At 41.9% G+C, this 72,089-nt stretch overlaps 1 protein-coding gene and 2 long non-coding RNA genes across 4 annotated transcripts; 2 read left to right on the forward strand and 1 right to left on the reverse strand.

Annotated features, from left to right (window-relative positions):
- Positions 1-6,600: 6,600 nt before the first annotated feature.
- On the forward strand, positions 6,601-11,365 carry LOC108495672. Its single transcript, XR_001874195.1, has 3 exons — positions 6,601-6,732; positions 8,252-8,386; positions 11,233-11,365. It is a non-coding gene; the product is annotated as an uncharacterized LOC108495672 (long non-coding RNA).
- A 5,340-nt stretch (positions 11,366-16,705) lies between these two features.
- On the reverse strand, positions 16,706-35,598 carry CALM2 (calmodulin 2). Of its 2 annotated transcripts, none has more exons than XM_017811621.1 (6): positions 35,572-35,598; positions 25,652-25,682; positions 20,543-20,686; positions 20,363-20,469; positions 19,341-19,476; positions 16,706-17,937 (listed from the first exon to the last, which is right to left on the reverse strand). In XM_017811621.1, the coding sequence occupies exons 1-6, from the start codon at positions 35,581-35,583 to the stop codon at positions 17,909-17,911; spliced, it is 459 nt and encodes a 152-aa protein (XP_017667110.1). In that variant the 5' UTR covers positions 35,584-35,598; the 3' UTR covers positions 16,706-17,908. The 2 variants fall into 2 exon arrangements, with proteins under 2 accessions (XP_017667110.1, XP_017667112.1); XM_017811623.1 differs by lacking the exon at positions 35,572-35,598 and adding an exon at positions 30,104-30,254.
- A 21,725-nt stretch (positions 35,599-57,323) lies between these two features.
- LOC108495675 lies at positions 57,324-59,992 on the forward strand. The gene is made up of 3 exons (XR_001874197.1): positions 57,324-57,534; positions 57,862-57,957; positions 59,768-59,992. It is a non-coding gene; the product is annotated as an uncharacterized LOC108495675 (long non-coding RNA).
- Positions 59,993-72,089: the final 12,097 nt, after the last annotated feature.

Here is a 72,089-nt window from a genome sequence, read left to right on the forward strand (position 1 = left end):
GGTTGCACAGAATACCTTGCTACTTATAAACAGTAGATGCAACTGTTTTCTTAGGTATAGCAGTAAAAAGGAGGAAGATTTCCTTTGTTATGAAACGTTCGCTCAGGGTATTGGAAAAGAAAATATCTTACCCGGACTCCCCAAGATAGGCCATACTTCCCTCCTAACAAGTAAAGAAGGGAGGGGAAAGGAGTAACAAAAGAATGATAAATAAGCTCCTGGTTTTATATAGAATGAAAGGAAAATGTGGCTGCTCACAGCACCGCAGGCAATAACCCTTTGCCTCAGTTTCCCCTCCTTGGTGTTGTGAATATCTGGTAAGGATATAAACACTTTTCATATTACTTCCTTGCTTCTCTCTCCCCAAGGAGTCATTCTCATGTTTTGTGAGTTAACGCAGTCTCAGAGTAAGGCAGCGCATGCTGGTACATTCTTTTCCAGTCCTGAGAGCAAAAACACTGCCTGTCATCTTTTTTTACCATAGTCCTCTTGCCTTTGTTTGCTGGACAGCCAGAGTTGCTGCTGTGGGGCTCCATGAGGCTCTGCTTGTTTCACTAGAGCTTTTTCACCAGTGGGCTTCAGATGTGCAAATGAGAGCTACACTTTGCAGGGCAGAGCTACAAACAGATATTTCATTCTTGAGATACTCTGATCCCTGCTTTTCATTCACAGAATAAATACAAGGTTTAAAATAAATGTAGACTCATCCTATTAAGCTGCAGTTCTTTTGAATATATAACAGATTCTGGCCTCACTTTTTTATTGTCAGTGACACATTAAAGGCTTATTTCTTATTAGACTTCATAGACACTGGAATAAAACATTATTTCAGCATCTCCTGTTACTTTGGGGTTAGAGGAGAACTAACAGGGAACAGTATTTAGGGAAGTTCCTCCTAATACGAAACTGAAATCCTATCCATATCACTTGTTTCTAGACATTGACAGCAAACTACACCATTACTCAAGCTTTCCTCTACATATTCTTACCTCATTTTAAGCCCAAACTTGAGATTTTTGTAATTGAAGCAATCGAAAGCAATTCAGAAAAGGCATTCCTAGTTATATTTGGATCTCAGCTGTTAAGAAAATATATAGCAACTCTGTGAAGAGAAAAAACACATGTTAAAATAGCCTTAGCATATTATGTAATGCATTTTTTTTTGCATTTATGTTTCTTTCTAATGGATATGTTATTGTTTTACTGTGAAATGAGCTGAACTATGTTTTTGAATAGACAATTCTATCCTCAATCCTGTTCCAAACCAAACCCAAATAATAGTTTTATAGCCGTATCAGATGTAGGTAATGCTGATCAGTTATTACAGCCATGCCAGCTTCTCCAGAAGTTTCAGGTCCATCTTAAATGAAAACATACATTTTGTTGTATCTGAGGAGATTTTGAAATAGTCATCTAAAAAAAACCCCAACAACTTCCACCAGCCAATATTGAGTTATAATCTTCCATAAAAGGCTTTCATATTCATGTCCAGAAAAAAATCCCACAACTTGGTCTTTAACAGCTGTGGTCCAGCCTGAGCCTGTTAATAACCATTAGGTAGGGGGATGCACATTTATTAATTCTCCCTGCTCCCCTCTCTTATTTTTTGATTGTCAGGTTTAGTCAGGCATAAAAATGAAGCTTTTGTGCAGTCAGAACATCTCATGATTTTTCATGTAGCACTTCATTTTGTTTGTCTACGGAAAATTATTTTGAAGTTAGGGTTTGTTCAGATAACGGGACGTTTCACTCAGCCATCACATTTTGACATTTGATAAGTAATTAAGTAAAGGAAAGAACAGCTGTTAAGAAAATGCTTAGTGACAGCATGTAGATGATTTAAGGGCAATTCATGAACCACATAAGTCCCATTTGAATCTAAAATGTTATGAGATGCACGGTAAAAAAATTGCATGATGTCTTTCCTTTGCAGTCTAACAAAGAATTAGCCTTTATCAGCTTGAATAAATGAATGTCCCATCAAATACTCCTGTCATCTTAGTTGGAAAGCTTAGACTCCTGTATCCTAAAGACCAACGTTATGATAAATACTAAACAGAAAATACATTAAATAATTACAAAAGAAAGGAGCTTACTGGACTTCTCTCTTAAACTTAGGCAGCATTTTCCCTAGATTTTGTGTCATAATTTTTCTCACGTTGATCATTTAGAATAAAAGATTGGATAGATTAAAGTTGGTATGTTTGAAATAAAAATTAGTAGGAAGCTAAGAATAATCCTACGGACAAGAGAGAGAAGAGGAAAAAAGAATGAGCAATATGGGAAAAGTGTGACAGAAGTGGCAGGTTTATGAATGGAAAGCATTCCATCCAAAGCAGACCACAGTTTTGGCAGATTTCACATACACAGTTACTGATACTTGCACGGCAGATAAACCACGCTGATACTGATTCAGTGACCATTTAATGGCTACCAATTACAGTGGATTATTAGTTGTCATAATATAGATAGGAAACACAGAATTTTGCTTCTCTAAAGATACCTTCCTGAGGCTCTCCTTACCTGGACTTTAGCCACAACACTCAGAATGATATTAATAGATTTCTCTTGGCTCTTGAAGCATTTTGACCTCAGATGTCTGTGGCAGTAGGTAGAGTATGTGCCAACCTACAAGCTAGCCAGCATTCGCTGCACCCTGCCATTACAAATACTGCTGTTCTCATTCCACAACTGTTTCATTGATGGGTTATTATTCTAGGACAAGGATTCAATTGCTGCTGGTTAATAATAGCTATTATGTATGCTTCAAAAGAGAAATAACAAAGAAGGTACAGGCACCTTAATATCACACCCAATAGCCACCAATTGAAACAGTCTCCCAGAGAAGTGGTGAGGCTTGCCACGTTTCTCCTATGCTTGCAGAGACATTTCTATATACATTTGTCAGATTCAGATATCGTGGCCAGTGGGAGATAGGAACAAATTCTTTTGGCTGGATGTTGTTAAGCCATGTGGGAATGGTTCATAAATTATGTATGTTTTCTCGTTCATCAAAGAAAAGATAAATTGGTCAGGCAAGGCCAAAGGGGACAGAAATTACCTTCTGCTTTTGGAATATGGAAGAGTAAGAAGGTTTCCTGCTAAGCAGAAGTTTCTGGTGTGCTGGAGAAAGCAAGCAGCAGAGCAACTGAGGAAAGACAGCCACAGAAATAGTCAACAAGACAGGATGCCACTCAAGTGGTAAAACAAACACTGCAGTGACCAAGCACTAGAAAAACAAGCTTCGAAACCTTGCAGAAAAGGACTAGAGAGCTTGAGGCACAAGCCTTACAAGTGTGACAGTTGTAACTGAACTACAGAGAAGGGAAGAGCGTGGTGAATGCAGGAGATGAGCCTGTAGTCTGCTGGGTGGCAGCAGCCAGCACTGCTGGGGCAGTGCTGACCTGACCCTCAGCAGCAGCTGCAGGGCTGTCCTGAAACTACACTGCAGCATCAGAGTCTTTTAGGTTTTCCATGATGGGCAGGAGGGAAGAGGAAAAGCATAACCAAACTGGTTTTTGGAGGCCCATGATCCTTCTCACTGAGCTAAACCAGAAAGTGCTGCAACTTCCTTGGATAACAGCTAACAAAAGATTGGGCCCTTAGCAAATTTGACTTGGGGATGATTAATTAAGCAAAGGTGACTAGTGGAAAGGCAATTCCTGGCACAGACAGGCCCCCAGGAAAAAAAAAAACCAGGAGCCATTAATCCTGACAGTTACAGATCCTTGGGATCATGACTGTTAAAAGACTGTTTTTTTTTTTTACTTAAAAGAATGCCAGCAATGTTGAAGTGACAAAAAAAAATATGTGGAAAAGCTGACATTTAGCAATAGACTTGAGACTGTTAATATCGTAGAGCTTTCTCCTGACAGTTAATACCAGGATAAAAAAAAATCTGGAAAGTTGGACTTGTGTATATTCTGCTATGTTTATAATTCAGAATTAATATAGAACATGGAGTTATTGCTTCCCAAAATCCTTTTCCTGGTCGTGACTGTATTTTAAGCCACTCCCAGGATGTTGCTCTGCATTTATGAAATTGAAAAGCTAGCCTCCACAGCACTAATGCATCAGTTTGTGTCATTATGATGAGGATGAAATTGAGAAGGGGAGCAGTTGCTTAGGAGATTACTTAGGGTATATGATCAAAAACATCATCAGGGATGCCATTTATAACTAGTTGTTAGCTTGAGGTCACATGAGAACATTTCTGGCACAAAACAATTACACAGTAAAATAAACAGAAAGTGTAAAGGTGTTCTCCAAATCAGCAGCCAAGCAGCTCTAGTCTATCCATAAAACACACCAGATTCAGGCTGAAATTCCAAGGCTGAAAGGTGTTACAGATAATTTGTTGCAAACTATTTTATAATAGCAGCATCTGTAACTCATTTAAGAAGTTGCTGTTTACTCAGAATGGCTCTCCTACCACAATAGGTTACCCAGCATGGAGTAGATAAGGAGATCCTAAAGGATTTTCATATAAAATTTAGCATTTACTTAAATGAGAAAGTCTGTCCCATGATAACTGGTATTAATACAATTCTTTGCTATAGTTTCAAATAAACACTGAGGAACTGCAGTGATATTTATTTCCTTTCTTAAGGATACTATTCTTTCTAAAACTATAAATATGACAAGGCATAGAATTTGTTTTGCAGGATAAACAAACAAACAAACAAACCCCTTTTCTCATTTCCATCAGATATCTAGAAACTAATGGTACCCCAAGATTGTTTTTCAGCAAATAAATTCAGTCGCGAAAGGTAAAAGGGCCTCCCTGTGTACTGTGAGAAATACAGTCAAGACCGTGGCTGAGTTAGGTATGACAGACACAGGGCAGAACATACACAAGCAATATTCTAATTTTAAAAAATGAATTAGTAGCTCTAATCAAATTGCCCTTGCTTCTGTAGTTATAGCTACGTATGTAAATTTTTGCCGAGTACACGTCAAAGGCTCTCAGGAGGCACGTGTTAATAAATATTCTGCTCGTAAATTGTAAGAGGGGTGTCTTGGCTATAGCTGGAGTTCACTCTGTCTCGTTCCTGTAAACTTTTCCTAGTCAAAGATTACAGATCCTCAGATCTTATAAAAAGCCTTGGAAGAAGCATGTTGTCCTCGAGATGTACCTGGTTATGCCAAGCTTGAGGAGGTCCCAAAGATGCAGACTTGTTGAAGGAAGCAGCACCCACATTTTCATATTTCAGCTGACATCCAGCTGAGTGATCTAAGCAGTGTTGGTTTTGATTTTGGTTGTGCTGGGGGAAGAGCAATCTGCCAGGGCTCAGCCTACTCACTGCCTTCTCTCTGCCAAGTCTGTTCCACAGGGAGTATGTAGGCAGCAGCCCCTCAGCTGCCCAGGGGAGCAGGGCTGCAGTTCAGCCTTCCCTTACATGCCCCTATCCTCAACAAGTGGCTGCATACAGGGCTCTTATGCCATAGACAAACCATTAATAACTATCAGGGAGTGGTTCTCACTACACTGTATTGATTTTTGAAGCACAGTAGGTCTTTTCAGCTTCAGAGCAAAGACAGCCAGTTTGGGTTGCCTAATTATGAAGTAATTAGGAGAAGATGCCCAGTAAGTTTTGACATTTCACCCGCTCTATGAATTATCACCTTCCTTTATTTCCAGCAGCCAGCCAGAATCACTTGCTGTTAGACTGATGGTTTTCCTTTTATGGTTTACAGATTTTGTGGCTAATTGTGAAGAAAGCCATTTTTGGAAAGCCTGGGCAGTACAAGCGTGAATCACAGCAGCAAGCCATTGCTTCTGTCTCCCAACATGTATCATGGAACTATTTTCTTCCATCCCTTTTGTAGTACAGTACATTCTACATTATGAATCATTTTCAGGCAAAAATAGAAACAAGTGATGACTTCATGTTCACTTCACAACAGAGAAGCAAGAACAGGCATCCCATAATTAAAGTGCCAGGTTTAGTGGCTTTGTAACAAATTGCTGCACAGACGGCCTTGAGCGTCAGCTGTAAAGAGATTAATAGACCCCTGAACATGTTTCCTAACAAAATATGAATTTTTAAAAAGTCAAATTCTGGTCCTCAGGGAAGCTCCAGAATAACACATTGATATTTGGTGCCATCTTGGACGTTGTAACACTAATAATGCCATACCTAAAAGCAAAATGAAATGCTGCCATTCACAACATGGAGGTAAGTGCTTGTCATCCCTCTGAAGTGAATGAGGGGATTTAAGCACCTGGGAATTGGATTTACAGTCTACAGTGTGCTGGGGCATGGGAGGCAAGATGCTTTGGTCAGGCAATATTTTGGTGTCTCTTGCACCGATCCCACCTATGTCACACACTGGTTCTGCTGAACTGTGTCTCCTGGACATGAGCCACTTAGAGCCAGGAGCATAGTTCTCATTAGTGGAGTGCCAAACCTGATCTAGTAATCCTGCTGGGAAGCTGGGCGTATTTAACTCATGCTCATGACCCCTTACCATAGTTGCTCAGCTTTTCTTCAGTCTGAAGCCTGTATCTGCTTGGGGTGTGAGCAGAGAAAGCCCAAGTCTTCCTGCAGAAGATCATGCAGAGGTTCCCTTAGGTGCCTAATTCCGGCCATGACAGATGTCCATTTTGTGATACGTAGTAACAACTGGAGACTGCCATTTTCCATCTGCTCAGCACGGCCCATCATCTAGTTCTGCTGGAAGAAGAGACTGCAGTAATACTTGCATTTTCCATTTAGCCAGTTCAGCCAGGTAAACTGAAAATGCCAGCTTTTAAGTCTGAATCCTTCCATTTGAAGTAATTGCCCCTTCTGTAATACTCCAGTGGTAGGGTAACTTAAACATTCTTCAGAGGGAATACATCAAACTGGGGGTTTTTTTCCCCCTTTCTTTTATTTACTGGGAGTAGTGTGGCTAGAAGGCTATTCAGTGGGGTGCCGGACCCACAGATGGGAAGTATAGTTACACGGGTTGGTCCTGCCTGTGCAGTGATAGCTGACAATTTAATGAACAACATACACAAGATATTCAATGAAGTAGTAAAATGGAGTTGCAGTGGCCTTGAGTTTGATCTCTTGAAGCAAATTATGAATTGTATTACAGAGGCCAGAGAAGTCATGCTACTACTGAAGCAATTAGAATCGTCCTCAATACTAAAAGGGCTGAAGGCATTTTAAATTTTATGGAATTGCAATTTAAGCAAGAAACCATTTTTACAGATAATTTTTTTCTACCACATAGACATAATATGCATCCAATGCGCTCACTCCTGTTTTCAACTGCAGAAATATTCACGCTTTGGCTCATCTACAATCTGAATTTGTCTTAGCCACACCGCCAAAATACACCTCCTTTTAAGTCTGGCAGATACTCTTAGTTCTTTTAAACCCTTACAAGGGAAGAAATAAAACACTGTTTATCGTGTCTTTTTTTTTTTAGAGGATGGTTGGCATATATTGCTTTTCACTATGCCCCCCATAAAGGACCTTCACTATTGAATTATCACAAAAAGAAAGCTGAAGTATCTTATTACCCACCTTAAGACATTTTGGCCAAAATCCTGTAAACATGAGTTGATGTGTTGCCTTTTTTCCAGCAGCCGTCTCATTGCCATTAAAAAGACATTTTATTTTCCTGCAATACAGTTTTTTGCAAGCTTAAAAGACTGAAGCCCTGGTGTGCCACAGAGTACAAAAGGCCCAGGCCTAGGCTGTGAGGGTAACAGGACATCCCCCACCAGCTGAGATGAAATTGCTGTTGATTGTTAGGGTATTAACAGATGAACTTATTACACCTTTATGCAAAAATGTAAGGGGTTAATAATACTATATTTGTGGTTGTCATGCTCACAGTGAAGTCAAGAGAACACAGTCAATGCTTTAACAGCTTCAACGTGAAGTCTGTTAGTTTAGCTAAAGTTTCACTTCACCTGCAGTTTAAAGAAAGGAGGAGACTGCAATAAAGCAACTAAGGTGGGGCAGTTCTGCTAATTTTACTGTGAACAGGGGCAACCTCCAAGACAGTACTAATGTCAGTAACTGGGGGAGGCAACTTCTTAGGCCACCACAGAGAGATGCACTGGATCTCATTCAGCAGTATCTCTAGTCTCTGGCAAGTGCAAGTTTATTTAAATGAGGCACTCATAGCCCTCTAGATTGCCAGCTCAGCTTGTGCTAAGCTGATTTGAATTGCTTCTCGTGCTCAGGTCACACATACAGCTCTTATGCCTCAGCCAACATATGGCAATTTATGTACATGTTTTGCATTTCAGATGTTCATGCATATTTTATTAGAAGAAAGATTTATTTGCATAGTACATGCTGGAGTGAAGTAAATGGACTGGATGGTTCTGGACTACAGAACAAAACGAACCACCTGGACTTTGTAATACAAAGAAGCAATTATGGTGAGCTGAGGCACTGTTGTCACTGTTCCTATTTCTTTAATTGCTTCTACCAGTTTTTACTTCAAAATAACTGGTTTTCATTATGAATGCCCTCATGTAGCCATATTTACTGTAAAAGGAAGGGCCTGTGTACATGACAGGGCACAAACAAGCCAGAGTGTTTTTCTTGGAAATGGTTGGATTTTAGATAGCTCTGTTTTGAAAAGATCTGTATCCACAGCGATATCTACCAGGGCTGTGTGTCTGCAGAAGCCCTATTTACCAGATGCTGGATGGGGATAGCCTCTAGTGTAAATTACTATTTAAGTCCAAGTTCAGTAGAGATCATACTTGACTTTCAGCACAGGCTTCAACCTCTTACTCAAGTTAATCACACACTTAATTGCTTTATTAAATGGGGATGGAATTAAACATATCCTTAAGAATATGCTGAACCAGGACCTACCACACAGATTGTCAAACTGAGGGCTTGATCCAGAGACCACTGAAATTACCAGGAGACTCCAGTGGCCTTCAGTTGAAGCATATAAATGGGAGTCACAGGTGTGCTTCAGTGTTGAAATACATAAATCAGGTTCCCTATCACATAATTTTCATCTGATTTACTTACTTGCATGCGAACCCGAGAGCTGGAAGAGAGCTGAGGACTTAATGTTCTGGTGTGCTGTTAATATCCTGGAATAAAATGTCAGCAGAGAAAGGAGGATGACAGGACCGTCAAGCTACTGATTCTTCCCAGACTTCCACACAATAGAGAAGAACAATATGGTGGAACTGAAGGTAGAAACTGGTTCACAAGTAGGTCCCATCATTTGCAGAGGTATCTTTCAAGGTTCTGATCTTGCTTAAGCACAGGTCCCCATAGAGCTGAAGTTCCAATGCTTTTCTAAAGCACTATTCATAATTAAACAATTGTACAAAACTGCTCTGTATAGTTGAGAATGCTTGGGGGAAAAATAAACACCTTAGGAAAAAAATTAAATATGTAAGTCTTCAAGCAAAAATGGAAGAACTATAAAAGGCAAATATCCAAACCTCTTTGGTAAGTTAATTTCAATTGAGCTGAGACTGTCAGACTCATTGCTGCAGGGTAGCTTGATGGAATGGCTCAAAATTCATATGCCACTTTTGTTTTCATCCCCACATTACTGAGATTGCTATGCTGTGCCAAAGAGCAAGTAAGCTGGGAAAAGAATTTCCTGGCTAGGATCTGCTTGGAGGCTGCAAGTCAGCAGAGGAGATGGGCCCTCCCCCGATGAGTGAGTTAGAATATACATGTATCGTGAGCAACATTAAGGATCTGAACTGGGGCCATTTTCTGCCTGGTAACAGGTTTACACAGGATGTAATCAATGGTCTTCTGTAGGTGCCCTGAACAGCCTTCTAAGCTTTACTGAAGAGGTAAAAATCTTTGTTCAAGAGGTAAAGAGCTTCGTTGCTGCATACCTTTCACACCAGTCTCCTGTTCCCTATGCTATCTCAGGCACAGAGATTCACGGCAAAAAAAAAATAATACTGCTCACAAGGATAGACAGCTTTTGAGCAGTGGAGTTAACTTCATCTTGCCAACAAACAGAGATACTTTTATCTCACAAGAATGGCTGTGGACCAGAAAAGGTCAGAATTGCTGGAGTTCATCAAACAATTAAACACACCTGCTCAATATTTTGAACAGAAAAGAAGACCAAGAGGATGACTGGCAAGATAGAGTCTGCCTCTCCCCTTTGAGGAAACAAGGTGCAACTCAAGCAGAGGATGCCATTTATATGACTCCTTTCATCTTACCAAGCCAACAGTGAATGGATATAACTATCAGCATTTTTGGTGAAAACATCCTACTCTGGCTGGGTGCAGAAGAGATGGCTGGACGGGGGCTGAAGAAATAAACACACACTTTTGAATACTGGATGCATTTTCCCCAGGCTTCTGATATAAAATGTAATTGCATCAGATGTTCTCTGAGAACTGCCAGTTTGCTTAAGACTGTTCAGCAAATTCCCTCAATAGCTGCTTGCCTACACTTCACAGACAGATTGCAAGGAGGTACTTTTCTCTCAGATGCAGATGAGCAATAAGGTCTCAGGATTGATGTAGATACTTCCAATCTGCTTCATGAGCAAATGACTGCTTTTTATATTGTTTAACTGCTAGCATAGCCCACAGACTTATCTTTAGACAGAGGCAGCCAAGAAAGCAAGGGCCATGGATATGAAACCTCCCCCCTACTCCCCAGTGTTCCCCAATTTCATTGCTTTTGTAGTGAAGATTGCTTTCTAACAAGAGCAAACCAGCAAAAACATTTTATAAGTCTCTTCGGTGGCCAAACGGAATTTATCAGAACCTTGCCAATAAAACCCATGCTCAAGTGTAATTTATGCCAGATAAGTGGTGAATCTACACCATGGCAATTTGGACCATCCTGTGAGGGACCTCCAGCTTTTCTTTTTCAGGTCATATGAAGATTTCTTCAGGGTATGTGGAAATGGGTCTCCTTAGCTTTAGGGAAGGGCAGAACGTGGGCAAATTCAAGGGAAAGAAAAAGCTGCCAGAAGGAAATTATTTGGTAGCATTCTTCCCAAAGCCCAATAAAGAACCACAAAAGGATTTTAAAGGCTTTTAGGGAAGCCACTGCCAGCAGAAACCCCACAGCATCAATCCAGTTATGCTGCTATAGCATGAGGGTGGGAGAGAATGGAAAAGCTAGCAGACAGGCGTAACTTCCCTGGATGATTAGTCTGGGCATCACAGTCCATTTCAGAAATGAAGAAAACTTGTCCTACTGGTAGAATAATGAATCATTAAAACAACAAAAATTGCTGAAAGTGTTCCTTCACTCTTGCTTTCAGATGATCCTGCAAAGTGGCTTGTTAACCTGTGTGGTGGGGATGGCTTCCACAGAGAGAGTCAACAGAAGACAATCCTCTAATAATTTTTATCTTGGCAGCCTTTTAAAGTGCAACATATGTATAAATAAATGCCAATATTAATTCCATGGAAAAATGCCTAGCGTTCTCAGAGTTGAAATTGCAAACCAATTGTGCGGTTCTGTCTTAATTCTACCATCTTTTAAAAAAGGAAAAATTCTAATCACATATTACAGTGCTCTGTGAATCAATTCCAAGTTATTGGAAACTGTCACATCCTGATCCATCAGCTGGCTTTATTTTTAAGCATATTCAAGACCTTCTGAATCACTGTAGACTGCACTGACCCCAGAGCTTCAGAGTAGACCTTGACTTACAATTTTCCAGTCTGTGTGACTGATTTGGCTGCAACAAGAAACTGCATTTCCACTTCACACACAGGGAGCTTCAAAGGTATTTTGAAGGCCTCAGGTTTAGTAAATAGTAGAAAAAGAGTCTATTTAATAGAAAAAAGAATTATAGTAGTCAGAGGCTGGAAGACCTTAGAAACAGAGGAAACTGTGAAACACCCTGGTCTTCCTGGGGTTGCAAATCTTCTGATTTTCACAATTTGTGACAGACTGGGAGGAGGGGAGATCACTGAACCTCTTTTTCTTCCCCCTTTTATCTCCATAGCAGTGTCTTTTAATAGTGTGGAAAAAACCTCTTAGTTTAAAAAAAAAAAAATTAGCTCTCATCCCAGAAACAGATAACTTTTCTACAATCCCGGAGACATAAAAAGCTAGTAGAAATTCTTTCTCTTAAGGGCTGCTTTCTGGCTGCCACAAAGCATGTGCCTTTTAAGAAGGTACAACAAGACCAGGGATGTGCTGCTTTGACAATACAATCAGTGACTAATCCAAATTTAGAGCTTGTCAGACCCAGAAGGAAGGGGAATACCTTGTCACACAAGGAACCAGCCAGCACCACAAGCTGGTGATACCTAAATGACTAAGGGAGAGGTCTGAATGGAGAACTGATACTGTTTGCTGATCAAGGTGTCAATTCCTACTGATAAAAGTACTGTTTTACTAATAGGGAAGTTTAACTCCTGAGCAAGCACATGCCTACCCAAAGGTCTGATCTGCAAGATGACAATTATGCAATTGGAACAACCTAAATACTCTATTCCAGCTACAGGAGCTACTAGAAGTGCAACAACAAACCCAGCTACCACCCTTGCCGTTTGAGAATACCCTGCAGGGGTAAGGCAGGGGTTCTAGCCCTAGGGTGTTGCTATTGTTAAGAAAATAGCAGTGGACTTTGTCTTGCACCAATTATTAGATGTTGCATCAAACCTATTTTCTCTTCCTCCCATGCTATTCTCCTAATTCTACACTCTTTTATCGTCTTTTTCACTCTTGTCCCCTTCTTTCACTCTTACTTCCAGTTCAGCTCCTCCTAAAAAAAGCCAATTATCAGTGTGCAGTCACTATATAACACTGCATGACATCCTGTTTGTATGGCAGGATCTAAGAGCAGGAACTATCTGCTACTTGACATACACACAGCACGCAGAGAAAAGCAGACCCATTCTTCAACAGCCTGCTGAAACTTATTGATAATGTTATCAAGAGTTATTGTGTCACATCATCCAATCAGAATTTTGCAAGGAACATGCCTCATCTTTAGGCTACTGCCATTAAAGTCATCTTTACCAATCTTCTACATCTGAAGGTATCCCAGTTGATCTTTGCACAACTTCTTGAACAGTATCTCAGGAATCTCAAGTTTAGGACAGCGAAATAAATGCCCTCTTCTCCACAGTTCATATTGAAAAAAACACAGAAATTATTTTTAATATGAAGCAGCTAAAGGGAGTCATGGATTTCAAATACAAACTGCCATTTACATCATCTGAAGATGACACTATGACATCAGACTCACCCTTATGGGATACAGGAAAATTAAGGCCCTCAGAGCAAACAGATAACCTGACAGGCTGTGACTATTCTTGCAGGAACGTTTTTCAAAACCAGAAACTGGTGCAGATGGTTATTCTCATTCCAGTCATAAATCTGTACTGATGATATAGGTGTAAGTAGAAAAGAGATAGCTAGGGAGATGCTATGATATGATATACAGTTACTTTAACAAACCTAAAGGTGATTCAATCTCTTCAAGGTTCTGTTAAAGCACAGGTTTAATGTGCAGTACCCAAGTTTTTTTGGAACTGCCCCTTTTAGCTGAACATAACATTTTTTCTTTGTACTCAGACTGCACTCCCCAGCATATTCATCTTCACTGTCATCTCAAATACCTACTGTTCCCACTTGGTAAAAAAGGATTACTTTTCAAGAGTCATTTTTACAGTAGTTTTGCTGAGCTGACCATTTTTAACTGATAAGTCTATTGTTTGACAGACTGACAAACTTCCTTAACTGTCCACTAGAGCATGAAGACTTCAACAGAAATGCCATTTTTAAACACAGTATTTCAAGGAGAAGTTTTAAAGTGTCTACTATTTCCCACCCACCCTCACTGGAAATGGTGAGCAATGAGGTTAATCCTGAATTATGGAACTCCCTTCACTTACTCAGTAAACCAGTTTAACACAGCTTTTAAGTGGACTGAGTCACTGTCCAGTAAACATGGTATAGTCATGGAGGTGATAAACATAAATACAAGCAAGCAGCAATTTTGCTTCTCATTGCGTCCAGGTTGTTAGCAAACAATTTCTGAGTGGGCCAGCGTGATACGACATAAACACAGCTGCCTCACTCCTAAGAGCCAACTCTTTGGACACCAGTGGCCAAAAGACTAAATAAATACCCCCTGTGCACTGCCTGTAGCAGGTCCACTCCTGTATTACATGCTCATCTGCCTTCTGAGCTATAGTATCACTCAAATAATAAGACTGATCTTATTAGCAGGCCCTTAATCCTCACTTACCTTCTCCTTTAGCCATTAGCTATCATTAAGTTACTGGCAGTTATCTTAACAGGATGCAAACTTGTCAGTTACTATTCCTCATCCAGTCACATATTTACCACTTCAAAACTCCACAGTCACAAGTGACTAGGGAAGTATTTTTTTCAGGACAGCTTGCAACCTTGAGGTACCGTGCCTTAGTCCTGTCTGTGACTCCTAACACTACTAGGATGAGTTAAGAGACATATAATGGCCAGTCTTCGCGAGCGAAGATTTGGGAAAGGTCATTAACCCTTCGAGCCTGCGCAGTGGATTTTTTAGGTGAGACACAGCGTGCGCTGAACTGAGCCCACCCTTTAATCCTGAGGTTCATCTGCCGGGGCCAAGCAAACTTGGACAGTGGCAGTGAGGTCCCCAGGATGTGACATACTCTAAAGCTTATCAGGCTGTAGCAAGCAATTGTGCATCTTCCCTTGCTGGGGAAGACCACCATATGGAAGTAGGGTTAGATCATGGTAAGCCTAGGAAGCTAACAGGGGCACTTTCACTTCTCAAGAGGTGTGTGCCAAGATAAATGATTCTCAGATTACCTAGTACAAGCCTCTGCTCAATGCAGAATCTGCTGGAGCCATTTGCCCAGCACCTCATCAGCTAGGTTTTAAATCTACACAGACTCCACAACCTAAGTTTTATCACTCTCACTGTAGAAGTCTTTTCTCCTGTTCAGACAGAACTTGGTATTCAAATTTGTGCCCACTGCCCCTTGTCCTGCCAGTGGATGCTACTGAGAATTATCTGTCTTCATTCCCTCCCATCAGGGATCAATAGGATATCCCCCTAAGCCTACACATTAAGGGAACATTAGTCTTTAGGCCTAAGATCTCCCACCTCACTGCCCCATTTAGAATAAAACACCAACAGCCATTTTACTACAGTGTCATGCCAAAGATGGGGTTTTTTGCTAGTATACAGAACATAAGAACCTCCACCATATTTATCAGACAGGATGAAGGATTGTTTCGTATAGCTATCAGAAGCTCAACTTGGAACTTCAGTATTCCTACACATATATCCCAGAAATCTGCCTAGAGTGAGCTAAGGATTACTGTTCCACAATTGCAAAAAGACATGGAAGCACACCTCAGCCAAAAGGTTCATGACCAATGCCACTGGCTTCCATCACACTTGGCCCACTGTACCTGAGAAGACATCCTTCCATTAGCAGCCAGTACTGAAATCTATCATTCCCATTCTGCAGCTTATATGTAAACAGGGCTACAAAACTTCAATACAGACCTAGAATCAGGCATTTCATTTACATAACAGCAACATGGAGAACAAACTAAACAGAACCAGCAGCTTTGATTCCTGTGACTAAAACACTCCAAGCAGGGAGCAGCTAAAGTGGCCATAAATAAAGGTGGCCTTTTCACTTAGTCTTCAACCACTCCTTTTACGAAAGGCAAATAACTTGGCCACGACAGTCTTTCATCATGGAGAGGGCCCTCTCCTTTTTACTGTAGATGCTTCCACAGGCATGTGGAGCTGTAGAAGCCCGCATAGGTTGAACTGTGATCCTCAGTCTACTCTCAAAGTCAAGACACCAGACCGGCAAAATCAAATTCTTGTCAGATTCCTGTTTGCATTACTTACCTTTAAAAATGAGATTTCCAATACTCCAGCAACTCAGAATCTCAAGTGATTGTTCTGATGGTTCTGTCAAATTATCCTTGACCAGTGCCAGCTTAAACACCTGTGTCTTGTCCCCAGGCTCCTAGACCATAAACTGAAGACTGGGTGGGAAGTGTTGGTTCAGTCACTTACTCCATAGAAGGCAAACCCTAACTGCTAGAAAATTTAGACTGCATAAGCTTCCTGAATCAGATTGCCAGTGCACGAACAACAGTTCCAAGGAATTCTGATGCTGGCAACCTAAATACTTTTGACAAACCTCTTTGAAAAGCCAGTAGAGCTGTTCATAGTCCTTAGACAGCAGAGCTTTAAGATCGGTGACCATAAACATTTGATTAAGTGTTCCTGAATTCAGATTGAACAGCTGTCCTAATTTTACATGTTCAAAGATGACTGAAACAGTTTTAAAACATTAAGTAACTGCTCTGCTGGGACCAGTGAGGGTAACCAGATGCAAGGGCCAATGCTTTGTTTAAAGGCCACCAGAATCCCCAAACAAGATAACCATATAGCATATGTAAGGTCAAGTCAGTTCTTGCCAGAAGAGTAGAGAGGCAATAGGCACGAGCAGCCTTTGGCATTGAGTTCTTAGATCTGTCCTTGGTCAAAACCAGGTTTGTTTTCTGCTTTAAAAAAAATTTAAACCTTGACAAAAAACTAGTGCAAGAAGCACAATTATGCTCATTAACAAATGAGTAAGAGAATGTTTTTCTTCTGTACTTTGAGCTGGCTGCATCCTGAATGGGAACTCAGATATGGCAGTTTCAGAAAAGCCCAAGTGTGAGACTAAGTTACCCCGATGTAGCAGCTGACAGGGAATAAACTCCAAAATAATTAAAAGAAAGCAAACAGGTTTAGTTGTCTGAACAAGGAATTTTAATTTTAGGTCAACTATTGAACTAGGTCAACATCCAGTTCACAATGTCTACAGATAGTGGGCATAGCCAGTCACTACGGTAAGTTTATTGAAGCACCAAGCTCCACACAAGACTGTAAAATACATTTTTAAACTACTAGTAAGAAAGCTTCTTCAAGTCAACAATACTATTAAGGGCCAGAGTTTAAGGACTAAGTTTTCACCTTCCAAGCTATTTTAAGACAGCCAATCCATTGCATAAGCAAACCGAACTGCTACAGACTGAAACACAGAGCAGCAACTGCATTGAACAATTCCTGTAAATAATTCAAGGATACATTGAAACAGTATGGGTAAATTGTAATTTTTTATTGGAAAACAAATATACAACTTGGAATGGATTTGAGGCAAATCGTGCCATAAGCAGATTTTTTTTTAAAATAAGTGGCTAAACAAAGTTTAAAAAGCATAGTAACAAGAGGAGAAAATGTTTTCTGGTACAGGACCAGCAGTACAAAAAAAACTTGTGTACGAGTACCTGGATAAATCACCCGTTTTGCATTAGTGCAACTTAAGTTTCATATTGTTGACTGTCAATCGTCCACAACGTTAAGACTCCACATTTCAACAACATGTTACAGGTATGGCCACAAACAAGTTACTGTGAAGTAAGCTAGGAGAATGACTTTTACAGTGCATTAGCCACACGACAGATACTATTAACCTCATTTTACTGCAAGAGTCCTCCTCCATCACAGAAAGGGGAATAAACTCTTGTGTACTAGAGAAGGAGAGCCAACATGTTGCTTTAACTAAGGAATTGCTAATGCATGGTAAACCCTAGCTTACTTAATGTAACTTGTCACACTAGTCATACCTAAGTCTCCTAAAGAAAGCTACTTTAATAGACAATCCAGATGTTCCCTCAATTAACCAACTCCATCTAACTTTAGATGTGCAGAAGGGCTTAAATATCCAGAGTAAGCCACATGCAACATTTGTTACTTAGATCAATTTTCCAAAAATCAGAACAATGACAGTAAGATAAAGGAGAAAAACATGGAGGAATGGCCTTCTAATTACTATACATGCATATTCTTTTGACAGTAAGGGAAAAACCTTTTACAGATAAGTTACAAACAGAGAAAAGGCAAATAAACAATTTTGTACAAGAAATTTAACACATTCTGTACAACGTCTTCACTTCGCTGTCATCATTTGTACAAACTCTGTAAAAGGAAAGAGTTGTAAGAGTTATTCAGAGAAAAAAACTGAACTGCAAGATCTGAAAAGTGACCATACTGGTGCTGAACATTGTTTGAAAACTATGTTTTCAGTTATAGTCAAATAAAAGCATCCTCAAGACAGTCCCCTTTTTCATCAATCACACCTAAACCCCTTCTATTTTTAACAGGCAAGAGGCCTCTACTTTTTTATACAAGTTGGTCCCTCAGTTAACTAGAGAACAACCTTACTTCCAAAACAAAACGTTACTCATGTCCACCGACTTACAGATGGGGACGAGATACCCAAGAATGACTAAGAGTAGAAATCACACTGAAGTGACAATCAGTTAAGTAGGTGTACAGTGTTGAATTTCTTGTTTTCCAAAGCAGAACAGCCCAAGTCGTGCAATTTTGCCTGTCTTTAAGCAACTGCTTTAATGCTTATTCATGGCACATAGTAAATCAGAACCCACAGAATAGGATTCATTTATTGTGCTGGAAGATAGTTTCAGATACAATAATGAAAAGAGACTGGGAACCTAAAAGGACTTAATTGGCTGCTTAAGTTTCAGAAGAGCAACTGGAAACAAGAGGGATGATGATCCTCTCTAGTGCCAGTCTGAACCCATAAGCACAGTGATGAAACAGCAGCCTTGTACATAAAAATAACTCTTCACTCACAGATGAGTGCTCGTCCTTAGGCCACAACCAAAGAGGCCTTAAAGGAAAAGCACATCTACACCTCAGAAACAGTACAGGTATTATCTGAAAATACCCTCACTACTTCCTACAGCACATTTGGAAAGTTAAAATGAAAATAAGCTTAGCGTGTCTGAGCTGCAAACACCTGTCTGAAAGAACTCCTCCTGCTCACATTACTTCATTTAAGTTTCAATGCCGGAAAGAAAGGAGGAAATAGAAATAAGTTACATCTGATTTGTGTGAAATATACTGAAGAGGTCTTCTAAAGGTCTTGAAATTTCCGCATATTTGAGAGGCTTTCCCCCTTTGATTAATAAGCAATTTTAAAAGCATTTATGACAAATGAGTGAATTCCTACAGTCAGACCAACATTTGTTAGTGAACAGAACAGTATGTGAACATCTGACAACTTGCTTATTCTAATGGTCATTAGACATCATTAGATTTAGGAAGTTAATTCTTGTACTGCACAGCTGAATAGTCTTTTTCTGCCTTTGGCACAAAGGCAGCAATAACACTCAAACTTGAACCCATTGAGAGGTACACAATGTACATATTAATTGAACATTAGTTAAAGGAACACTACGTGTTCAGATGAACTTGTCTGAACACTACCCTACTTAAACTTGGTGTGGTTATAAGCAACCACACAAGCAGCAGCATGAGAAGTGCTACACAAAAAGAATCAGTTAACGTCTCCTTACCTTCATAGTTTACTTGACCATCGCCATCAATGTCTGCTTCCCTAATCATTTCATCAACTTCTTCATCTGTTAGCTTCTCCCCAAGATTTGTCATCACATGACGGAGTTCTGCAGCACTAATGTAACCATTGCCATCCTGGGAGGGATAAAAGGAACACTGGAATAGACTTGCCTAAGGCCTAGTGACTTAACTATAACTTAAGAACATTGCAGAGCAAACTGAACATTAAGAAGTTAACACAGCTTTAACCACTAGCATTTGCACAAGGCAAATGAGAGCTGCAAACGTATCTTCAACATTGTCCAATCTCTTAGTCTTAAAAAAACATTTTAAGATCAACTTATCCAATATAGTCTACTTTGGCTGTCCTATTCAGAGACATTTTTATACCACTGACAATGCAATCAGCACCTTTCGCAACCATCTTAGGTGATGGATGTCTATTAAATTATGTGACTGTGGTTCAAGTAGTTATTAAAACAAGCTACTTATCTGATTTGCCTATTTAACAGGATTCCAGCACAAAGCCACAAGGCCTTCAGAGACTACACTTCTACATATTCCACGCTAGCTGGGACACCAAATATTGAAGTACTAGTGTATACTAGCTCAACTGACTTTCTTCTCCAACACCCAAGGTACTTCACATCATATGTTTTCGGCTCAAAGGTGCATCTTAAGTAAATCAAGTAACTTTAGACTCTTTTAGCAATTCACTTAGCAAAGACTACATGAAAGATTTAAAACATTATTTTAAGTACTTAAAACAATTTCCCTGCCAGTTGTGTACAAGTATTTTAGTATCATAACAAGCAGTACCTTAAATGGCGTCACCTGCTACTATCCTGACACCTCATTTGACTTTCAGCTACAGTACCACAGTAGACTGAACTTTAGGGTGACTGGCCAATCTAGAGGTTCCAGATAACAGGACTGCAAATACCCCGCAGCTTCAGGAGGAAGCACATTAGAAGTCAGACGGTTTTCTCAAAAGGAATATTTAAGGTAAACATTATAGTACCTTGTCAAAGACACGGAACGCTTCTCTAATTTCTTCTTCACTATCTGTATCTTTCATTTTTCTTGCCATCATTGTCAGAAACTCTGGAAAGTCAATTGTGCCATTGCCTGAAAGACAATCACTTTGTTAGAAAAATGTGTTTCGTGCACTTTATTAAATTACTTATTAGTGAAGTCTTACCATCAGCGTCTACTTCATTGATCATATCCTGTAGCTCTGCTTCTGTGGGGTTTTGACCAAGCGATCTCATCACCGTCCCCAACTCCTTTGTAGTTATAGTACCATCCCCATCCTTGTCAAATAGTGAAAAAGCTTCTTTGAATTCTGTACAACAACAAAAAAGTTAATCCCTTCAGCTTTGAAAGGTTAACTTAATTCACTGCTGCCTATTGTTCTAAGGTACTTGATTTCATTCTTGTAAGAAAATTCTGGTATACTGCTCAGCCAGTATAACTGTAATGCCAATATCAAAGCACCAACATCTGAAAAACTACCCACTAGTCTAACTAATCAACCACATTTTGACCTAAACTAAGATGGAAGGTCATCCATTCCAGAAGTACTCAGATGTTTGTTACTATCTATCTTGAAAAGGATTCCTAACACAGAATTGAAATAGCTATCTGGAACTAGAATGATCCACATTCTTGGCAGGAACTGTATCTCAACAGAAAACAGCATGGAATTAAATGAGAAAATTGAAAATTGGAACTTAAAATATAAATGCTATAGCTTAACAGCACCTTTATTACTAATTGAGGAGATGAGCCGATGGAAAAAGGTGTGGTCAGACCAAACTAAAACCAAGTTTCTCATTATAACCCACTTCTGCTAGACACAGATGTCTGAACAATGCAATGCTACCACAGTTGTTCAAGGAGGAAAGTCACTGGAGTCTTCATTACTGAAAAGCTGCTTAGAAAATTGCTTTGGCCCTACTGCATCCTGGAACAGCACTCACAGAAGTGTTTCTGACTAGTTTTAAGACTGCTTTAGCTGTGTTTCAGCATTACCTCTTAACCCCCTACAATGGCTGTACTGTAGCCAGGAATATTAATACAAGCATAACATGTTTAATTGTCCAGTCCAAAAATGGAGCTGGTTTTAATCCATGCCATCTGTTTGTCTTTGGCCACAGACCTTAAACAAGCTCACTGGGCTTTAGTAGCTCATACACACGACAGTTAAACATGAAAATCTTAACTTCTAGAGTTCAGATCCTTTTACAGCTTCCAAAGCACCTAAGATCATGCCTTTGGACAACTCGTCAGCTCAAGGGTACTCCTTCATCAGAAATACTTCCAAGTATTACTTTTTTTTCAACATTTCCAGGCAGTCAGCATTCCAGATGGTGGGTTTCCCAGACCAGAATTAGTCACAGTAAAAACTGTGTTTTCACATGACCTGCATGAAGTCTTACTTCATCCACTTCATACTCTGAAACCCTTGAGGTAAGTACAAGCTGCCAAGTGTTAAAAATGAAACTACAAAAATAGGCTTTTTATAGTTCATGAATGCAGCTATAATACCAGAGTCACAATCAAGTCTCAGGAAAAAAAGCCCTACTCTTTTTTCTACATCTAACAGTTTGAAGTGTTCCAAAAGCCAACTCCCACTGTTTAGCCCATAAGAATTGGAGCAAGGCTACTACAGGACCAAACAAAACTGTTTGAAGCCAGTATTGTATAATCACCAAGCACCTGTACCTATAGTCACTCCCAAACAGTCTTTGGGATTAGTTTCAGTTATCTTAGAGGTAACAAACAGGTTTTTGTTTTACACCAGGGAAGGAAAGGCTTTCAGGTCGAGGCTAGTACACAAGTTCATAGTCAAACATGGAAGGACCTCAAAAGGGGAAAGTTGAAGAGTCAAGTGCTCAAGGGTTATTCAAAATGTTTAGCTGTTAACAACTTTGTCCTTCACATGAAGGTCAACCATCACTAACCTAACCATGAAGCAGACTTCTCAGCATTGCAGTGACCTTGCTTAGAAGAAGTAATACTTAACTTTTTTTTTTAAACACAAAATTTAAAAGCTTTCTTTCTACAAAAATAGGCTTTTCAGTGTTATGTTCTGAACACTTGAAAGGAACCACTCAAAGGACAATTCTACCCTTCTTTTACTCAAAGATGCTGTAGGCTAAGAAGCAACCAGCTAAAAATCGTAAGCATAACCATAAAGAAAATAAAGCAAGTCAAAGATTAGCAGCATATTCCCATTTGAAATGCTGAATCAAGTTAGGAATACAATTAAAATACCTCTTTAACCACTTCTGGGAACCACCTCCAGTAATCAGAACAAAGGAGTAACAACCTACACAGATACAGTTCAGATGAGAACAAGAGGAATATAGCATAGCTTTTGAATATTTGCAGCCATGGCTAGTGAAGGCAGCTATGACTAAAGTTTAATGAGTAATTCAATTCTGGCTTCCTGCAACATAAGGTTATAAAACAGACCTCATACACTTTATGACTCCAAGTAGCATGTGAAGCAAATCCTCTCTATTCCACTTCTCCATACCAAATTGCAAACGAAAACTCTCTCGTAAGGCTACAAGGTCTCCTCCCTCTGAAAAGCGTCCTGCATCAAGAAAAACACTACTTCCAGGCCCCATGAAAGAAAGGCTAATCCAACAGAATGTTAACACCACCACCCTAGCTCAAAACGTTCTTTTTCACCATAGCTTCTGAGGCATCTCTGCACCACATCACCTTTCCAGATGAAGTAGCAGTCTTCAGTGACCTAATATGTTCAGTGAACCAGGACTACCATTCCCACTCTTGCACAGTTTAGCAAGCTATGTCTGGAACTTTATAGGAGAATGTTGATTGTTCCCTTCACAGCTACCAGGAGCTCAACACTTAAACATGTCTATTTCTATTACGGCATCAATTTAAAATCACTGTTGTGGTCAGACCCCCAACAGAGAAGCACAGCACAGTAAAGGAACAAGATATAACAAACACCATACACGGGCCTACTTGTTCAGAGCCCAGTTAGAACCCTGAGGTCTAATGGGAGGAGGGATAGCTCAGTAGACCAGTTGGCTTTGGGACAAAGGCATCTTCAGGCTGCTCCCCCACCCAACCACCCACATTAAGTGGTCCTGACCTACATACCTTTTTAATACAATGCTTAACCAAAGGGATGGCCACTGGACTTAGCAACTTCAGTTCTTACTGAACGTAACTGCAGCCAGTATTCACTTTCTGTACCTACTCAGCTTTCAAAATTCAGTCTCTTGTATGAACAAACTCTGGGAAGCTTCACCCCTTCTTACACTGATGAGGAGCTTCAGTCCTATATGATTAATGAGTTCCATGGAAAATAACATCTTGAATCTTTAACAACTCTATTCTGGTGCTTTGCAGCACAGGTGGAAGATTTTAAGCCCAGGAGAAGTGGCTGCATTAAGTATTCTGGCCTTTTATTTAGGAAAGGTAAAGTTGTCACTACCTTGCAGTACCATTTACTAACTTTACCTTCAAATTAAAAGCTAGATATCTTCAGAGAAGCTCAGTTACAGTGGCAGTGGCTCGAGTTTTCCAAGCCACAGTATGTAGAACACACAAATTTTACCTGGAAGTCTTCATGGGAAGACACTGGCCTCCAGCAGCAAAACTAAGCAGACTGCTTAGTCAGCTGCAGCCCTTCCTAAGCAGTACTGGGGATGGTTCCCTAACAGACCACCAGTGGACTCATGTCTTCACCTCTGAGGTTCATGGTTTATGGTTTTCTTGCAAACACATTTGCTTAATGAAATACCAATAACTGAAGTGAAAGTGGTAGGACATTTTACCTTGAATACTAACACTAAAGATATACTTTTATTCCTTCCATGCAGATGAAAACCTCTATTCCAGCATGACAGGCTTATCAATACTCACTTTTTGTTCCAAGAATTATATCATCATAAATGAATAGCTAAAATTTGCACTAATCCCAAGGTAACAAGCTTCCTGTTTATATTCCATAATCAGCTACATCAACTAATAAAGCTTCTACAGTTAAGAACTGGAACAATGATGCATTATTGAAAAGACAGCAGTGACAATTGATAAAGCCTGCTCCAACTAAACTGATCACAAAACCTTTAAGATATGTAGGCCAGTTCCAGAAAAAAAAAAAATCTTAAACTGAACTAAATTTGGCTTGTGCTTACTCACAAGACAGTACCATGGCAACAAGTAAATAGACTAAGGATTTTCCACAAAACCATAATTAGTCTCCTTTGAGTAAAAGCAAGCTTCTAAAGTGTAAAAGCTACAGAAGAATGTTCTTACACTTCAGATTTGGCCATTATGGCAAAAACAAACCAGCTCATAATGACACTTCTGTTTAATACAGTGTCTTTAAGAGATACACCACCATTAAATAGCAGTATCTCTCAGAGGATGTTATTTGTATGGTTGACCTGGCACTATCAGATTAGCAGAACCCTAACATCCTCAAGAATAAATCCACATGACAGTTATGCACACTAAGACTTTCTAGCATTAACACTATACACTTGTCAGATCAAAACCCTAAAGTTCTTTAATGTCTTTGGCAAAGCTGAATTCTGCGTGACCAGCTTTAAGTCACATCAATTACTGGAGTTCAAATAAGTCTACAGAGAACAATAAGAAACACCCAAGTTTGTGCAGCCTGCGTGAGTAGCAGACACGATAACGCAAAGTTTTTGTCATTAATAAGCAGTTGTAAGTGCACGTAACCCATAGTTAAGGGACCAATACTAAGATATAAGAGATGCATACTTAAGCATTTCAGAGCAATTGCCAGACCATCAGAAGAGCACACACACAACACTTGTGTCCAAGCACAAAATGCAGTTCCAAATATGGAATATTAAGAGTTGTCATCTTGAAGCCAATCTCTGCTGTCATCAACAAGAGCCACTCTGAAACATCTCTGCTGACAGGAGACAGCACAGTACATTATTTTCGCCTTCTGTTACAAAAGTACTGCAGATTCCAAGCCTTCACCAGACACTTGTCACTCTCCCCCTGCCTCACCCCCTTTCAGTTTGCACTTGAGACAATTCTGTAGTCATGAGACAAAAATGAAGAGTCACAAGTCTATTAGCCAGTAAAGATGTGAGGATTGTTTAACTACACATTCATTGTATCCAGATGAGCCTTTAAAACTTAGGTAACATATCAAAACATTCCACCATATTACTTTAGTATCTAAGAAAGCAAAATATCTTGTGTAACACAAGACTGTCACTGGATTAAGAGACGTGCCAAGTCAAGTAGGAGTAGCAACACAGCACAAAAGCCTCACCTGCAATCTGCTCTTCTGTCAGTTGATCAGCCTGCAATAAAAGAGAATATGATTATAGTTGTAGCAAAAGTTCAAGGCAAAATAAGACTTGTAGAAACCTCTAAATATGGTAGCTGCTCTTCATGACTTATCTATACCATTCTGAAATAGTTCTAACTAATACAGCTCAAAAGTCACCGGGATTGCTTGCTAAGTAAAACTGGTGGCCTATCATTTCCTGAGCCTGAAATATCTGATACACCCAAGTAATATATTACCACTTTTATCAATCAATTGCCCAAGCAACATTACCAAGCTCAGGGCACACAGGCCCCTCTCTATAGACTGGTTTTAAAAACCTCATTCACACAGCACACTACCATGCTCAGCTTCAAATGAAACACTGTAGGTCTAAGTAATGCAGCACTAACTCCCAAATGCCAAATTTAAGGCAGACTAGTATCTTCTGTTAAGTTACAATGGTAAAATTAGAAAAATATACTCTTTGCTAGAATTAAATCATCCCTTGATTAACATGTCCAAGCCTCATGTCCAAGACCTGGCTGTAAAACACAAGACACCAGCTTCAGCCCAAACCAGTCATTTCAGTGACATGCGGCTGTTTAGACTTTTTCAGATCATTGTCTACACTGACTCAGCTACCAGGTAGTTAACAGGGCCAGCAGAGAAAGGTTTTGTGGTCTAGGGTGTAATTTCCGTATCAGTTGGGTAAACCCCAGTTTATACCTCTTCTGCATCTATCACCAGTTTTGAATCAACTGTATTTGACAGCAATAAAAACCCTCAGTCTTTGAGGTCAAATCCAAAATGGACTTCACTCCTGAAGGAGCACAAAAGTGTTTGAGGACTCTAGAAACACCTTCCCAGGGTCTCAAGTCAGCTTATTCTTCAAACAAATTCTGGATAGCTTCAATTCAATTGCAGTAACAAGGCCACACATCTCCTTCAGGGAAGCTTCTTGAACTCTTTACTTCATAGTACCCCACTGAAGAGTAAAACCCACACTAAAATACAGAAAAGACACATTCACTGCCTAAACTCAACAGTGCATTTTCAGTTTTGTTTCTGTTGTGACCATTTCAGCAACAACCCTTTTTGTAGTTAATGCAATACTGACAGAAAAATTTTCAGTCACTAGGCGTGCCCACCACACTCTCCCTACACATTAACCATCTGTCAAGGGAAGACTTAGAAAAAGGTATATGCACCACCTGTCAATTTTTACTTAAGTAATTACAATTTGAATTACATTCCTATATTGCATACAAACTTAGAAATTACCAGCTACTGGTTATTCCTCCTACAAAAGAAGGAAAGACAGCTACTCAAGCAGCCATACAAGAGCTAAACTGCTTACCAAAAAAAAAAAAAATCTGCATACAATACAACAACAGCCAAGACAAAGGCCTCGATCAGTTCCTTTCTCAGACTGCCTGGGGCTCACCTACTTTAAGAACCAAGACCTCCCTGCTGAGCAACTTTTAAACTAGCAGCCAATGGGTATTGGAAGCTACAGATTCCACTTGTCCAAATTTCAGCTGCTGTAGGAAGTATCCCCATGTAGACTCTACTTTTTGTTAAAAAAAAAAAAAACCAAAACCAACAAACAACGAACAAAAAACAGACTAGGGTGGCAGCAACACTGCTGAGAACATCATGGATTCGACTCCAAGCTTTGGGATGGAAGTATTCTGCCGGTCACCTGGCAGAAGCCTAACGGATTTTTGCTTGTCTGGAGAGTATCATTAACACAGGCTCCTACCTTTGCATGCTATTTACATTTTTACTGTTTGAGTGAGGAGAACGATGTGCTACATTTCCATAAGACATTTATACCCACAGAAAGCTGTAGATCAGATTTAAGCAACAAGAACCTAGTTTATTTAGGTCACTACTTATGGGTTACCAAGTTGAGTCACGTACTGTTTTATACAAACAATTTTATATGAAGACGTGACATAGCAATGTGTGAGCTGTTAAGCGTTCTCAAGCTCTTCCTCTTCTCTAACTCTTCTAGAAACTTAAAACACCCTAACCATGAATTTGGATAAGCTCTGACAGTACCTGTAAGAGGTACATTGTTTGAGGAGAGCACAAACTTTATTAGAAGGCACAGGTATGGAGCAGTTGAAAGATAAGAGGGGAGGTGGGGCAAGGTTGAACAAACACCATCTGCACTCTGCAGTGCTGGGCTCTGCAGGGACTGCTGCGCAACAGCAGTAAAGGGCGGAGCCAGCAGCCTGCCAGATCCCTGCCTCCCGTGCCACCCAGGTGGAGGACTATCAGCCCGGAACCGTGCGCACGAGTTACAGGCCACTGTGCCCTTCCGAGAGGGGCCTCCTGGAGTTCTATGCCCCGAATTTAAGCTAGATTATCGTGCACCATACCTGTGACAGGGTGCGCACTTTGATCGAGGCAACGCAACTTCAGATCCAAACGTTTAAATGGTGACTGTAACGTGCCTATGCTGAAGGTTTGACATGCCCTTTTCATGGCCAAGACCCACCTGAAAAACTCCTGATGCCATCATAGATATGAGACGGCATTCTGTGATTCACGTTGCAGTACTTTCATTTTCACTGCAGTAGCTCCCATCCCCCCACCCCCAGTTTGTGCGGAGGCCCTGACAAAGACTCTAAACCTCCCAGGAAAGCAGGGGAGCTGTTGTGTGTGCGGCGGTTTCTGTGGCACATACAGCCTCTAGAGGTAGTGTTTCATTACAGCCGTAGCTGCTCCGCAGTAACCAGTTTGGGAGATCCTCCACAGGACTGACTAACACTGCCTGATAAAGAGCCACCAGCAAATCGCAAACACTGTTCCACTCTGAAAGTCGGCTTTTCGGTGTATTTCACAGGCATCGGATCTGAAGGGACAGTTCTGTTCTGGCAGGACTAACCGTGGAACAAGAACCAGACAGACTAGCATATACGGACTAAAATTAGGCTTATGGTAGGTTAGCTTATTCTAGGAGCAGATCATTCTGCCTTATCTAGCATGGGGAGTACTGGACAACATTCAGTCACAGGTTGAGCCAGTTTGGTCTGTCGGGATGAACTACAACCACATTCAGTGTCACTGTGCCTCCTGGACACACCCATTTTAACACAGACCTTGCTTGCAGATACTCCCTTTTTGGTTCTCTACAGATGATGATTACATGCAGCAAGTCTTTTGCTTGCTAGATCCATTGCTTTTTTCCCCCCCCTCCTTAATAGATGGTTTGCTGTATAGGTTCACAATTCGAGCAAAAGAACCAATTCAGGCTTCAATTCACCTAATTTCTTTGCTCAGAAAGAGCACTTCAAAAAACCTAAATTTTAAGTATCCATCATTCACATTAGACATGACGAGCTGACAGTGATCCGATTCCTCAGAAGCACGTAATAAATAAAAAGACAATTCCACAATACTTATCTTAATGCAGAGATAGCCCTAAGTGATCACTGGTGCTGCTTTTGCAACAAAATTGGTTTTGATACGTTTCTCATTATCCACTTGTTTAAAAAAAAAAAACAAACAAACAAAACCTAATTTCACATCGTCTAGACCGAATTTGAAACAATTCTCCGATCCCACAAAATGCGCTTTATTTCGACAGCGGATTAAAGTCCTAAAGGCATCACTGAAAAAATTATAAACGCAAGACTGTCCTCTGCAGTGACCAAAACGGGAAGCCAAAAACGATTTAAAAAAAAAAAAAAAAGAGAACACAAATAATCCCTTGTCCAACAGAGCCGCCAACACCAAGGCGCTACCACGGAATCGGCAGGGGCTCCAAAGCGAGCTGACAACAGGTCTAGCGAGGAGGGCGATGGTGCAGTGAGGCACAGCCTGCCCCTCATCATCATGCTGCTCAGAAGCTGCAGGGCTCCGCAGTGCATTATTATGACCAGGCGCAGCACACCTCGCTAGCGAGCCGGACATCTTAGGCTGCCTCCCCAGGCACTCTCAGCCGCACACGCCAGGGACAGGGAGGGGGAAAGCGATAAGAACGCGGAGCTGATGCCATCGTGACAAGCTCCTTCCCCTGCTCCCAGCGCCCCAGGTCCCCTCCCAGGCGGGACCGCTATCCACCGCTCCCCCCCCGGCACGCGCCCAGCGCCGCCTCACGGCGCTCCCGCCGACCCCGGGGCCGTTTGGATTTGAATCCGCACCAACGCCCCAGGGCGGGAAAGGGACCCGGGCGGGACCCATCCGCCGCCACCACTTCCTCCCACGCACACGGCGCCTCCGAGCGGGACCATCCGCGCCAGACTAAGCCCGTCGGCCGCAGCGAGGGACGCCTGCAACCCTACCTCCCCCCCGCCCTTCTGCAGGCGACCTCGCCCCACACCAGCCAACCTCCCCCCCCCATCTGCACCCAATCCAGCCGCCCCCACCCCCCGCCTCACACGCCGAGCACCACAGCGGCGCCCGCCGAACCCTGCGGCTGCTCCGTGCTCAGGGACTCACCATGGTGGCCCGGCCTGGCTGCGGGGTGCGGTGGGAGCTGAGAGCTGCACGGGGCGCACGCTGCGCGACCTGCCCGCTGCACGGCTCGCCTCACACTGAGCCCTGCCCGCCCGCCGCCGGCGCCTCATAAACCGCCTCACCGCCCGCCCGGATCGCTCCGCGCCGCTCCCTCCCCCCTCCCCTTCCCCCGGCAGCGAGCGGAGCTGCGAAACGAGTCCCGGCCCTTCGCGCCCTTCTAGGCAGGGCCCCCCCGCGCCCAGAGCGCGGCCCCTGTGCCCCTAAGCCCCCGAGCCCGGGCGCACGAAAGGGTGAGGTGCAGGAAAAACTGGGGTCTGCGCTTGTGAAACGGTGTGGAGAGGAGCAGGGGTGCGCAGGGGGGCAGGGCGAGGGACTATTTCCCTGGGCGGAAGGGGATCTTAGGAAAAAATGCCGAGGAGTGCAGAGACTCCGTAAGGAGGGCGCTGATTGGTGGGTTCGTACCTGCAATGCGTCACTCGGACATGCACAGTCTGGGCCGGGAACGCGGTTCCCCCTCCCCCCGCCCGCAATGCGTGAGGGCCCGGCAGGGCCGGGGCCGAGGCGGACCCGTCGGCACCCACGGTGGCCGGGACACGGCCGCTGTCCCGCTCCCTGGACACCGAGCGGGAACAGTATCCCTGGGACCGCGTTTGCTAGGACGTTTGGAGCCTTTATCTCGCTGTGCCCCGGAAAGCCTCACCCACACAGAGTTACTAAATGAGACTCGCTCCGCATCCAACACAGTGCAGAAAAAAAAATTCCCATCTCGCGCTGCAAGCCAGAGATGCTTCGTCGTTTGGTAGCGTTGTTTAAAAGAACAGATTTACCAGAATCAATTAGGTTGGAAATGACCCCTGAGATCATCGAGTCCAACCTTTGACCGAATACCACCAAGTGCCATCGTCCAGACTTTGCTGAAAGCAAACACCTCCAGGGACGGTGACTCTACTGCCTCCCTGGGCAGCCCATTCAAATGTCTAATCACCCTTTCTATGAAGAATTTCCCCTAAAGTCCAACCTAAACCTCCCCAATTAGACATTTTTCCCGTTTCTCCCTGTTAGGAACGGTGTACGCCCAAATCCTGTGCCTGAGAACAGGTGGCCAGAAATTCTGAGCTGAAATCTGGAGTCTTAGCACCATTTTCTGTAAGATGCATTTGGGCAAATGGCTCCAGACATAACTTTCAAACTTGCATGTATATTTTAAAAGACAATTCGGCAATGTTGGCTGAGTTCAGTGAAAGCAGACCAACCTGCCATCTCTGAAAACCACAACACTCATTTTTGGGACGATAAATCCATTATTAAACTTTGGGGGCCTGAGTTAAAGTTTTCTGACCTAAGTTTGAATATAAATTACCAATCACATTTCAATACAAATTACCTACTTCCATATCTACTGAAGGAATTATTTAGTTGGTATTTATACAGTATTTTATACCTATCTACTCACTGTTATTACAAAAACTAGAGCAATGGCTCTCACTTCGCACGCTGAAGAGGTTTCAGTCATCTCTGCTCTTTGCAGTCTCTTTGGTTTATAGGCCATAGAAATAGGATGTGCCTGGGAGGGGACTGGCATGAACCAACTCTTTAACAGAAATTTTGTGAGGTTTTTCCCCCTGAATATTAATGGAAATCCTCAGGCCTGATTTCTTTTCAGGATAGTCTTGTGCCCACCAAATTCAGTAAAAAAGGGGGGAATAAAAAAACCCCCAAACCCAGAACAAGACCTGATTTCTTAAAATAATTAGGGACCCCTTGACTGAGTCCAGTGGCTCTCATCTCTCTTCCTCGCTTTGTGATCATAGGGAACACAGAAAACAATACTTAAATTTGGCCTTCAGCCTTGAAATCAATCTGCAGTTACTCTTTTGTGATGCACTAGTTTGTTAGGCCTCCTTTCCTCTTACTGTATTTATAGTCCACAAATCATGCACATTGAACTATTGTCTTTGTATACTCTGATAATATTTTTTATCTGATAACTCTGATAACCTAGGTAGTGCGTACCTAGGTGAACAAAATACTCTCCTGAGAAAGCAATGACTGACAAGGTTATTGTTACATATGCCCCCTCCAGCCTCTGCCATAGGAAGCAGGAGCAAATCCCCACCTGTGGTCAGGCTATGCTCCACGCAGACAGATGAGCTTCAAGCGAGTTTTCCTCCTCCCCAATGCCCCCTTTGGTTCAGTTTTAAGGATTCCTTTGACACTCCCAACTTCTATACATTTCTAGAGGTGTGAATCACTGCAGACAAGTTCTTGACCAAAAAAATTCATCAACCGCTCTAGATTTGGGATAAAAGTGGCATAGCAGCACTCAGGGTGAGTGCGTGTCACACCCTGAAATCTGGAGCAGAGCAGAGTGCTGGCGTGTCTGTGTGGAGCAAAACTGTCTCCTGTGGAGATGTTAGCTTGGGTCCTGGCAACAAAACGCCCACGGGTGCATGGTGCTGGGCCTGATATGCCAGGCCCTTTCCTCAGCATCTGTCCTTTATCCTCACAGTACCATGGAGAGGCAAAACATTGTGACACCTGGGTTACTCAGGTGCCAAGTCTCAAGGGATCTATTAAGATGAGGTATATAAACATTTCTGAATGAAGCTGGTCCTGAGAGATTTGATGAAAAGTATGTTGCAGGGCTGTATTGAGACAGCAAGTTCTGCCTGAGTCCTGTTCCTGGAGCCTCAGGAGCATGGAGGCTGTAGAAAACATGAGGCCCACAGCATAAATAAAATGCAGGCTCTTTAATTATGGCCTAAGGGTTTGCTGAGGAGCAAGTACTTGAATGCAAGAATGTCTGGTCCCAGAGATCTGACCACCATAGCATTTGGGTTTTTATAATGTCCATTAAAGTATTTGGTATCTGTAATTTATATTTAATTCTTCATACTCTTTTTAGTTGTGTTCAGTTTTCTCTAAAGTGGTCATTCAGAGCATCCTCCCTCTGCCATATGTTTCTTATGCCCCCTGGTTCCTTGATCTCTCTCTCTCCCCTTTCTCTGTTCTTATGTGTCTCCTTTTTTCCATCTGCGTTTTCCTCCAGCAGCACCCATTTCCTGTGGGTTTCATCACCACCCCCACCCTGCTTCCATCTGTTGAAGAGATCAGCCACGAAGTTAACTTGCAATTACACTACCCGTGAAATTACACCAACACTTCCAGCGGCATTACTAAGCATTAAAGTGAACAACCCAGTGAAATTAATGGGAGGAGGGGGGAGTTCTCCCATCTCACAAACGGGTTTTTGGCACTCTGAGGTAGGTAAACCAGCAGATTCTCAGGTATATTGAGGTCCTCTCCCAATAGCCTAGAGAAGCAGAATTGCTTTCCAGCAGCCCAGCTGACGCTCTTCGCAGCCTGCATGTGCCATGAGAGGCAGGCAAATACATCAAATGACCGGCCGCAGGCGCGGGCTGCGACTGACACCTCTGACAGAGCAATAATGGGAATTGACGGTAATTTCTCTGTTGCAATGGTCAGGTATAGCTCTACCCACTTGGGCTTTTTAATGTGATAATTTCTCTCTCTGGTATGTAATTTAATAGATTTGTCAATGCTTGTCCGCTGTGCTTCTCCCCCTGTCCCCTCTCCCAACACAGAAATATAGTTTTACAGGAGTCTACTTTCACGATTATGGCAGCAAATTAGAAAAGCAATTTGAGTTCCAAGGTTAGATGAGCTGCATATGCCAGCAATTTTCACAGTTACTCTTTGTGGTATATTTAATATTGTGAAAATGCAATTTATTCTATCGTTTCAGTAATACTTTAATGGATCATTCGGACTGATGTATACAGACCACAGTGCAATGGCATAAAATGCTATAGCTGCTTCCTCAAGATTATAGTTATATTTTGAACAACCTAATTAGAAATTAACTGTAAATTTTATGAGTGATTTTCTGAGATAAGAAGCAAAAGTTCTCTACCTACAGTGAGTACTAACACAGCATTTAACTAACTGCTACATACTGAAGGAAAATAGCTCATGGCTGTTTTTTGCATAATGGGTCTGATTTTTTTCCTGCTTTGTCTGTAATAGAGAACTTGCCTCTCTGAGAAAGGCCTTTATCCTCAGTTCCAACTTTATGGGGATAAAACTAGGGTGTAAATCAATACTTAGCCACTTAGCCAATGGTAGGCCCATTCAGCCCTTAGCAAGGAAAAACTTAGTTGTGTGCAAATTTTAAGATGCTAAATGAAACATCCCTGTTTCTGGTAATCTGAGATCATCTGTTGATCAAACAACCCAGAATGCTGAGAACTGGGAGGAGCTGGGCTGACTGCTCATCCAGGTACCCTCACCTCACGTGGAGGACAGCAGCAGATATTAACAAACAGAGGTTTACGGATGGTGTTGGATGGAAGACACCTCCTCTGATATAAACATGCTTGTGGGAATAGCTGCATTTTTCCCTTGCATGTTGAAACCCTTGCCCTGTCCTTTATGCCTGGTCCCTGAAGGACTCACACCTGGACTACATAGTACCCATCAATTACAGGGATGGCACTTCTTCCCCTACGGAATAGTACAGGAGATTCCTCCCACACTTCAGTTTCTGTAGGAAGTGCACAGATAAGAGCACTACATGGTCTGAGTCGCAGGCAAAAGGGACTGCATTACACGCTTTCAGAACATGCCTATAGCTGTGTCAATGCTGAAGGCAATGCAGGCATATCCCTATCAGCATTTGGTAACTCAGATATGGATAGCAAGGTAGCTCTAGAAGTGTAGTGCTTACCACAGACTGCCAGACCCTCTCAAGAAGCCATTCAGGTTTGAAGCCAGCAGATTCAGAGCTCTATTGTGAGGATTACATGGCTCCCCTACTTGAGGCTAGATGTTGTAAAGCTGATTCAGGTGACCTAAAGCTGATTCTATCTTGTGACCATTCACTGACATGAAACAAGACAGGAGAGTCCAAAAAAGTAGATGGGTGCACTCACATAAAACTGAGAGAGGCTGGAGGAAGATGCAAGATCTAATCACAGGCTCTAGACTAGGTTTAAGAGTAAAAAGCCAGTGGGACTCAGAATCTTTTTTATTATTATTATTATTGTAAAGAGATAAACAACTGCTTCCATTTTATGAGGATTTCTGATGGAACACTGTCTTATAAACCTGCAATATTTTCTGTGTTCCTATGAGGAAAACCTAGCTGTAGGTCTTCGTTTCACAAGCATATCGTCCTGGAAGATGAGAAGGCTGCCTGGGCAGAGGCAGTAGGAGATCCCCTTTCTAAACCATGTTCTTGAAGTACAAGAATAGATGGCCCTCAACACTATGAGAAGATCTTGCTTTTTCCGTGTTTCATTTTCTAAAATGCCTTAATAGGAAGGAAAGCATAAAACCGATATTTGCTCCAAGATAACAGAAATCCCACAGTCATCATCTATAGTACAGTTCTGTTTTCCAGGGACTGGAAATAATATCATAACACTTACAAGAGGTAGCATAAAGTCCAGGAAATTGCATAATGTATTCCAATGCCTTCAGATTCTTCAAAGACTTCTTTTTCTTTCATTTGATAAGCTGTAAGAGAAAGAGAAAGTTCTTAAGGGTTATCTGCTCTTCCACACATGGGGCAGAAGCCTTTGTCCATGAGAACCACCAGCCAATGATTATCATCAGTGCTTACAAAGGAATGAACATCAGTCTAGAATGGAGACTCTCTTTAGTTTGATGCATATGATGGAGAAAGCACTAGCAAATGCTCAGTGGCCAGGATTTTGCCATTTTCAGTGGGAAAACACAGACAAAATATGTTTATTTCCCAACCAGACTATGCCACTTTTATGGGTTGGTTTCAGTTCATCCAAAACCAAGCCCACCATATATGGAGTGAAGTAGTAGTATAATGGCATTCATAAACTTGACAAAATGTATCCAAGCAACTGTTTAAACTTCCCCTCATGTGGAAATCTAGGAAGACAGTGGTCAAGGAAGAACTTGGTAATTCTCCATTTTGACGGGAAAAGATGGCTGGAAGAAAAATACGCTTTTCTATATCTGAAGACTCTTAGTTTTAGTGGCTTTCTACATGGAAGGTTCTCATCCTAACGTATTTTTTCTTTATTAACAAGCAAAAATGACAGAATAATAGGCAACTGCAGTTAAAAAATTACCGGGGGAGGCAAAACAGTGCTTATAATAGAGTTATTGCTGCAACCTTAATTAAGGCATAGTGCCAAATACCTCTGTGATGAAAAGCAAATCAATGTAATGATGCTTTCCCATAACCTTTTTTTGGGGTAGTGAAATGTTACAAAATATTTTGCACACTTCCTACTGGAGATCAGAGCATATGGAACTGATATACAGCAGAAAGCAAAAGGATTTGGGTTAAAATCAGTGCAGCAGACAGCTGCTGGAACTGAATGTTAAAATATACTTTAATTTTCTAATGACAGTACAAGATTAAGCATATATTGACTATAAAACTTCAAATATAGTGTAGAATCTGACTAGATTAAACATAGTATATCTACTTCCCTTTTTCACTCAAATAGATATTGTTTCACCTAAACGGAAACTGTTCTGTAAATTCAAGCCATGCCATTTAGTCTTGTGCTCTAAGGTCCTACATGTTTAAAGTGATTAAATCCACACACACTGGCAGCTGAAGAACCTATCTCTGTTGAATTCAGTAGGCTTTTCACTGGCTCTCTTTCAGCAGGTCACATCCTGAGCATCTTATTCATTTTTTCCTTTCTCTATACTCAGGCACACTTTCAGAGGGGTTTATGCACACAAGGGCTGATTAAATACTGAGCAAACAGTTCAGAATTTGGCTGCTTTTATAAATAATGATTCAAAGGTTTGATTTAGCTACAGATGAGCCTGAGCCACAAAAAATTGCATCTGGATCCTAACTGTGTCAACTCCCATGGCAGAGATTTTTTTTTCCCAGCCAAAGCTTGGCCTGAAAGTTCATGCAGAAAGACAAACTGTGAATCAGAAGCCTGTATCAGTGCCCCGGGTGAAGTGCGTACCAAGATAGCCTGCAGCCACATGCCAGCTTGCCATTGACCTTTTATCTGCATAAATAGTCGTGACCTTTGGGCTGCTCAAATTAGTGCTAGCTGCTCGAGCAGTCAAGTATCACAGCCCTCTTCTGCTCAGGCTGCATCCCTTTGCCTCTAACCTCTCGTGCCATCTCCTTCACTGGGCAATGAAGGCAGGTGGGGGCATGAGATAGCTTTCTTACCTCTGGGAACATCCTCTGCCTGGAGGAAATCCACCACTAGCTTCACTACATCAACTCAGTGACACCAAGACTTTGGATTGATACTTTTCTATAGGGCCCAATAAATCTACTTCTTGCTGTGACTTATTATCCCCTCTCATTGTTTTTCATTATGTTTAAAGTAAGTCCTTAAAAGAGTTTTAAAATCAAAAGAGATAAGTTTTTACCAAAATAGTTATTTTTTTACAAAGTCTCGAAGTGAATTGTTTTGCTTAAAAAGCAAAAGTAGATCCCTAAACCACAGACCTCTTTTTAAAATATAATCTACTTTTTATTCAGTGGACTGTATGCTGTGTAGAGTTTAATGCCCATTATTTTCTCAGTAGACCAGAGCTAACATGCTCTCTCATGTAAATAAACATTTAGTCCTATTTCAAAATGCATCACTTGTGTCCCTGAAACCACAGCAGTTTTAATTATTTTTGGAAATAGGTATTTGCGCAGTTTTACAAACACATTTTTTTCCATTGTTTAGAAGAGGTCCTTTGGTTGTTTAAATGACAACATTGACTAGGCTTGAGAGTGAAGAAAAAAATTAGTGGGATATTTTTAAGGATATAAAGCAAGAAAAAAATATACAAACATTTTCAAGGTTCTCCAAGACACTGACTGCACAGACACATTTCAAAGGGAGGTCACTATGCTTGAAATTCTCTCCAAAGCTCTTTTTTTCTGGTTTCCTTTACCCAGAGCTTTTTTCTTTTTGTTTCAGTCATGGGCTGCCACAGCCCAAGTGTATTTTTCCACATAATGTCCATTGTCTACATGATGCTTTAAAAATTCAATTGACTCTTATTATGCATCCTGGAGACATTTTTAATTGCACCAAAGGAAACAGTCAGGAAGGTAGTGAGATAGCTAATAGGTAGTCGCTAATCCCTATGTTTTTAAAACTAAATTTGAGGGAGCCATCCCACAAGTAAGAGTGGGAGCTGCATGCTGAAGCACATGCCTGCTGCCTTTGGCAGATGTGTTGGAAGGGAACTAATTGTTCTGCTGCATCATGTCCTTCAGCTCTGCACCAAAGTCTAATCCACAGTGGTCTGGATGAGCTGAATTTCACCCCAAATTTCGGGAATATTTTCTTGCTGGAAGGGCTGCAACCTCACCCATATGGTTCTCGGCCAGCCACCCAAAAATCAAGCATCCCGCCTCTCTCCCAGAAGGATGGTTTGGACAAGGGTTACAAGCTCTGAGAATGAGTCGTGAGGGTGCAAGACCTGCAGATGCATCTTTATGCTGTGCAGTTGCACTGGATGCAAGAGAGGACAAGGGCTTCCGTCTCCTATTTCCGTAGCAGATGCACAGAAACAAGCCCCTGTGACTTTCAAAGTCTATTTGCCAAATTACAGCACCTCCCTTTTTAATTACACCTGAAAAAGGGCATTTATATTTCACCAGAGAAGCAAAGGAAGGGAGGGTCAAGAGGGCTGGTCTGTGTCCTTCTCCTCTGGAGCCATGCAGCCCCTCACACACAAGCTGCACTACACACAGATGCAAAGAGGAAAAATTTGAGCTACCCTTGCTGAAACATTGGCAGCACATCACTGTTTACAACTGGAATCCTTGCTGCTGGCTTTTACCAATGACAACTTAGGACAGGAATAGGAAACTTCATATAATGATGAGGTCAACTTTTTTTCACTTTTCCAGTGCCCCCAGATGAGCACAAAGCTGCTGAAGTTAAGATTTATGATTGCTTGCAAAAAATTGAGCTTGAGCCACGATTTTTAGCTGGCTCTTTTGTGCTATCTTTATAGCACTTCCAACAGCATACTCATTTGAGACTTTTAAAAGCAATTTGGGCTGCTTTCATTTGGTTCTCATTTCAGCTCTCCCACTTGATTATCTGTGCCCCTACCAGAACCAATTTTAAGTTGACCCATTCTCGAGTAAAGGAGAGGGCACTGCATGTGTTTGCAAAGCATGTTTAACTCGTGTCTGTCATCTGTGATTAATATTAAATCTATTGAGCTACATAAATAAATAATTCACCGACAAACCTGTCAAACTGATAGTAATTTCTTCCTCTCGGAGTTTACAGCTCACAGGTATCCCTTTTAATGGTTTCATTTCCTTTTGTGTACCTGGAGATAAAAACAGTGAGCTAGACAATCACGTGTGGAAGATGGAGGGCTCCTCAGCTGTTGTTCTCTGCCTCCATCCCACTACTCACAACGTACATAAATGTGCATAAAAAGGTAGAGTGGGAATAAAATAACCCCTTTGCATGTCACTTCTGCTGTGGTGGTTTGTGCATGAGAAGTAGACTCCTGCTCAGCCTTCTGGTTTGGATAACAGCCCTGTAAAATCATTTCTACCAAGAGACTAGGGGTCTGGTTTTGTTCTCTTGCAAATAAAATTAGTGGAATTATATAAGCGTAGAATCAGGGGCAAATGAAAGGAAACTCTTCTTTGCTCTTTTATATTTTTATAGAGTTGGGCTCCTTAAACACAAGTAAGGTGATACTCTTGTAAGAGATGGAAAGTGTGTCAACAGGCACCTGGCCTCAGGAGGACTAGCCATGGCACTTCAGACCTGCAAGCCACACGGTACACACAGATAGCTGGGTGTTAGAGAGTGGTTTGAAACAAAATAAACTCCTCAAACTGGGAAGCCCCTTGGAGCTAAGCAAAAGGAAACACTAAGTGCAGGGGATCTAGATGAAATCCCATCCCCTCTTCACCTTGTCCAGGTGCCTATATCAAAGTTGTAGAGAAGGATCTCCTTCTAGCCAGGGATCCTTTCCTAAAAATAATTGTGTAGGACCTCTCCTTGGAAGCAGTGATGGGATTGCTTTCCCTCAGAATCCACCCCAGCACCAATTCAAGCTGTGTGCTGTGCTGGTACTGGGCTAAAGCTCTTTATCCGTGGGAATTCTCCTCCCTCCACCATTAGCTGCATATGTAAAACCCTGCATAAGCCATTGTAGTCTCTGGGATCTGGGGGTGGAGAGTGGAATGGAAGAAATCTTGTAGCAGAATATATTTAGCTTCCATCTCTTCCAGGATGCTCCTTCACACCTCCTAGTTAAGTGCATCTAGCCCTGTACCGAGCTGTGGAAATGCAGAAGAACCAGCAGAGCTTTCTGCCTCGATGAAGGGGCTTGGATTTATACTTCAATAAAGCAGCCTCAGTACTGAAAACATAAAAGGCACCTCCCGAGTTATTTGAAAAAAAGATGTTTTAAACACAGTTCATGGGAGAGAACCTAAGTTGATTCCTAATGCTATTCAGCTACAATGAAAGTAAAATTTTATGTCTGTGCAGAACTCAAAAATTGGATCGAGATTATTGTCTAAAAGGACAGAAATCACATTTGCTAAGCTGTCTTTTGCCTGTGATATTTGGTCTTTGCTGTTTTTTCACTTAACAAGGCTGTTTTTTCACTTAACAAGGCTTCAGAACTTACTACTTGGCCTTAAGGAGTCCTACTGGAGGCAGGGAGTAACCAGCTCGTGGTTATCTGCTGTGCCTAAAACGCTGACAGTTTGAAATGAACGTTATTCATTGTAACTGCTTTGACTGAGGCCATTTCATAAGGAAATAATTAAGAGGCAGAAAACATATCATAACAAAGGAATGAGAAGAAAGATCAGGAAATACAAGCAGATTGGATCATTCTCTAAAAATGGATACAATATTTACTGTTGGTGATTATAACAAATCTAAGACTTGAATTACCAGCGCAGAGCTGACAGGACTCTGAATTGTAGATTTTTTTTTATGCAGTCTAAGAGAAACAGTTCAGATTAATAGTGAATGTAAAATTTAGGTCTAGCGTAGAACAAAATCTTACTTATTTCATATATGTGCAGAATGGAGTCTGAAAATAATGCGTTAAAAAAGTGGTCACAACGGGAAATTACAAAGAAATAAAAAGCAAAGAGGAAATAGAAAAAATATGTGTGCATTTCCTTAAAAGCAAGAGGAAAATGTAAATGTACGTTTAAGAGTACTCACAGTGATTTGCACATCTTCCTGAGACCAATCTAAATGCAACCTGAAACAAAAAAAGGCTAAAGAACAAAATCCATTTCTAAGAGGTGTGTAGTCTTACAAGCAGGAAATACCCAGGAGGAGGATTTTTTTCCCCACTGCGATCAGAGAATAAGTGAGGCAGTTACTGGAAAGCGTATGTCTTAATAAAGAATTCTGAAACGCCATTTAATACTTCTATCTGTCTGAGTAGTTAAATTAAGAGAATATCAGTGCTGAGTGATATGAGATAGAGAAGACACTGTCAGTCATGCACAGCTGGGAGCCAGGATGTCCATGTCCCTCAATTCCTAAAATAGTCATCTGTATCTGCAAGACAGTCTGGAAATCCCTTCCAGCAGCTACCAACATTAGGTCTCCTACTGCCACACTACCGTGCCTTGGTGCTGTATGCACACTCACACACCAAGTTTCAATATGTCCCAAACTTGAGTGAATTTAACTTGAACTTGCACTGTTTGGCAATAGCAAACTGCCATGCAGCTCCTCCCTCTTCACCTCCACTTAGGAGAGTAATTTCTGTTGCTGCTGAAATCAATTTGAATTTTATGACTGGCCTCACTGGAGCCAGAATTTGGCTTAATTTCTGGATGTAAACAGCTAATGGTTTTTCTGACAACAGTTTGGAGCTGGTGTAAAGTCAGAGCAGAAATATTTAATGCCTTGAGACTGACAGAACATCCCATTCATGCCCTTGGCTTACCTGGTGAAAGGGATATCAGGTATTGATGCCTTCATTCCTGTTCAAACACCCTGCTTTCCTTAAATAACAGTAAGGGAAATAAGTGGAAGTCATCTCACTTCTTTAAAAGCTGAGAACTGTGCAAATGCCCACTAAAACTCACCAACATACGTTGAGCAAAGGGTTGGTCGAGGGGGCACCTGAACCTCTGAAGACCATTACAGGCCTAGTATAGTGCCTCCACTTTCATCTTCCACCATCCTGCCTTCCCTCCACTCCCCTTGCACCTCCACAACTCCTCACAACGTGATAATCTGCAACCGCACTTGTCTGAAGCTATGAGAGCTCCAGAAAGCTGTGCTCCCAGGGTGGGAGGCATTTGTCCACAGCATTCTTTTTCCAGCTGCTTCTCCCTTTCTGGAGCATCCCTCTGAAGTAGTGATCACACTTCCTGCACCACCTGCTGCTCATCCCCAGGCCACTGGCTTTGACCACTCAGGGCAACCACTAAGGTTGCCAGCTGGAAAACCATGCAATTCCCAGTCCCTGGCAAATGGTTTTACCTAAGCAATAATGAAGCAGAGCATGGCAGGAGCCAGGCAGTTGAGAGAAGGGGTAGCTCCACACCAGATGTGAGCTTCATCCATCTGCTGGACACAGAAAGCAGAGGTTGCAGAACGAGCAATCCTGGGCATCACTGGCATTTTAGAAAGAGCTACATATTTGACATAGTTTCTCCAGAAGAACTCTTTAAATAGTAAAATCTTTGCACATTTGTATTCACAGCTCTTACGATTTTATTTTTAAAGGGAATGTAGGTGTTCATGAACAGTGGGTGTGAGACTGACAGCACTAGACCAGAGCTCTCCATTTGCAGAATAACTGCTGCATTGACTACTATGCTGCAAACTCCTGTAATGGAAATATCAAGGATTGAGAGGGCCTTCCCATCCATATGCTAATTTTGCCTTTGTCCTTGCTGCTGAAGCTGTAGCAACTAAGATGGCCTGTGGATGAGTGTGCTTGGTTGTTTAAACACTTGCTAGAACAGACACAAGATTATCAGTCCTTCCAGACAGTAATTACTTTTAAGCTTTAGCAGCGCATTTGGATTTTGCACTCCATTTCACATGACATCATGAGTTCTCTGACACATCCTTAAACATGTTCAGGTCTATTTTTTCTTTATTTGCTGACTTTTTGTTCTTAAATATAAACAGTTCAGGCTCAGGTACTTGTACCTAACTTTGGAAATATCAAAGGTTCTTACCAGTTTTCCAAGAACTGGGGAGACACTCATGAGAATGTATGCTGATGTGTCTTAAAGAAAACACACTTTTGTCCATAGCTGCAGTAGCTTATGCCTCTAAGCATCATTTGGTAGGCAATTCTGCAAATGAGAATGATCACATTGGGCTTCCACCCTTTCTTGCACTCCAGCCCACTTAGAAACACCTTCTGAAAGAAAACTCCTTGGCAGAATCCCTCTGACCATTAAAAAAGTTGCCTCTTATTCGTTATCTATTCCTTGAGCCATCTCTTCTGCACATGATAAGGTCAAGAGTGGTGCTAATACAATGTAGAAACTTTCCCTTTCTTGAGGCATGCCAGGTATATTACTGAATTAAGTGAGTTCCTACATTTTCTCCATAGCTATAGGAGTGCTTCCAGCTATTTCTCTGAACCTTCCAGTCCTCATATGTTAATGTGCTTTGGATTTTAGTTCCGGTTATTAGGAAGGATTCTTCTTTAGCCTATATTTTATTTCTTTGCTTCCTTTGAATAATTTAGGGTCAAGTTATAATTTTCTCTCACTGTCTCTAGGCTTGTGCAGAGAAGAGCAAAATTCTTCTAATTTTTATCATTCCCTGCCCCCACCTCCAGCTAATTGGAGTGGTTTTGTTAATGTGTTATGGTTGTATGCTCAGCCCTCTGCTAACTGTCTTAAGAGTTGTTTTTTCCTTGCAAAATCAGAGGTGAATCAAAGCACCATGCCAGTTCTGAATGCTAGGGACAGCATACGCAGGAGCTGCCTGACACAGAGTCCCTTTGAGGGTGGCATCTCTCTGCTAGATTAGAGGGGCTGTGGCAACAACTGCAAGAGACCAGTACCTTGGACCTGCCTTTTCATGCTCCACCTCGGAAATCTGATTTCTGAACTTAGTTTGCTTTCACAGTATTAGAAATGTCTGTTATACAGACAGAAATTCCATTATAAAATGAATATAACTGCTGTTATGCAAACAGATCAGGCCCAAGGCTCTTAACTAACTTCAAACCCAACGACTAGATTTGGGATGATCCAAGGTCTGCCCCCGCAGAGAAACTATGCAAAACAGCACCACAGCCTCTTGCTGTGAGGTCATCTAAGGCTCCTTGTGCGCTCTCCTGATTTTATGGTGGGATCTTTTGTGACGAGTTTTGGTCCTACCTTCCTTCAGTTCATCTTTTTAAAGTACTTCTGTGGCAGTGAGTTCTCTGAAGCACCATTTTCTTTCCTTTGAATCGACTGAGAATCTGGGTTAAAGTGACTGACTGACGTGACAACAAAGGAGCGAATGTCATCAGGTCCAAAGGATTTGATACACTGTTAGTTATAAAATGTACTCGGACAGCCCAAGTTCTGTGCCAGATTAATATTTGATGTCATGGGACTTGACTGGCTGTAACTGAAATAGTTGGGGCCATTGTTGGGAAAAGTTAGTGCTCATAGGAGCTGACAGCTTGACAGCCTGATCTTCCATTTACCCAAAGGCACCAGTTGGAGTGAGCAGTGACAATGCAAGTTTCCCTATATTTGTAATCACTGATAGGTCAAATTCTCTTTGCAACATTGAAGAATTGTGTGTACTTTCTATTAACAGCCAGAACTTTCCTTCTTCCAACAGTTTAGAGGGTATCAGTGCATGGCTCCTGTCAACAGTGGCTACTCCCTCTCTCTCCCTTCTCCCTCCTCCCTCCCCAGCCATCTCCACCTCTCCCAGTGCCTGTGGCAGCTGCAATAGCCTGCTTTCTCTGGCTGAGACAGCACCTGTACCCTCCTGCCTCAGGCTTCTCTGCTCATTCAGTTGTGGCAGGCACTATTTAGTCATGGCCACAATCAATGACAGCAACTCATACACCAGCTAAAGGGAAGCTGGAAGGGTGCATACCCAGTTGGTGTAAAGGCCCCAAACCAGGATCCACTCTTCAGCACCAGCCTTTCAACACCAGGAGGATTCTGGTTTGATGCTTTGCAGGACTGTGCTGGGCAGCACATAGTGCTAGGGGAGTGCAGGGAGAGTCACATGGGAGGACAGAATTCTCTCTGCGTAAAAGTCATGCATTTACTACCATTATTTGTTAAGAGTTATGAAAACAACACCTGGGATGCAGATGTGTAACTCTGGCCCTAAATGTGTATGTATGAGGCCTCCTTACATAGTCCATGCATCTATATAGTAGTCCAGTATGCTCAGAAATCCTGAACTCTTTCACATGAGGAGAAAACAATTATGGCCTGCATCATCAGTGCTGTCCAAAATGGCCCTGCTTTGTTTGCCTGCTGATCCTTTGTCTTAAATTGTTGAAAATCTCTCTCAACTAATGAGGACCACATGCCAGTGACAATTCATTTAAAAAGGAAAAAAAAGTTGGTATTGTGGCACATAGATATTAAAAAAATAAATCAAATAAAACAATCCACTGATTTACATTTACAATGTAAATGTAAATGTAAATGTAAATCAGTGGACTGCAAAATTCTATTTGTCGTAGCTGGATAGAGTACTTGATGAGTTCCAAGCTGTTTGCCCCTTTCTGAGCAGAGATGGGGTCTGCTCCACTTGTGCTGTAATTTCAAGGCTGTTGTGAAGCAGGACTTGGACCTCTCCACCTTCAAAACAGTTTATGCATGCAAGAAAAAATCTCACAACATCCCACAAGACACAAATCCTAGCCCTCATTTACAGAGAGAATGAAGGGAGAGTGGATATTTTGTCTGAAGCCATGAAGCAAGTCTCTGTTAGAGGTGAAATGTTTGGCTCCTGGTCTTATACTGAGAAATTCTGACTATGTCCCTCTTAAAATTCTTTCAGTATCTACAAACTGCAGGCAACATAGTGTCTGAATAGTAATAATTCGTGATAAAGCACTGTAGTGGCTAGCAGGTACACAGTTGCCCTGTAACCACCTGAGATCTGGCTAGCTGTAACTTTCAGCTCAGGATACCTGAAGGTGTCACAGGGGACAGTGTTGCTTCTCATCTGCATTACACCCAACTGCTGCTTTTCTGCAAATCTGATTCTTCTTCTTTTTATAGAAAGCTATATATGACCTAAAACTCTGCCCAATTGAAATATATTTACATATGACCACATGGAACACATAAATATATTCCTGCTATCAACAGCCTATTATCATCAACATATCTACAATATCTGGTTTTTGTTTTCTTCCGTATTCTGTAACAATGATAATGATGACTACTCATATTAGACATAGAAACAAAAAGCATTTATTACACTTTCTCACTGACTCTAAGTGCATGTAATTACCATACAAAAGCTAAACAGTTTTAAGTAGTTTTATCATGCTCAATTGCATTGGCCAATAGCCCTCCAAAACTCCTTTCCCGGGTTTTTCACATGTACAGTCCTGAGAACTGAAGATTTTATTTCATTTCTAGAGACTGTAGTTTTTCAAACTCATCACCTTGAGGATGGTAAGCCCATCAAATGGACTTTGCAAGGTTGAAGGAGGCTGTTTTCAGATTTGAGAAGGTACAGGAAGACTGGGAATCAAACTAAGACCTGTAGCCTCTGACAACAGGGTAAGGGGAAAACTAAAAAGAGCCAACAGGTATGATGAGCACATCTTTTTCTTAGAAGTCTGAACAATTCATGCTCAAGATTAGAACAAGGCAGTAAAAGATCATTAGGACAAAATATAAAGAACCTGGAATTTGTGACTTTTAGCACTATGGCTTTCCAGCACTCTGTGTGCAGGAGAAGCCTCTTCATGCCACCCATCAGGACTATTCTACCAAAGAGCCGTGCCTTCTAAAATCCTTCTCAAAGAAATTTTAACTGTATGGAGTATGCTATGCAAAGCAGTTATCAAAAAATAGATACCAGTTCTGTCCTTGATATTAAATAGGATCATTTGGATTACTGCAATCAAATATTAAAAAAAAGCATTCATTATGAATGTGAATTTACATCCCTTCAGTTGTAGAAATGATCAGAAGAATATCTCATTTAAAATTAGCATTCTTTAAGTAAGACTTAAAAATTGAATTGATTGGAGAATAATAGCCTATCCAACTCTTTGCTGTCTTCAACTCTCTTTAAAATAAGAACTTTTCTTAAGAAATATATAAATCATTATTATTTTCAGCCCATATCAGTTATGCAGCCCAAATCAGTTTGGGGTGAGAGTTATTTTGGGTTGGTTCCATTGGGATAAGAATCCTGATGGAGTTGGTAATTCCTTACAACGCTGCTCTTGATTAACACTGAATGCACAAAGCCCTTTGTCCTTGAACTTTTAAAATCAAGGCCAAACAAGAAGGAAGGAGTTTTGTTTGCAATTCTGTGTGTCTTTTGCTTGAAAGTACTGTGCCCAAAATCCCTCCCTCAGGTTTTGTTTGGGGTCACAAACATGTAGCCTCCTCCAGCTACATGTGAACTTGCTTGGCTCTCTGTGCTATTTCTGTCTCTCTTCTACCCCCCAAGGAAATTGCTGCCTTCGAGTTAATCTCTACCTGAATGGGTAGATTAGTCCCTAACCAAACCACCCCGCTGGGTTCACATTCCTAAAGAGCCTTATGGGGAGCCTGCCCAGCTCCAGTTGTTTAAGTGATCTCTTAAGACAAAGAACGGTTAATTATTCTGATCTCACTTGAATACTTGACAATAGTTGCCAGCTCAAGCTGGCAGGATGTATCAAATCCTTTCTAAAACACTCTAACCTCAATCATCACTGTTGTAAATGCTGTCCCACCACTACTTCCCGAGACTGTAGCCTGAGAGCTGAGGCTCCAGTATCACCTAGCTCAGCACCAGAACTTCCCCACACTTTATACACCCCTCTGGCATTTCCAGACACTGCTTTTCAGAACAAGAAGTATTAGGCCATGGAGAACTATTTGGGGCTTGCCTTTGCTGCTTCTCCTACGATCTTGACTTTGAACTAGTATTATCTGTGATGTCTTTCTGACTGTCTACATCTTCCTGACATGCATAGCTAGATACTGCATTGGAAATGCTGTTAAATAGGAACCTACCTAAGGCTCCTGAGTTCCATCGTGTCCAAATGCCATCTGCCGTGAACTCAAGCAATCCTCAACACCGCCACCCTTGCACCATGCTGTTCAGGCTCGAGACAAAGCCTTCAACTGCCCTATAGACAAAAAGGAATTCCTTTTCTTCTTCAGAGGCTACAGAGAGGGAAATATGTGTTATTATGGTAGAGGAAAAGGCTATCTGCAATGAATGGACAAGATCTGTCTGTCAGCATAAAACGTTCATAGAGTGTATGCTGAAGGAAAGGCAGATTATTTTTTGGGGATCATAGTCCTTCTTGGTACAGTGGGTTTTTTTACTCAGTTTCTTGTCTGCTGGGAAGCTAATTTCCCTTATATTTCATAGGAAATGTGCTGAGTGGCAGATCACAGGCCAGTCACTCGACTAATGCCTACTGACATCTCTACATTAAGCTAAACCAAGTGATCTTTGGCCCTAATAGAAGCAAAAGTCAACCATAGGTACACGATACATATGCACACAGAAAGCAGCAAAACAATCCCAAACCACAACCAAACCCAGGCCACACCACTCCAAAGATTATAAGTAACTAAGCAGAACAAAGGTCTATCCCCAAATGCTAAAGTCCAGTGTAAGGGCTTTTTTTATGGCTGATAACATACCGTGCCCCACTGTTAAGGACTTTTTATAGCTGAACAAAACCTAACAATCAGTTTTTATGTAGCACATCTCATAAAAAAAATGAGAAAGTGCTCTACCAAGGAGGTCAATATTGTTATCTCCGTTTCTCGGAAAGCTGAGCAGCAGAGTGGAGGTAAAGTGCCTAAGGAGCCTTACTTAGAAAGCTATAGGAGTGCAGAAGACTTCTCCAGTCCAAAAGTCAGAAGTATAAAGGGGCCAGCTGTGCTTTACTCAGGTAGTTACACAGTACTCTGTTTGTAGTAGGAATGGAGCAGCTCCACCGACAGCTCTGGGAGTGCTTATGGCAGCCAGGTCCACCCCTACGGTAGGGGACAGGCAGACGAACAAGTTCCTGCACCGTCAGCTGGAGTATGAAATTACAGCACTTCAGCTGCTTTGCAGAAGCGGCCACGCGCGCACTGGGCCGCCACCGCCGAGGCCAGGCCGCTCAGCCTTCAGTGAAGGCATGTAAACCACACCGGCACAGGACGGAGCTGGGGAAAGGTTAGGAAGATAGCCAGGAAGGGGGATTTACTGAATCTATCGCTGTTCAGCTACCCCAGTGGGTGCATCCTTACCACACTTCTGAAACTCCTGCTCACCTGGGAGCTGGGACCCTGCAGCACCAGTGCCTAAGGCAGACCTGGCACGGTGTTTGCAGCTGCACAGGGTCACTCTATGCTCTGCAGAGCAGCCCAAAGGACAGAGCCAGTCTCCTGACCCCATTGTCCTGCTCCTGACTGCTCTGGGAAGCAAGTAAATGACACAGCAACGTTTATTTTTTGATTTAACATGAAACATGCCACTGGCCTGGCTCCCTGACCCTGGTTTCCTGCACATTGCTGGTGAGTGGAAAGCAAACCTCTTGCCACAGAATTTAGAGTTCTCTACTAGGGAGAGAGGACTCGATCACTCTCTCTTTTCTTTCTACATGTGCAGGAAAAAAGCCCTCTCAGGATAACTTATTAACCCAAATTACCTTCCATTCTTATCTCATCCTGCTTGTGAGTCACACTGACGGGCTTTCAGTAAGACTTTCAGAGCCCTGCAAAAGTCCTCCACATGAATTTTCAGACTTGGTGGAGACTTGCCAGTGCCCATTCCTTTACTCGACCGAGCAGCCTCAGCAAGGGAATCTGTAGTGCAAGGCTCACCTCTTCTGTAAGGGTTCTCCATTTGCCTCTGGTTTACCCTGCATGAAACATAATCTGTGGTTTCCACATTTAAACCCCAGGAACATCCTCTGCAGCCTGTTGGTCAGTCTGCCTTTCAACTCCTCGTGGGAAAAAATCTAGGAGCAGTCAGTCTCCCAGTAAGGATGTATATAGCAGACTATGCATCTATATGTTGTCATGGAGATGGCATGGGATTTGTCTGAGGGTTTTGCCAGTTGGGTTTCTTCTGCATCACACATTTGTACAGAAATTAGGTTTCCACAAAAATACAGTATCCAAAGTTTTAGAGAGCATAAGTGGAACATAGATCTGTGTCAGAGCAGATCAGGTCACCTTATTCATGATGACTTGCATGGGCCTTAATTTTTTATTTTCCACTTAAACTGCTCCTGATTTCATATCCACATAACATCACCGTGTTCAGAGAATTAAACTAGTGAAAAATAATCGAGGGGGGGAAAAAAGCAGGCCATATATTTCAAAAGAAAAATTTAAAAATGCAAGATGACAGAATATAATAGTCTTCTGCAAATACAGTGGGACTCAAAGAACTGGTCAGGGAATTGGCCTTAACAGTTAACCTGAGACATCTGAAACCTTCATCATTTTCCACCTTTGCCTGATGTTTTTAAGGTAAGCAATTTTACTGTTTGTGTCCATCTCATTTTTTTTCTATTAATAGTCTCAAAAATTTAATAAAAGTTATTTTTAGTTAAACAGCAATTTTTTTTAATCTTTTAAAAGGAAAAAAATGAATCCCTTTCCAAATTGCACCTTGTCCATAAAAGACAAATCATGTGGCCCACGGAAATCATATTCCAAATAGCACAGTAAATGCTTGCAATCAAAGAGGCCAAGGACCTAACAGCTAATTATGTAATCAGAAGTAAACCTGAGAAGCCATAACCTGCAGACTATCTTCAGTCTAAGCATTTTAAAAAAAAATCATCCTAGTCTTTCTAGATGACATCCTTATGGTATAGCCTTTTCTATCTAACCACACAGTTAAACCCCTCACCTTATCCAAGCTCTCATCTAACTGTGCTAGATTAATTTTCTAGTTGTACTTGGAAATGACAGTCTGCTGCTGGCCTCCTTCTAAAGTTATTCAGATTTGAGATTACTATAGAGAACCTGCTGCATTTTCATACCACTGCTGGTACAGATCCACTGAGTGAGAAAAGCTGCCTTGTGTCTGTTGACATGAATAATCCCCAACATTTTTAATATAGGCTGCCTTTGCCAGTTGGCTGACACTTGTGCTATGCCATGAATAAAAGCTATTTGATGACAGTTGAGAAATGGACTCAAGACACTCGGTGCTGTATTTCCTCTGTCCTGTGGGAGCTGGTCCCCATTGTTTGTCATGTGCAGGAATGTAAAGATGTTAAAGGCAATTTGAACACAGCCAGTGGTGACGTGGTAGTGTAAGGCAATGTAGTACAGTGAGACTGCAAACCTCTTCTAATAGCCTGCTTCTTATTTATGTTCCTCAAATGGAAGTTTAAGTCACTGTAAGTTTAAATGCATTTTTATGCATTTATCTAGCTAATAAATAGCTAAACAGCAATTTTAAAAAGTGTGCCTTCACATCAACAGAGAAAAGATTCTTCTTATTACCCAGCTAGAGAGAGTTTAGTTTTCTGTGTATCATATAAGCAAGGGGATTAATAATACATAGTTACTTACTCATGACTGCTGCTCTTCAAAAGATCCTTGCGTTTGTATCTGTGGGGTATGCACTGTAGGAGAACTACAAATTCCTGATGTGAAGAACATGCACTCCAGGAAAACCACGTGGGACAACAGCTCAGGTGACTCTGCAAAAGTGTATGTGGTGTGTTAGTGCTAGTAAGGAAGAAAAGATAGGAATTTAAGGTAGAGTTGACATAACAAGAGGAAAAATGTTTGTCTAACAGCAAATGGGAGATGGATTGAGGTGTCTGAGGAATATGAAGAAAAAAAGGAAGATTGAACCATCTAAGAACAAGATAAAATGAGCAGAAAGGAGGGATGACTGGGAGAATACAGGCAGGAGGAGGAGTGGGAGGAACAAGATTAAAGGCAAAGTAACATTACAGAGGGCCTTGAAGGCAAAGATAGGGAGATTTACATAGAGGCTGAGAGAGACCTGAAATCAGTGGGATTTGAAAGATGGGCTGGTGTGTCACAGCTGTGTGTTTTTTAGCAGGAGAGCAACCAGGGAAAGAAAGTCAGAGGAGAGGAAGGAGGACAGTGCTGCAGCACAGACATCTATTGCATAGATAAGAGTCTTTTGAAGAGGGACAGTGAGGGAAAGGTAGATTTAAAGAACATTTAATACATCCCAATACTTAGGAGAATACAGGCAGGAGATAAGCTTACAGATAACCCATTAAAACGCTTTTATTAACAGAGAACCCCAACAGACATCATGAAGTTTAAAGGCCTGGCAGGAAGAGGCAACACATAATGTACTCAGCAGGCAAAAGTCCTTGAAAATATGGTCATTGGCCTGCAAAAAAAGCAACAAGGGCTGTTATCCTCAAACAGAGCATTCACTTGATTCCATTCCAAGCTGATGCTTGCCATGGGTTTTGCCCTCACCGATAAGTAATATTAAGCACATTTACAGGTTAGTCAAAGTTTTCTCTCCACATAAGTCCTTACCAGAGTTTTCTCTGCAAACCTGACCCAGCTGAGAGAGGGGCTACCCACTGCCCTCTCCCCTGTTGTCAGATCAGAGCTGGAGCTGACAAAATGCACCTGCCATAACGACTCACCACTGACGACCCTGCACCTTCAATATAAAGTTTCAAGCACCTGATATTAGTGTGACACTGGCGAGCTCTGCTGTCTCTGTCTGCAGGCCTGGAGCTTCGCAGAGCATTGAGCTTCTATGAGGCACCCAAGGAGAGATGAGGTGGCAACACTTCATAGCTGCCTCTGGGAAAGGAAGCCCTGTGCTCTCCAGCAAATGGCTGAGACAAGAATCTGCACAAAACCAGCTGAAACAGCACGAGAAAAATCAGAAGCCAGAGAGAATTATTTTCCCCCCAGAAGAGGGAAGAAATGGTGTGCATAGATAGTGTCCTGGGGGTTATAAGGCGTGACACGGTGACACAATGATGGCATAATTTCCAGATGATCTGTCGAGCAGAAGATGCTTTGGAAAGCTCTGTTAGCCAGATCAGTTTTCGGGATGTGTGACTAAAAGCAATAGGCCATAATAATTATTTTTTAAATGTCACTTCAAGCACCGTTTTCTCCTGATAATCACTAGAGCACATTTCTGGCACAAAGTGCCTCTGTACAGTGTATCTTGCTAGTATCTAAAGCTAGCACTCAGCTTTAGGCAAAGATGTTAAAAACAGTATAGCATTTTGCTCTTGCAAGGGAGAAATCTCACAATTAGGCCATCTGCTACCTTGCACACCAGTGACAGCTTGTCCTCCTATTTGCTGATAGAACCAGGGCTGGCAATTAAATAGCAGCCCTTCCTCCCTACCCTCCTCCCAACAGCTACACCCCTGCGCCACAGCTCCTCTTGTGCAGCACCTACCAGAGATTTCCTTCTTCTCCTGAAAACAGACAAGCTGCTGCACTCCCCTGCCAGGTACCTCCCTGCAGCCAGTCCCTGCCCCTCTCCTTTTGCCTTGTCTTTGGCTCCCTTGAGCCACAGCGCTAGGTGGGGACAGGCTGATGCTGATGTTGTAGAGGATGAAGTTACAGCTCCTAAATGGCATGATGCTTATTCCCACATCATATTAACCAGTCACAGTCAGGAGGGAGCTGCCTCTGCACCTGATGTGAGTGCTTTCATGTATCTTGAGCCTCCTCGAGACAAATCTTCTGTTTCAGAGTAGACTGAGAAAATGCCTGATAGGCCACACTAATTTCAGCCTTCCTGCAGGCAGGAAGAAAGGGTCTCATTATACTCTGTCTCTACAAATAACTACACCCCAGCATAGAGGTACCCACCCCACCTTGCAAGGCAGCGATCAGCTGTGGTGGTGTGGAGCTCAGCACTGCTGGGCACCTTCGCACTTCCATCAAACTCAGCTTCTCTCAGAGCCTGAGCAGCCCAAATCCACATCCCTGCTGTACACCACAGTCCCCTGGGCACAGAGTTCACTGGCTTCTTCTCCTGGGTGCTCCCTGCACAGCACTGGCACCATGTCATGGAGATCACAGCTCCTGTGTTCCCCCCTTCCATTCCCTGTGCCCTCGCCCTTGCTGCATTCATCAGGCATCCTCCCGTCCTCCACCTCCCTGCAGAAGACAGCTCTCTTCAGTGGGCTGCTGGTAGATAATGTGCCTGACTCATAATGGCTTGCTTTCTTTTAAAGAAGATGGATATCTCTGAAGTTGGTGGGTTTTGTGTCTCTCAAATTCATAATCCTGTGATTGTGATGATGTTCAGCACTAGAGTTACTACAGCACAGAGGCTGGATGCAGCGGCACGCTCAGGGCTGAGTGCCAAGCTGGGAGCAGAGAAACACACTGCACATGCTTTATAAGCCACAGAGACCTGTAGCAACGCCGTGCTCCTGATCAGATACCACACTTCGCCTTCTTTCGGCACATCAAGAACATTAGTGTGTTTTCAGCAGGACCCAAAAACCCAGACACAAAAAGGCAGATGTGGGGCTTAGCTTCACAGTTACTTTTCCTCTGACAGCTCTGTAGAAAGCTAAGTATTCATGCACCTAATTAGCATGTACTTCTTTAAGGGGGCTTGTCCTCTTTGTGCTAACCTGTGCTGAATTGCCGAGCACACAGAATTTTACTTATGGTGCTGGATGAATTCACCTGTGGGGCAGCTGATCAGTGCAAGGGTCCCTGCATCGCTCCAGTGATGAAATGAGGCTTGCTCTACTCTGTTCGGTGAGCTACGTTTCCCCTTGCTGGGCTCTCCGGCATGGACAGACATTTGAAACGGGAGGTGGTCTGGGTCGATGGAGATGATGTTTGTCATGGGGAAGAGGACGCGTTCCTGCTGCCAGGCAACCAGCGCTGCAGCGCCCGTGCCAATGGCTGCAAACACCTCTGCAGAGGCAGGTCTACAGAAGGAGCGGCCAACCCGGGGCTGCTGAGGGGGCCCCATCACCCCACAGAGCCGGGGGGTGCCACAGCTGCTCCCCCAGGGGACTCCTACAGAGGTAAAGTGGGGAGATGGGGCTGTACCCCCTTCCCTGCCCACCTGAGGGTCCCTGTCCAGGAGCCAGGGCACTCAGGGAGCCCAGTGCCCACTGCATCAAAGGAGACTTTCTGCCCTGCTTCCAGCTGCAGTTTTGGTCAGTGCTGCTCAGTGGGACATGCCCCTGCAGCACAGACCCAGGTGAGAAGGTTTGCATGGTAGTGCTGTGGGGTCTGCAGGGCTGTCCACAGAGCCCCTCACCCTCCCTCAGCACTCATCCTTAGGTGCATGGGGGCATTTCACACCTTCTGCAGACAGCTTTCCACTCCTGCCCATTCACCCCTCTCCATCCTGTGGCACAGCCTTACTGCAGGGCTGGCACAACCCAGGTTCTCCATCACTTGCCCAGTGTTCACTGTATACTTGTGCCCCAAAGAAACAAACCCCTTCTCATCATCCTCTCTGCTGCATCTTCAGCCACTCTGGCATGGGGTAAAAGGAGCAGAGAGAAGAGGGACCCCAGACTGGTGTTGGTACCAGTGTGGGGAGGGGGTGCAATTGCTGTTCTGGCTGGTGAGCTCCAGAGGGAACTCCTATGCTCTGCTCTTAGCCTGGGTCATGAATTTCTTTCCCCAAACCCTGCTGCAATCTGCCACACACAGCTTGTCAACTGAGGATGCAATAGATTTCACTCATGACAGATATGCATACACACACATATGCATGAAAAGCTCATTCAGCAGGATTAGGCCAAATTACCATAGTGTGTGCAAAACAGCAGTGCCATCCGCTGAAAGCATGCCCTTTGCTAGCTCATTTTGATGAATGACTTTGGTTTCTTCCAGTCTCTCATCCCAGCAATATTATTGTGAATACAACATGGAGACTTTTGTATTAAGCGTTTCAAGAAGTTTTCATATAGTGATAGTAAGGCCTCTATGATCTAATATTTCCAGGGGAAATTTTTGTTCAGATTTTCATTTAGTTTTTATTTTACATTTTAGGGGCAAGATACCTGGAATGCCAAAGAACACATCTTGTTCCATCCCACTTGGTCCTTCACAGACAGAGTTTGGCCATAAGTCCAGTGGGAAATGGAGATGACTTGTACTCTTGCCACTTTGCACAGCTTAGACCCTAGAAATAGCAATGTGAGTTGAGAGCAGGTGAAGAGAAAGGCAAGATCAGATAATTTATTGCAGCTCCCCCCTATGGTAGTTACAGATGAATCTCCATGGATGAAATGTTACTTGCAGAAGTTTGAAGCTGGGGGATAGGAATCGTGTCCCTTTTGGATCCCGGGAGCAATTTACTTCCAGCATGGGCGCTGCAGCGAGCAACAGAGCAGCAGTGATAGCGAAGGGCAGTTCAGAAACAGCATTTTCTCCTGAAGATCCTTCCCATTTTTCCCTGCATCTCATCGCTTGTGCTTGTAGCAAGGCAGGTGGCATGGCTCCCCAGTGCAGATGGCTGTAGGAGATGAAGCACTGCCTCCTCCAGTGCCAGTGGGTGCAGGCAACCAAGTCTCTGCACCCAAGCAGCCTGGACTGGGAAGCAGACTCTGTTACAGTCGTGCGCAATGCTGCCTGATGATTCACTCCAACTAGCTTTTCATTCCCTTGGGAACACAGAAGGGAGGCAGGGAGAAGATCAGCACCCCGCAGACCCAGTTTCCCCATACCTAAGCTTACCCTTGCCCTTACTTAAGAGGAGTATGGAAAATCTGTCAGAATAAACATCATTAAGGATTATTGTTAGAATGTATGAAGCAAGGACTTAACCTACTGCCTTGAACTCTCATCAGCCCTAATAAAAGGTGAGGGGTGAGCTTGAGGGCTATCCTGCAAACTGGGCAAGCCATGGTGATGCAGAGTTCTATCAGTAGGCCACTGGGCTGGCCTGGCAATAGTTTTTAGCAGAGTAAAAATACCTGACTTTGACAGCTAGCATGCTGGTTTGTGTGTGCATAATTTGCTGTGATCATGCTATAAATCAAGATGAGACTGCTAAAATTATGTATGACCTCATTTGATAGATTATCTAATAAGGAATTTGCTAATGCAGTTTATCACTTAAAAAGCCATACGACTGCTAAGGATGAGTACTTTGCTGCAGCACATTTAAACCTAATTGTCAGAGGAGAAAAGCAAGCGGATTTCAGAGGTGAGTTAGAAGAGCATCCTTATGAGGATGATGTCTTCACTAAATCAGTGGTGCAATGCAGCAAGCAGGGTGGAAAGGAGTCTCCTCTGGATAAAGGTACAGAAAGCTGCTAGACAAGGCTGTGCTGTGTGAGAATACTGCATGGACTCACTGATCAGTAGTGCCTTTATAAGTGTAAATAGTTGTATCCTAACGGGCATGCTTGCTTTTATTGTTTGATCTGGTGTTATCTTTTAATTTTTATGACATTTCAGTTCTATTTCACTGTCTTGCAAGCAGATCTAAAATCCCTGATATGTGGAAAGAAACTACCAGCCTAGACCTCTAGCTCTAACTTGCTATTCTGGTTATCATGCCTGTCAGAATGAAAAGAGTAATTGTTTTGCTGCTATATGTTACCATCAAATATTTTTGTTCTTCCAGTCCTGTGACTCATTTAAAAAGACTGAACATCACTTTGACGTACACAAACAGAACTAGAAAGCAGCTCAAGCCAATGAAACAAAGCTTGTTTTGCAGGTTTGTTAATCACATATTCTGTTCCAGTCCTAAATTTATGATTAATATGATTAAAATATAAATGCTGTTTTCTTTACTGATGTTTTTCTAAAGCTCATTCTGGGGTCTAAATGCCTGTATACATTCCCTGGATGTATAATACTGTTCAAAGCCTCTGAGATAAACATTAAACCTTCTCACAACTCTATGTGTGTGTGTGGAGGGGGAGGTGTTAGAGAAGTGATGATTTTGAACTCCATTTTAAGATTGAGAAAAATGAGGTAGAAACATGAAAGAGCTTACAAAAGGCCACACAAAAAAATCATTATCAGAGCCAAGGCTAAGCCTCTGACTTCCCACAATCCCCATCTCACCTCTTGACTGCCCAGAGCACATATCCCCTTTCTAGCCCCCGCACCTTGAGCACATCTGGACTCATTTGTACCCTGCCCAAAAGGGGGAGTTTGTTCTTCTCCAGGGGAAATAATGCATTTTGGCAGGATGTTGCTGTACAGAAAGCAAGACATGACCATTAGCATAAGAAGGCAGAAGGTAATTTTACTGAGCACTGCTAAGTCAATACAGTAGTTGATACCTCCACATCGACTTAGGCGTGTAACTAATGATTTGGGATTGTACAGGAGCTACTGGTGTCCCAAGAAAAGCAAAGGTACCTGTAAACCATATATAAAGGGCCTAGGATCAAGGAACTGAAGAAGGATATTTTGGTAGAGTCATAAATTAGAGTCACACAGGGGAACTCCCTGTGACATTTGCATAGGAGGCCCACCTAAATATGATGATGCCTGTGTTGATAATGTAATCCCAGCTGAGTAGCTGGAACTGTTCCTGGGAGTCTGCATTTCTGTATGAACACACAAAACAAAGCTGTGTGTATACATCTAACTGGAATGATTTATTTACAAAAGAGAAAAACGCAAAGTAATGGCAGTATCATCTACCTCATTAAATGGCCAGCTCTAAATGGGAGAAGCCACTTGAGGGGTAACAGCATAGTTCACCAGCATGCCACATCACCATTTGTGGTTTTCCCCACTGACATTAATTGATACAAACTGAGTTAGTGGATTTTACATTCAAGATACTTCTCTACAACAAGGTGGACTCAGGGCATCTGCTCACTCACCCTAGACTGTCAAATAACTCCCTGGTGATAATTTTTGGTCACAGTTGACATGGCTTAGACGGAAGTTTCATCATAAAGTGTTCATTAGTCATTCCTTGAGTCACCCTGTTTCATGAGCTCTTACCCCTACCAAGATAAAATCTAGCTATCAGTAACAATTCTCAGAGACCTACCAGTCAGTGATTGTGTGATGCAACCTGTAGCAGCCAGGCAGAATTTACTCCTCCGTATTTTATCTCCTGCCAGTTATCAGCAAGGCAAAGTAAAAACAGCTGCTCTGAGCCCACATTATTGCAGTGAGATTCCAAGGGAGAAAAGCTGAACTTCATTTAAAACCAAGGGAGAACCAAGAAGAGAAATAAGGGTCCTAAGCCTGTACCTTTGAAGCGGAATTTTTTTCCTCAATACATATCATTCAAAATAAATGCTTCTCATGCCTACTGGGCAGTAAACCTTGCAATGTAGCTGCATGTAGTGTGCTTGGCCATATGGTTAGTAATGCACAATGAAGTGATACATATTATAAAAATAGTACTGGTAGAATTATTCTTAAAACACCACTTATGGGCCAAAAATATCCTCTAGAAGAAACAAACTGTGAAAGTACATATTGAGGTTATTATCTGGTACAACAGGCAAATTCTCCTGCTGTGCAAAATCAAAAGGTGGATTTTTTTTTCCTAGGAAAACATTAGGTAAACATTCCTAGAAAGACAGAAGTGAAATGCCTGGCAGGAACTACAGCAAGCATCTGCTGCTCAGTGGTTAAAGATTGCCCAGCAAAGTCAAGGGGACACGAGAAGAGAGCAGGGCTGAAGCTGAGGTCATACCCAAGGATCTTTCTACATTCCTCCAAAGGGTGGAAATCCCACCCTACCACACATTCTCCTAGATCATATGGGAGATCTTCAGCTGAGTCACTGTAGAAGAGCAATGTAGAAATTTCCAAAGCTGGAAGGAGCAAAGTTTTACAGACATCCTATTATGTTCAACTTACATAATCTCAGTACTTAGCTGCTTAGATAATATAGTGATAGAGCTTTATGGAATTAAAAGAGAAAAAGCTTCTCACAGATAATATTATAGCAAGAATGGAATTAGAGTGCTCAAAAAATCTGTAAAATAAGTCTCATTTTCTTTCTGGCTTTATTGGACGTTTCCAAGAGGGACTTAATGCAACAAAGATGATACCTCAACACCTAATAGTGATGACATAATTTACACTGAATTGTGACTTCTCAAAGCATTGTTTTGCTTTTGGAAAGAGAAGTCCCTGATGACTTAGACACAAAAAGACAAAGATCGGGGTTCAGACAGTAGTCTGCAAAACTTGTACTAATTTCAGTGTGGATTCTTGCCTTCATCTGTACATAACACTAACGTTTTGCAAAATACAAGCAACCCTTATCTCCATGTACTGTAAAGATAAGCACAAAAGTCTTGCACAAGTGGCTGCAGCAAAGGACTGTAACTAATGTGGAAGAGTAATGATGCAAGCATGTTACACCTAGAAATATTTCCTCTCTGATCACAAATTTTGGTGTTTATCTGTGTTACATAAAATACCGAGGAGTTAGATCCTCCACTGGTTTAAGTCATAGCTCTATGAAAGCACATGGAATTATGTTGATTTGTATAAGATGATCACATATTTGAAAAACATATTTTGGCCTAGATGGCTGACAGACTTTCAGGGCTCTCTAGAGTAAGGGACTAGAAGGAAATAAGCCCTTTTAGAAAATAATACATACTTCAGTAATGTGAGTATGCCTGTCTTACTCAATGAGAAATGTACCCTCTTTTCATATGCACAAGCCATGTTATCTCTAATAAAATAATAACACCTTGTGTTGCAAAAACAGGATAGAGACATATATTGAACAATACCAGGGGGTGCTTACTCCAGAAGCGTCTCCTCTGCCTTGCTTCTGATACCTTCCTCTGCTTGCTTTTCCAAAGTAGCACCTCTGGTGGTTCAGCTTTTGTGCAGGTTATTCAAGGACTCTTTTTCAAGTACCAGTACACTTACAGGGATAAGGTTTATCTGAAAGGTAGACTATGCAAACGAACATACAATAAACTTATGCAGTTCCACATTTTTTCCACTCCAGAGATTGTTCTTCCATCACCTGACATTTTGGTGCAAAATGCATCAACAGCCTAGAAGCTGGTATGTAAACTTCACATGCCAAAGAGAGGGAATGCTAAGGACATCCATAGCTGAAGAGTTTCTATGATGGGAGAAGACTATATTCATGTGAGAGTGGAAAACTTGGTTTACCAACAGTCAAGCCATTTGCTTTGGAACAATTTGATCACTACTGGCATTAGACCAATTACTACTTTAAATGGTGCAACTGTCCTTGGGAAAGCATAGGCTTCCAGCTTCCATGACCAAACAGAGGACTGAAAAGGGCAAGGAATGATAACAAAGGAATTCAAGTTATCTATTACCAGAAAGCGGATCTGATTTCCAACAAACATCTGCCATTAAAAACTAGTTTACAATAAAATCTGCATTTCCTTTGTGCAGTCTTATACCTAAGGTTAGCCAGACATGAGAGGTAAAAAGCCAAACCATTTTGCTTATTGACAGTAAAAGTCTGCCAGTTCTTTGCAGCAATAGTGAAAAAAAAAATAAAGGTAGCTACCCATGATGCTGCTCTTCCATAATTTTGAAGCTGTTGTTCAAGATATTGTATTACTTTTTGTCTTTATTTATTTCCAAGTGTTATTGTTTGGCAGGTAAAACTCTTGGACTGTGTTATGTACCAATCCTTTCAGCATCTAGGTTTTCACAGTGATATTAATACTCAAGAATACTGGAACAGATCTAAAATAAATACACACTGTCTTCTTTACTGGGTCCTATGCATCAACTACTGCTCTAGCATGAAGAAATGCTTGGTATTCCACAACTGCATGGAGAACAGAGAAGGGAGAGCTCACAGTGAAATGCTGGGAGCTCACTCACTGTATACAAACAGAATAGAAATTAATCAAAGCTGTTCTTTGATCCCAACAGTCCAGGCCATGTTCTGTTTGACTCCGCACAGGCAGCCTCCAGCCCCTTTGCTCCTGCACTCACACGGGCACCAGGCATTGTTTAGCCTCCCTGTCCTACAAAGCATCTGGGTTGATGCAGCATTAATCACCTTGGGATGAACCTGTGCAAGCCAAATAGGTGCAGGGCCCTTGCTCTATCCAGAAGATCAACACAGGAAACCTCTCATGAAGGAGCAGCCGGCTCTGCCGCTCAGTGCTTCCAGTGACCCAGGTGCCTCAAATCCAACACTCATCATGTTTCCCCCTCTGCTGCTCCCGGAGGACTTAAAGGTGTTCCCTCAGATGTAATAATTTAGCCCTTCCAGGCATCAGTCCTGTTCACCCATGTGAGGACAACAAAGTATTTAAAGCTGAAACATCCAAAGAATATATTCAAGAATCTATGATAAAAGCTACAATTTTATGCACCGTGGAGCATCCATCAAGGAAATGCACAGAGTTAGTGCCACAAAATAATTACATGTGCAGAGTCCATTGTAAACACAGCTTTTATGTGCATCAGCACAGCTGGGGACAGTGTTTAAAAATATAATTATGTAATGCATTTTATGTAGTCTGTGAGCCATTCAAGTGATACCATCGGTTCAGCAAAATTGCATGCAGCAGGTCTGTATCTATTGGCCTGAGCAAAGAAACATTTTTCAAGAGCATTATTTTTTTTTTCTGACACAAAATAGATTTGTCTCCGATGCCTACAGGGGATTTGTGTCTCTGTCATTGGCCACTTTCTCTCTTACTTTCACCAATGAAGGAGAAAGAAATGGGGAGTTATTTTTGGCCTTGCAGCAGATTCCAGCATCTAAATCAGTTAGTTCTGAAACCACTTGGGGTGGTGCCGGTTCTGTTATAATGGCTTTAGAGGGAAGGAATTTGTAATGTCTGACTGTTAGTGAAAGGAAACAAAGCAGCTGTTGTGGGGTAGAAGGGCAAGGCAAGGTTAAGACACTGTGTAAGGAGGCAGGGTCCAGCCTTTAGTACTAGACATGCAGCAAATGATGAGTCGTGGCTAGAGCAGCACAGAGGAGGCTATTACTGAGCCACATACAGGCTTCAGTGTAGCAGGAGATCTCTATTAAAATGCACAAAGAAAACAGGCTTACAGCTATACTTATTGCTCACACCCTCATGCTCTCTCCCCCACTCCCCCTCTCCATTTATTTGGTCCTTGTAATGATTATAGCATATGAGCTGCAAAACATGTAGGGAAAGCTTTGCTTTCCTTCTTGTTTAATCTGCAATTGCAGCTGAGTTGAGGTGATGCAACAGTAAAATTTCTGAGACAGTGCTTAACAGTGCTGCTAAATGATAAGAGCAGCAGCATGCACAGATATTTAGCTGAGACAAATATTGAGCTTTATAGATCCTACTTAATGGTCATTTTAAGGCCCCAAAGCTTTCAACTACTTTGCAGACAGTAGATTATGTGTCTTGGACAAATCCTACACGGAAAATGATGCCCAAACTATCAAAATCTTTCTAGGAGACCAAGAAGATTGTTTTTTCATCTAAAGAGACCATTTAAAGAAATCTGTACCTAGTTTCATCCCACAAGATCCACAGGTGGGAGTAGCAAGATAGGTTCTTCAGCTAGCCAGGAGCTGCTTGGCACAGAAACAGGACTTGATGCTAATTTCTAAATATGGAATTTGCTATCTGAAAAGAGATTTCCTTTTCCCTCTTAGGTCCTGGGTTATGTGTAGAATACTGAAAAGGATAGTGGAGACCAAAATCCTGGTGTCTGCATTCCTTCTTGCAGGCTAGCATCATTGAGAAACAGAGACATAGCTCCTTGCTTACTCCCTTCCTATGAATACTGTATTTCTTTTTGCTTAGTGGAATGGCATTGATCAGGAAACAGAAGATATCACAGCCAGGAGAGTCCATCGCTGGCTGCGGCACGGCAGAGCCTGGCGAAGTGGGAGCTCTGCTTTTGGATCACAGCCAGCTGATCAGCAATGCTCAACAGAATAGCTGTTTGTCTGAATGACAGGCACAGGCATTAACCAGCTACATTTTCAAAAGGAAGCAAATACGGGACCATTTGAAAAATCTCAGAATTGCCATATATTTGATTGCAGAGCTCCTAAGGTATTTAGATGCTTCCTTCCCCATGGAAATCTCTGTAAAATAGATTTAGTAGATGAAGCATTTTGTGCTCTGTGTGGCACAGCCTGCATAGGTTGCACAGATGTAGATTAATATAGTGAATGCCACCTCAGATTTACAGGGAAAGCTAGGGCAGCTATCAATGCGTTGCCTCCACTGCACAGCCTACTGGCATGTGTGCTAGTAACCATATTTCATGTCACAATTTGAAGATAAGGTTTTGCATGAACACTTTATGTAAGTTGATATACACACACATATATGTAGAGCATAGTACTGAGCAGAATCTTTATACATTATTAGGAAAGACTGATTTTCTGAAGGTCTAAGCAGTTAAATGGTTTCTGTAACTAAACTTGAGGAAAAGCAAACTTGCATTTTTAAAATAATTCAACATGATTTTTAAAGTTGCAAACAGTGGAATTTTTTCTGAGAAACTTTATCAACTCAATTACTACTTTGCAGCACAAGGCGTATGGTGGTACTCAGTCAAAATCAAACTGTTACCTTCTATTATGCAGACAAACAAGGCATAAATAAACAGCACTTTAACTTTCTAAGCAGAATTGATCAGTGGCTGACTAAGAAATCTTCAGGGTGAGGTATCAGTATCAAATGTAGGAGTTTTGTGGTAGTTTTTGTTCTGTAAGATGTAACATGCTCATGAATTTTATATTCTCATGGCAATTAGTAATTGTCCACTGGAATGCGTTTGATACTTTTGAGCAAGACATATTTAACACAATGCCTGAAGACAGTGAGCTGCATTTTCAAAACCATATGTTGAGCAAACACCCTCATGAGGTTATATGTCTGTGGCTTGTTTATGCAGGAGATAATTTCTTTGTAAGACTGGCTCAGGTTGTGTGATACCAACAGGTAAAGACCAAATTCTTCTTCATATGTCTTGTCTAATCCAAATGGTATAAAATGAGTTGAAAAACGTACAGTTTTGGACCACAAAATGCTATATTTACTACCTTCCAAAGGAAACATGTTAAGTAGAGTACTGTCAGCAGATGAGACATGGGGAAGACACAGGAATGGACAAGCAATGCGACTTCCTTAGGATCACATAACAGCTTTGTAGAGGAATTCACAGCAGAGCCTTGACTTGTGTTTCACAGATTGCTAACCACTCTCAGGTCCAAACTGCTTGCAGTTTGCCTTTCTGTAGAAAGTGTTCTCACAACACTGCACTACCACAGGAGCAGCAGAGAACGTGTTCATTGAACATTTGTTAAGCAGATCTGATTTAAGGTTCTTAACACAAAAGTTACTTGAAAGGGTATGCTCTATGCAAGTGCATTCAGCACAACTGTATGGCTTAAATGCTAAAAGCAAATTTGATTATGAAAAACACTTTCAAATGGAATATATTTTATATGATCACAGGGAACCTTCAAAACACAATATAAATAATTTATGTCAGTACCTCCTAGGTGAAGCCTCGCTGGGAATTCAGAGGTAGAAATGTGCAGACAGAACGTTGTGTCCTAGAAAGAGAAACAATGCCACTTCTACCTTTACCGCAGAACAGTGGATCCCAATGCTGACATTAGCATGGAAAAAAAATGAGTTAAAAGCACAGAAAATCCTTCTGACTGTGTGTGCAGATATTTCTGAGTGTCCACAAAGAGGTTAGTGCTAAGTATATTTATTAGTTAGCAGAATTACCTAGGTGTAACTAAAACTGATTCCTTGAAGCCAGTCAATCATTCTTAAAATATGGTACATATGTGCAACTGTTACCTCTTCCAAAAAAGACAACTGCCTTGGCACAGCAGAGTAAGTAATACTGCAGGGTAAATGGTGGGATTTGGTCACAGGTCTGAAGGAGTGTTGTAAGGAGAACCCATCAACCCTATGCCCTTAAATTCCTTCAGGGCTCTTTCTTTAATCCCTCATACTAATGTTATTTATACAGTGTTTATTAAAAGTGGTTTCTAATTTCAGGTGCCTCACTGAAACCACCCAACTGCTAGAAGTTTGCACACCTCCATCTCACTCCAACTGAAATAATGGAAGCAATGGGCAATATGTACTAATCCCATCTCCTTCTCCTTCCCTATGATTGCAGTAACACATTCCCACTTTTTCAAACACCGCTGCTCAGCACACATGGCTACTCAAGCTGTATTTCTTTAAAAAGGTGGGAGTTGGGGAAGCATTGGCTATGTGGGGACTTGCATGCAAAATACGTTTTTTAAGTAAGAAGATACCATAGCAGATGGATTTCATGAAGGAAAAACACTGAGCAAAATGCCATAGCCAGTCCAAATAGTTACAGCAAAGAAGAAATGTGAAATTGAAACCCAGCTTGTAACCATATCTTGGCAGCATACACTTGCAGGTAATAATTGTCTTCACCGTCCAAATTCTCATGCTCTTTCCAGTCCATGAAATGGAAAGTTGAGAACATGATCATCTTGACTGGCAGACAGAGCAGGTGGATGGCAGCTTTGAACTACTCAGAAACTACAAAAGAGACTCAGCCTTTGGAACACATAGGTGCTAGTCAGCCTCTCCCATGGTGACCCTCCAAAGCACCTCATAATCATGATATTTCCTGTTACTCACTATGCACAACAATAGAAGTGGTGGTATGTCCTCATCAACAGGGATGACAACACAACAACAGTTTTAAGGACAAGGACAAGGTGATAGCCAACTTCTCTACCTGTGGCATCATGTAAGAGAACTGTAAATATTTCTTTCCCCTATGGAAAATGTAGGTAGATGTGGGGAAAGGTTCACAGGAATTCTTACCCTCCATCCTATCCTGAATTTTCTAGAATTCACAGCTGTTGGCTTAGATCGAGAGCCAGTTTTGAGTTTCCACTTATCTGGCACATGCAGGTCAGAAATTGGTCTGTTATAGATTCAGAGAGTTTAAGGCAAAAATAGTCCATTACAATCACTCTTTCTAATCTCCAATGTATTTATTTTCAACTTAGTAACCCTATAAAGAATGCCATAACCATCTATTTGAATAAATATCTGGCTAAAATGTGTCTTCTGAAAAGTTATTGAGTCTTGTCTTAGAGAGGAGTATATGAACAATCACTTGTTAGGAGGTTTTTATTAGTAATAAAAATAATTTCAAAGTTAAGCCAAATTTCTAATTTGAAATTAGAATTACCCCTCAGGTTCCAGATGTCTGAGACGTACTCCACGAGTCTCCACACATTCTCTTGAGCCATTCAATCATTTTTTGGTGACCAATACCACCTTACCATGAGAGTACTTTATACTAAGCAAGATAACTTTTAATCTTTCTGATAAAGCTAAACTGGCTCTGCACTGAGGTTCTCCACTAAAGATCTCAGGCCTCAAATCTGTTTGTGGCTTTCTGCACAGACTTTAATCAATACCTAGGCAACTAATGTATCCATCGTTGCATACCAAAAAATAAAGGATATTGAGACAGGAAAGGGACATACGAGGAGAAAGAGTGTGTACTCCACACAGGAAGTCTACAACATTACAAAAGACAGTGTTCAGTTCTGGACTTGGTTTTACTTTGTTTCCTTATATTCAAACCTTACCTTTAGATCTCCTAGACATACAGGAACAACAAATTAGGGAAATCATTGTATTTCCATGGTTGAAGACAAAATTTAAACCCCCTGCACTATAGACAGAACTGCTTAGACACTGGGCAGGGCAGTGTTCAGGCAAAGGTTGGGACTAAGGAGGTGTGCAGAGTATATTCAGGAGAGCACAGAGCTGCCTGGGGAGCTGGCTGGAGGGGTGGGTGTGCAGTGCTCTGCCTCCTGCTGCCAAGTGCCAGCCGGGGCTGCTTCCACTCAGCCCTGCTGTAGGTCATCTGTTTGGACCTGAACAGGGCACTGATATTTGGGCTCCAGGCCGTAGCTATTCAAGGACTGAATTCATGTTTGCTAAGCTGTTAATTACAGTGTAGGACTTAGTTTAATACCAGTGACACAGCAGGAAGTTCCAAAAGTCTGTACTTCGCCTCTCTACCAGTACCAAAAGGACTGTATACCACTCCTTACTCCACATTATTATGCCCTTTAAAAATTATCAGATCACAGTTTCAAGAAGGAGCCATCCTAGGAATGGCATATACTTAAAAGAAAGACAATTTCCAATTACTACAGTCTATAAAAGCCAGAGATCAGATTCAATTACACTGCACTTTGCAATTTACAATCTGTTGGTGTTCATTCCAGCAGAAGCTTGTTAAATGCTCTCTTGCTGCAGACCTTCAAAATGTGCTTACCACCTAAAAAAGCAGAGGTTCTTAGTTTGGAGCCTCACCATATCTCAAGCCATCAAAACCCAGGTCAGACCACACCCTCTGCTCAGAAACTCCCCTTAAGCGAAGATGGCACATGGCTGGATTTCAGCCCAATAAAGATGGGCCTTTCAGCCCTGGAGGGCTACTGAGCGATGTTACTGTGAGCCAAAATTTAATATGTAAGTCACCAGAATACACAAATATGCTGTTCAGATTCTGACAGGCTCACTGACCTATTACTTACATGCTTCTAAATCCAGAATTTGAATGGCCTTCAATTTTCTTTTTTTGAGAAGAAGGCCCTCCTGTCTTCAGTTTGGTTGCTATTGCCGTGGCACATAAATCTCCAGAGTTAACAACAGGCATGTGGTGAAGGTACTTGCCCTAATGTTTCCTAATGCTCATTCAGCAGGTCATTAAGGGCAATACTCACAACCCAAGGGAGGTGGCAAAATCCAGGGGAGGGACCAAAAAGGCAGTAAGATTCACAGGCAGGTGGCCTTCGTAGCCAGCCTCTTCTCATAAGTACAATGCAAAATATAGCTTAGGTATGCTACTATAAAAATTAAGCAGCCAATAGAGTTTTATTGGATCAAAATCATCACACCAGATCAAAATTTGGTGCTCTCTAGGAAACTATATAATGGTGGTGTATAATGGATTAAATGGAGACACTAACACAGGTTTCCAAAGAATCCATGGCTCAGGCAAAATGCAAAGTGTCTCACGACCTGTTAAACGAAGCAGATTCAAAATATACCATTAAAGGTGATAGCAAAAATGTTCACAAAAATGGAAAATGGATGCATTTCTAAACTCATCCCAGAGCTGAGTTAACCTACTCACAGATTTACTCCTTCCCCCCTTTTCTGCACATCTACTCGTATGGACCTTGTCAAACACCAGAAAACATGACACTAAAGCAGAGGAGAACACCAACAGAAATAACAACCCATATCTCTCTTAGTATTTAAAGATTAGACTAGATTTCAAACAAGAAAATTGCCAGAAACAATTAACTGATCCTCTTAACAAGGCAAATTAAAATTATTCAGGATTTGTTTAGAAGACTAGATACCATAGTACTAGTTACTCCCATTAAATCATGACACAGTGTGAAATTAGCATGCTTCTGAATGGGCCACTGACCTTAGGTCATGGTTATTTAACCTACAGTGTAATAGTGCAATGCAAAAAACCACAGTTCAAAGTGGGCAGCTGCCATTGCAGATTTAACTGTCATCCTGGGAAGAGATCGTTTTGTGTGTTCAATTTGCATTTATTTTAAATATTGTGACCTTTCTGATCCCCTTTCTGCATTTCATTTTTTAAGCTTGCCTTAAAAGTGGGTGTTAGTAAGTTTTCATTTTTGTATTGGTTTTGGGTATGGAAGTCAAACATACTTATCTGCTATTGTTCTACTAATACTGAACTACATTACCAGTGACATGGGCTAAAGGGGTTTTGTGTAATCAGGGTAAATCAGAATAATTTCAGAGAAACACATGGAGTCAAGCTCAGATTGCATAAATTACTCCAAAGTCACAGGAGGAACCAGGTCATATAGCAGACGGCAATCTAAAACCTACATTTGAACAGGTGTCAGTTGACCCTCCTGCCATCAAGAACGATCAGAAAAAGCACAAGGGGAGGATGAACGGGAACGAATCCTGCAGGAGCAGCAGGCATGAGAGCCCTGGTTCTCCCAGAAGTCTGAGGACTGCAAAAGCATGCAGCAGTCTGAAGGGCCGCTGGCTCTTACCGTGCCAGCCCTCTGGGGAGCACAGCCAGAGCTGCACTTGGGCAGCATCCAAGAAGAGGTTTTGTCCCTAAACAGTGGGGCTAAGGAGGTTCCAAGGAAGAGGTAAAATTGATTTTGGCAGCCTTGAGGAAAATCTCAAGGCAGTTTTTGAGGTAAAATGAGGGGAAAGCTAGGAGACAGGCAAACTTGGAAATGCAGCAGCTGCAATATCCATCGAAATTTAAGTCACATATGGACTAAAAACGAAATCATAATTTCTGAGCTACGAGTACCACTGGGAAAAGGAGCCAAGCAATTCAGTACAAAGGGAGCTTCAAAGCTGCATGTTTTTAGCTAAACAAACTAAATGTTAACAGGAGACACTGACATGAAGTTGGCTTTTATAAGGAAGAACTTTCCCTTCCTCCTTCCAGCACGGCAGCAAGCCAAGCTGAAAGCCGATGATCAAAGGTCAGTCACCGCTCCTGAATCTCACTAGTTATCAGGATCTCCACTGGAAACAAATGCTTTCACACTACAGTTGAGCACGTTTATAAGGGCTGCTGAAAGCTACATTTCAATTAATGCAGAGGTAATACACTTTGGGTTCTGGGCAACATCAGCATGCGAGATATTTCGAGTGGCAGTGAGTCAATACTCTATTACTTGCAGCTCGGCAGGCAAAGCGCCTGCTGGGAATAGGAAGACAGTTATGCTCTCCCCTCCCAGGAGGGGTCTAAGGTAGGGAAGCATCCACTTTTGCTGTTTGTCCTGTGCTGGGTTTCTTGGGTAAGCTGAAATCTTGGTTTCCAGGATTAATTTCCAGGATTTCCAGCTCAGAACCACTGTTAGAGCCTTACATTTACTGTAATAATATGTTTCAAAACCTGCCTTAGAAGAAAACCAAGCTTCTGCAGATGAAAAAGCTGATAACATGAATTTTGAAAGCCAGCTTTTGTCTGCACTACTCAAATAGGTCTTAGAGGCCTGCCTACCTACATTCCCCCAAAAGCTAGCATCTCATCACTTCTGTTGGAAAGTACTATATATATATATATATATATATCACTTACAAGGGATCATGCAACTGGGGTTACAGAGATAATTATTTATACTTCGGGAAGGAAACGCAGCATTTCACATTTCCTGCACAAAAGACTCATTGGTTTCTCTCAGTTTGGGTCTTGGCCAAAAACTGGATTCCCCCTTCTGACCTTGAGCTGTTGGGAAGTATTTTCTCCGCTAGACAATTAAGAAGAAACTGGACCAGTATTTGAGTATTGGTGTGGCGTTGTGTACTTTTGAGCAGGGTGGCCTTGGCCCTGTGACGGCAGATAGGCCCTTCCACACCTACCTGGAATTTTCTGTCTCTCTCAGAATTGATCCTGGTATGAACAACTTACTGAAGTAGAAATTTAGAAAAAAATACTTCAAGATCTGTCTGAATCCTGGTTAACAGGAAGGCAGGGAATTGGAGTTTTTTGCCCATGAGACTGTGCCTGGCAACTCCATCCTGCTCTGTCACATGCATACAACACAGTGCCTGGTGGAAGAAAAAATAAGGAACATGGCAAAATCATACATCTAATACGGGTGGGTCAAAATGGAGCTAAAGAGAAAATAAAAGATGATATATCCACAAACACTGATTAAGCTGTGGATGTTAACGAAGAACAAAACTTTTCTTCATGGAGCTAAACAGTATTTGGGTCTGAACATTATCCAAACTTAATTTGCATAAAACAGAGAAATAAAGCTGTATTTTTTCAATTAATGAAATTCACTTGGGAGACAGTCGGTACAAAGTCTAAGCAGAAATGAAGACCCAC

The sequence above is a fragment of the Lepidothrix coronata genome, unplaced genomic scaffold (genome assembly GCF_001604755.1).
Source record: "Lepidothrix coronata isolate B3197 unplaced genomic scaffold, Lepidothrix_coronata-1.0 Scaffold33, whole genome shotgun sequence".
Lineage (NCBI taxonomy): Eukaryota > Metazoa > Chordata > Aves > Passeriformes > Pipridae > Lepidothrix > Lepidothrix coronata.

Coding starts and splice junctions, on each gene's coding strand:
- CALM2 (XM_017811621.1), bottom strand. Junction 20,687..25,651: donor GACAGAAGAGCAGATTGCAG/GTGAGGCTTTTG, acceptor GTTGTTGTACAG/AATTCAAAGAAGCTTTTTCA. Junction 19,477..20,362: donor CGTTCCGTGTCTTTGACAAG/GTACTATAATGT, acceptor TATCCCTCCCAG/GATGGCAATGGTTACATTAG.